This window comes from Cheilinus undulatus, linkage group 18 (genome assembly GCF_018320785.1).
Source record: "Cheilinus undulatus linkage group 18, ASM1832078v1, whole genome shotgun sequence".
Taxonomy (NCBI): Eukaryota; Metazoa; Chordata; class Actinopteri; order Labriformes; family Labridae; genus Cheilinus; species Cheilinus undulatus.
The window spans coordinates 35,252,463-35,324,551 of NC_054882.1; the positions used below are offsets into that span (position 1 = coordinate 35,252,463).

The 72,089-nt window shown below is 40.2% G+C and overlaps 1 pseudogene; it reads right to left on the reverse strand.

Moving 5' to 3' along the window:
* Positions 1-2,220: 2,220 nt before the first annotated feature.
* Positions 2,221-23,961, reverse strand: LOC121526594 (annotated as a pseudogene).
* Positions 23,962-72,089: the final 48,128 nt, after the last annotated feature.

Genomic DNA, 72,089 nt, shown 5'->3' on the forward strand with positions numbered 1-72,089 from the left:
TGTGCGGATTCTGGCTTGATGCTGATTCACTGAAAGCATCCAGTATACATCCAGCTGATCAAGTGGCTGAGTGGTAATATCACAGACTTTCATTCATGTAGTTATTGGTTCAAATTTTGCAATATAGTATATTACAATATAAATTCTATACTTTTATTTTTTATTGTTGGAGAGGAGAGTTGCGCTTCGTATCAATGTACACCGTCAGTAGACTGCTAAGCCCAAGTTAAAAAATCATTCAAAATTCCAAAAAAGGCAGCACATCTTGGAATCCAAAAAACACATGGCTGACAACGACTGGAATGTACAGATGTGGTAATTGTGCCTTTTGCAACAATACAACAAATACAAAATCATTTAATCACCCCCATACTGGAAGGAAAATCCCAATCCGAGGTCTTATAAACTGTAAAACCACTCATGTTTTCTATATGTTACTATGTCCCTGTGGCTTAGCATACATTAGACAAACCAAACGGCCTCTCAAACAATGGATAGCAGAGCACAAAACAGCAATCCGTACAGGTAACATGGACTATGCAATTGCCAAACATTATCATGAAGCTAACCATGGTTCACCCTCCTCATTAAAATTCTATGGGATTGAGAAGATCACAATGCCCAATAGAAGAGGAGACATCCTGAGGAGACTAGCTCAGAGAGAAATGTTTTGGATCCATACTCTCAACACAATAACACCAAATGGACTCAATGATGACTTTAGCTTAAAATGTTTCTTGAAGTAATATGATGGATAAAATAAGTGTTTTGATTAATGATAACAGCATTGATTGAATTTGTTTCTGTTGTGTTGCAGAAGTTAACTTGGTTGTGAAGTGTTATCAGCTCTTGCAGATTTAGCAATGACAGAGAGGTGATTGGTTCCTGTCTAATTAGACAGCCTCCAGCTGTGTAGTGACTCTGCTCTTGTGAGTTGTTCAAAAAGGAACCTGTGGATTCAGTCTAACAAATGCTCTGATGAAGGCCTTGTGCCGAAACGCATAAGTGTTTGTTTGTGATGTGAGCCAAATAAACAAGTCAAAATGGTGATGTTTTGTCCTCCATAACTTGGATTCTGAGATGTGCTGCCTTTTTTTTGGAATTTTGAATGATTTATTTTTTATTACCTGTTTGTTTTTTTGCTGGTAACTTTTAAACACCAATCATGAATTTAATCACTCAGGCATGGAAATAGACGCAGTGTTTGTTATGCTTGATGCTTCATGATTCATAATCGCCGTGGACAAAGAGTCATCTGGCCCTGGTACAGTTCTACCCGGCCCACCAGATCAGATCATGGTTTTGTTGGAACTGGTCCACTGGTTTGAGGTCTGCAGATTTCCTCCACTTTAAAAATGTTAACCTGGATTATCTAAAAAATCCTTTAAAGTCATAAAAATGATAAAAAGTTATAATAATAAGATAAAAGGTCAGAAATGTAGGAAAATACATTTCATTTCATATTCCTCATTTTGACTCTCACAGTTGCGACTCAAAGTTTGGTCTTTACTTTTCATTTCAAACCTTTTCACTTCACTATTTTGACTTTTTATCTTATTTTTGACCTTGTAGATCCTCAATTTAAATTTTCATGTAGCATTTTGACCTTTTACACTCATAGTTTTGATTTTTTTTCTCATATTTTGACATTTTTAGCTCCTTACGTTCATGTTTAACTCATAATTTGACTTTTTAGATTCTCAACTTTAATTTTGAGTCATATTTTGACAATTAAAACTCAAAATTTAATTTTTTCTCGCATTTTGACATTTTAAACCAATGATTTTGAATTGATCTCATATTTTGACAGTATGAATTATGATTTTAACTTTCTATCTCATGTATTTGCCCTTTACAACATTTTTTTCTTTAAATACCGTTTTTTGACCTTTTGAGACAGCAAGTTTGAATTTTGATCTCAGATTTTAGCCTTCAGATTTATCATTGTGACCTTTTTAATCTCAAAGTCATTTATCATCAGTGCTAATGTTTTTTTCCCATAATTCATTGCTGGTGAAAATGAGGTGACACAATAACACAAGATTCTACAATGAGAACATTTATTTAGAAAAGAGAAGCAGAGGAGACATTTTTCACCAACACAAGTTTATCTACTGAAGAGTGACTGTCAAGATTTACAACTAATCAGATTCATCAGAGAGGATCAATCATCTGGTGTGTAGTCTGACTAAGCTTTGGATTCAGACAGCAGAGTTTGAGCTACACAGAACACAGAGACACTGAGGAAGCTGGAGGTGGCGACCAAACCCCAAACCCAGGATAGAGCGGTTCAGTGAATGTGGTTTTGAAGGTGTGGAGGTGGATCAGTCTGTCAGAGGAGACTCTGTAGAAGGACAGAGAGCCAGCAGGATGGTCCAGATACACCCCTACTCTACCAGACGATGAAGAGGAGGAGGAGGAGGAGATTTCTCTTCCTCTGTTATTGTGACGGACATAGTAACCAGAGGAGCACCTCAGACTCCAGGACTGATCATTAGATCCAAACTCACATCCATCTCCTCCTCTCCGTCTGATTCCTCTGTAACTCGCTGATACATGAACCCATCCTCTCCACTCGACCTCCCAGTAACAGCGACCAGTCAGACCAGTCCCACACAGCAGCTGAGGACAGTTATCAAATCTGTCTGGATGATCAGGATATGACTGATCCTCCATCACACATGTCACCGTCCTGTTGTTGTCAGACAGTCTGAGGTATCTGTTCACTGTGTTTGTGTCCACTTCCAGCTCACAGGCATCTGATGGAGAGAAGGAGACACAGCTGATGGTTATCATCTGATCATTCCTAAACAAGGTTACTGACAGAGTCAAACTAGCATTTCATCTTCAGCCCTGAATCCTGTTTATCAGCCCTGAAATTCTACTTCCTGTTTCTATTGGAATCAACAGACCACAGTGAGCTGCAGCCAGGGCTGGACTGGGACCAAAAATGGCCCTGGCATTGCTGGCCATGGTCGCCCACCATGGTTATTTATATGATATGTAAAGGCACACAACACACAGAGGACATATGTGCACATTGTGTTGTTTCAGAAATTAAAATAAAGTGCAGCAGCCTACATGGAAGAGAGTAACCATGTTAAAAAAAAAATGATACGCTCTTTCACTACTCACAGACACTTCATCTTGGGAGAGATGGCCACACTACCAATGATAAATCATCCATTTCGGCAAAGCAATGTTTCACTAATATTACATGATAATAATAACTCTGAGCTGTAACACATGCAAACTGTAACTTTATGGCAAGCTAAATAACACTGTAAGTTGGACACCAAGTCTACTCATAGCATTATTTGAAAAGAAAGGCTATAAAAGCAATTCTCTCTCTCACACACACACACACACACTGAGCTCTATTTCTCCTGGGATCAGAGTCCAGAGAGAAGAAAGAGAGAGAGAAGGGGGGGGGCAGAGATTCATCACACTGCGCTGTTTATAAAGCTGCAAACCCTCACCTGCTGAGTGAAAACTTGACTTTAAACACATGTCTGAGCCCTGCAGTCATTTTTCTGCATGTCCACTCTATCTGAATCCCTCTGACATCCCTGCACGCGTGATGAACTGGGCCATATCCGTGTGTATTTTGGATGCATTTTTTTGTGCAGTACCAAGACTAAACATGCCGACCTCTCATGCCTCATGTCTCATGTCTGTGTCCAGATTAGGATTAAATGTTCAGTTATAAAATATTGTTTTTATTGTTATGAGAGGAATTTTTACCAGACCTTTGATGAGACCTGGAGTTAAACACACCACAGGATTGATAAACCATGTCCCGTTTAAACTTAAGTGATCAAGACCACAATTTCCCTTCTTGTTGACATAAAATTTAATCATACGTGAATAAAATTAGTTGATATTAGTTTGGCAATACAGATTGTAATAATGAGAGATTAAATCAGTTGGGAGATTAAACTGAGTCCCTCATCAAAGCAAGATACGGTGTCTACGTTTGTGGCTGACGGACAATTACACAGGGAAAACATTTGTCATCCTGAGCGCAGCTGTTTTAATCCCACTCAGGGGAAGTTTGGTTTATAAGGCAAAAAACCTCTGGATGCCTTCATAGACTTATTTAAACTCCTATCCATATCTCTGACCTTCCTGTCACATCAGTGAGCTGTGATGTCTGCGTCGTTTAAAGAATGAGTTGAGGAACAGCAGCGTAGACTCTCAGACCAGCACCCTGGTACTGCTGGCACTAAACTCAGACAGAACCCGATCCCTGGACCAAGCAGAACTCACTGATGCCTTCGCCCTCAACCATAAAACCAGAAGATTGTTTTATCATGAAGACATCAAACTAGCACGTGTTTTCTGCTGCAGAGTGTTCATTAAATGCATTTGGGGATTAAGGCACTTGGTTTGAATTCTTGTTCTTATCTCGCAATGTTTATTGATATCATCGATATAATAAGAACTGAGCCTTTTGCTGCTTTAAAGCTGCAGTGTTGTTGACTGGCAGCAGAAACTGGTGGATTTTTGACACTGAGGGTGGAGTGTGAGCACACTCTCTCCAACTCCGGTCAGCTTAAATGGCAAAATTTGATAATCTTGGTCAAGGGGGATTGGAGGGGTGGGCCGAGGAGGGCTGAGAGATTTCATTGGATTGGCCCAATGTCCTTTAAGAAAATCAACCAATGGGCCGTCGCGGTCGATTAAAGTGATTTATAATATACTTTTTTTGGTTGAATTGTGACAGCCCTGGGCCGGCCCAGAAATGTGCTTTGGCCCACTGGGCATTGCCCGGTATGCCGGATGGCTTGTCCATGCCTGGCTGCAGCTCTACAATCACAGATAGACACCAAACACTTAAAAGTTCAGACATTTCTATGGCTTTGACTTTACATTCATGGCTTTGATTTCACCTCCTGTGTCCACTGGGTGGTGCTATATTCCATCCACCAATACTCAGTAGCTGTCATGATGGTGCTGTATGTGGAGAAAGATCAACAGAATGAGATAGAAGCATCTGAAATCAGATTCCTCTGGAGGGTGTCTGGGTTCAGCCTTAGAGAGGGGGAGGACGTCCTTCACCTCTGAAGGATTCAGCTCGTCAGGATCCTCCTGGCTTCCTCCCTGTGGAGGTCATCAAGGTCCATCCAACTGGGAGGAGACCTCAGGTCAGACCCAGAACTCTCTGGAGGGACTATATAACCCATCTGGTCTGAGAACTCCTCAGGACCCCCCAGAGAAGCTGGAAAAGGTCCATGTGGTCCTAGCCCTCCATTGAAGAAGAACCAGGACCCCCTCCCAGTAGAGAGGAAGGTGTAAACATAGGGGTGGGTCTAAGGGCTGATAGGGACTGAGCCGTAGTGTTTCCTCTCCTCAGAACTCTAAAACTGTTTGTGTTTGATGAATGTCAGTGATTGTGAAAGTGGACCTTCATACTTTCAGACCCAAAGACACAGATGGATTCAGACACAGCCTCAATCATTGTTGGTTCCCATGGTTACCTGATTCATCAGCCACATTCATCATTGTGTTCTCACTAATCCACAATTCAGACACTCACACTTCTTTAGACCTGGTTCCAGTCTGTGCTGTCCCCCATGGTCCAGTCTGGAGGAAGAAACAGAGCCAGCTTAGACATCAGGGATGGTCAGGATAGATACAGACACTCTCATTCTTCATGTGACTTTATTTTCCTTTAACTTTTTACCTGTGCATGGTTGTTCTGCAGGGCTTTCTCTAAATTCCCTCTATTATACATTTACTAGGCCTGTGCTCTAAAGATCAATATGGCAGTCTATCATCATGTGATCCTTGGCTGGACGTCAATCAATACTAGAAAAGGAACAATATTCAAACTTCATGTCATGATGACTGGGAGCTCTGCTATTTTTGGCTTCAACGGGATCCTCACAGCGAGTGGAATACCACATAATTATAGACATGTTCCTTTCCCCTTATTACATAGAGCTAACTCTGACATAGTCCAGAGGTAAGGGACATAGACTCATCTAATGGTTGGTTTGAACTCTCTTTTAAATTGTCCTTTAAACGATCCCTTCTCAAGCAGAGCTACTGAAAAGAAAGCTAAAAATCTACTAGAATTAATAATACTTTCAAATGAAGAAGGCCTAAATGTTATGGAAATGCTGACAGTAATGAAATGACTGATCAGATAAATAATTGACTGTTGTGGTGCCGATAGTCTTTTTTTACTCATGTACCCCCTATGAAAGATTTTTCCAGCCAAGTACCCCCTAAACAGCACAAAGCTTTTTTGACCATGAAGAAAAGCATTAAACAGCGCTGTGACAGCCGTCTGATTTATCAAACTTATAACTCAGAAACACTTTCACATTTTAAATATTACTTTTTTTTTGCAAATATTTTAAATGTTAAAAATGAATGATTCAATTCATGGCAAATCTTCTCATCACTAGGGGCCGGATGGTCTCCCAATTGATCTATATAAGAAATTTAAAGATGAATTAATTGACCCTCCGTTGGAAATGATTAAAGAAGTTTTTCTGTCAAATTATCTCCCTTCCACAATGAATGCAGCAATGATTGCCCTTTTGCCAAAATCAGGTAAACCCCCCAATTAATGTGAAAATTTTAGACCTATTACTCTATTAAATTCTGGTTTAAAAATAATCACTGAGGTTTTAGCTCGGCGATTACAAAAGATTTTGCCAGATGTAATTGATCGGGATCAAATCGGATTCATAGGTAGGCAGGGCTTTCATAATGTAAGGAGAGGATTAAATATAATTCATTATAATAATGATGCACCAGACACTGCTCTTCTATCAATAGATGCTGAAAAGGCATTTGATAGAGTGGCTGTATCTTTTCGAGGTTCTAGAAAACTTTGGCTGTGGAACAAATTTTTTAAAATGGGTCAAGATACTGTATAAGAATCCAACTGCCAAAATTATGATAAATAGAAATATTTCAAAACCAATGAAGATTAACAGAGGTTGTAGACAGGGTTGCTCACTTTCCCCCTGCTGTTCACATTAGCAATCGAACCATTTGCAATTCCAACACGCTTTCACCCTCAGTTTAGTGGGAGTTTGGTTGGACCAACAAGTCATAAAATTTCACTTTTTGCAGATGATGTAATTTTATTTTTGTTAAATTTAAGCAAGTCAATACCAATCATTCTGGGAAAAAATCAGGTCATTTAGTAGTATTTCTGGTTATAAAATAAATAAAACCAAGTCTTCGATCTTGTTATTAAATGCAACGAGAGCCAGTCCAACTCAGGATGTATTACAATTTAATGTAGTTTCACAGTTTGAGTACCTGGGGATCCAAATTTTGACAGATCTTAAATAATTAGTGGAAATGAATTACAATCTTATCAGTACAGACCTAAATAACTCAACTGAAAAATGGATGCTGCTACCAATATCTATGATTGGGAGAATCCTTAAAAATGAATGTGTTGCCAAAATTACTCTGTATCTCCAAACATTTCCATGCCACCTCCTCCTGGCTTCTTTTCTCAAATTAAAAAGATGTTCATACGGTTAATATGGAATCATAGGAGGTCAAGACTCAGTCTGTCTTTGTTATAGCTTCGATATGGTCATGGAGGCCTGAAAAGCCCCAATTTCCAATTGTATTACCGGGCTGCACAGTTGAGGTCTATGATGTTCTATTACACAAATCATTCTCCACACTGGGTAGATATGGAAAACCAAGGGTTAAATTTAGAACTCCCTTCATACATGTCCTCAAATACAATTACAAAATTGTTAAAACAGACAAAAAATCTTATACTTAAAAATATGATTAGAGTATGGAGGGACGTGAAAAATATTTAAAAGAACCAAATAGTTTATCTCAATTTAGTCCAATATGGGTTAACCAACTGTTTGTCCCTGGGAGAGCTGATGCAGTATTTCATCTATGGAGAGCCAAAGGATTAAGAATGATTCAAGGTATTTATCTACCCAAATCTGACACACTCACATGCTTTCAGGAGCTGCAAGATAGAATTTATACAGATAAAAAACATTTATTTAAATATCTTCAACTCAGAAGCTTCATAGAGAAAAACCAGAACAATGTACTGACAAAACCTGCTCAATCGACTTTAGAGGAGATGATGACAAAAGATATTCGAAAAAAAGGTAAAATATGGCATATTTGTAATGTTATGATGTCTAAAATGTCTGAAGACTCATACGGTAGACTGAAAGCTTGGAATGAAGATCTGTGGTTAGAAGTATCAGAGGCGGATTGGAGAGATGCATGTAACTTAGCACATACCAGATCTGTTAATATACGCCTCAGAGTAATCCAGTTCAAATGGTTAATGCCAATTTATGTAACGCCAGTAGATCCCAGTAGGTATTATGTAATATTCCTGACATGTGTCCAAAATGTACTGAATGTAGAGGAACACTGGTTCATTGTATGTAGTACTGTAGAAAAATGGTACTGTTCTGGGAGGGAAAAAGAGATGTAATTAAAAAAATCATTTCTAAGAAATCTGTATTGGACCGAAGACTGTTCTTGTTTGGCTGATGGCCAGAGAAGCCTGCATATACAAAGGGTGAAAAGTGTTTATAGATATAAGCCTGCTGAATGTGAACAGGTGTATTTGGTTATGTTAGAAGAAGGACCATGGGCCTGCTGTAGGTCAGTGGAGGCTACAGATGTTGTCTACCCTCCCACTGGACAGGATCACCAATGTGTTGAAGGGCAGACAAAAAAATTTTAAGCGTGTCTCGGGGCCTTTTATGTTGGATGTCAAGGATTTGGAAATTACAGCAGATATTTGTTTGAACCGTGGTTGATTTTGTCAAAGTTTGGCTCTGACAAGCAAACATCAAAACACTGGCCGGTGGCAAGTTTTTAGAAAGACAGAGGAACAAAAACGTCCTCCTCTCCAACACCTCATGATGTTTGTCCTCTCCTCATATCTGTCTGTATCAGTGCCTGTGGTTTTTACCTCACGTAGCCTGGTAGAGAGGGAGACAGGCAGCAGTGACAGGCTGGCACAGTGAATGAAACAGGGAACCTAAACAGCAAGGACCCATTCATCTAAAATTGATGCCAAGGCCAGTCAGTAGACTAGTGATGGGAATTCCTGCTGTTTTCAGAGATCTGGATCATTTGGCTCAGCTCAGCAAGAAGAGCCGGCTCTTTCAGCTCCCAAACAGCTCTCCATTCTGTACCACCTTGGCTTTTAAATTAGACTCTGGTTTTAAATAGAAATGTGGTCCAGTTCTGATTAAACAGCTGTGTTCCTACAGCAACATCCGAGCTAACAGCTACCACAGCAGCAGGCCCTGGATATACTGGACAAGCCCACCATAATGATAATCATGCTGAAACAGATTGGAAGGAGAGAGAAAACATCTTTTCTGTCATGGAAAACTTTCAGTGTTGCTCTCTGCCCTTGTTTTAGTAACTCTGTACAGTATGACTCTGAAAGTAGCATCACTCACTCAGTCAGTCAGACACAGACAGACCCATCTGCAGGGCTGACCTCAGCAGTCCGCCAAAAATAAAGACATTAAAGACCCTGTATAGCTGAAGTGCTGAGAGACAACTTTACTACCAAGAATCAGTCTGTCTGTCTGAGTCTTTCTGTCTGTACCTCAGTGTCTCCAGTCTGCAGTCTGGATCCTCCTGGAGAGCAGACAGTAGTTTCTCTCCTGGTTCTCCTGGATGATTGTAGCTCAGGTCCAGCTCTGTCAGACAGGACGAGCTCAGAGCTGAGGCCAGAGAAGAGCAGCCTTCCTCTGTGACCATACAGCCAGACAGACTAGAAACACAGAGAAACAGTGGACATGAGAAAGGTCACGGGAGGAGGAGCCTTCAGCTATCAGGACTACATGTGGCATCTTCAGTCTCCAACACCCCTTCCTACACCTTCTAGTTGGGAGACTTTGACACAGTTGTCATTGTCCTTGGACTCACCTGAGAGTTTGCAGTCTGCAGTGTGGACTCTTTAGTCCAGTAGAAAGCAGCTTCACTCCTGAATCCTGCAGGTCGTTGTTACTCAGGTCCAGGTCTCTCAGATTGGAGGACTGGGAGCTGAGGACTGAGGACAGAGCTCCACAGCTTCTCTTTGAGAGGTTACAGACACTCAGTCTGAAAAGGAAACAGAGGTAGAAAAGTTTTTCTCTCTAAATACAGACAAACTACTTGAATCTGTCAGCTGTGAGTTCACCTACAGAGCTTTGTTGGAGGCTTTGACCACTGGCAGCAGCCTCAGGAGAGCCTCCTCTGAAGCAGAGTATTTCTTCAGGTCAAACACGTCCAGATCTTCTTCTGATGACAGTAAGATGAAGACCAGAGCTGACCACTGAGCAGGAGACAGTTCATCTGTGGAGAGACGTCCTGATCTCAGAGACTGTTGAATCTCCTCCTCTAGACAACGATCATTCAGTTCAATCAGACAGTGGAACAGGTTGATGCTTTTCTCTGCAGACAGATCCTCATTGATCTTTGTCTTGATGTACTGGACTGTATCCTGCTTGGTCTTTGAGTCACCTCCTGTCTGTGTCAGCAGACCTTGTAGGAGATTCTGATTGGTGGTCAGTGACAGACCCAGGAGGAAGCGGAGGAACAGGTCCAGGTGTCCATTAGGACTCTGTAAGGCCTGATCCACAGCGCTCTGGTAGAGCTGTGTCATTGTAGATCTGGATGTTGTTTGTTCCTCTGCCATCAGATTGACTCCAGAGTTGGTGAAGGTCTGATGGACATGAAGAGCAGCCAGAAACTCCTGAACAGTCAGATGGATGAAGCAGAACACCGTGTCCTGGTACAGTCCTTTCTCCTCTTTAAACACCTGTGTGAACACTCCTGAGTACACTGAGGCTGCTCTGATATCGATGCCACACTCTCTCAGTTCTGGTTCATAGAAGATCAGGTTTCCTTTCTGCAGCTGCTCAAAAGCCAGCTTACCCAGAGACTCGATCATCTCCCTGCTCTCTGGACTCCAGAGTGGATCAGTCTCAGTTCCTCCATCATACTTGATGCTCTTCACTTTGGACTGAACCACCAGGAAGTGGATGTACATCTCAGTCAGGGTCTTGGGCAGCACTCCTCTCTGTCTGGTCTTCAGCAGATCCTCCAGAACTGTAGCAGTGATCCAGCAGAAGACCGGGATGTGGCACATGATGTGGAGGCTTCGGGATGTCTTGATGTGGGAGATGGTTGTGCTGGCCTGACCCTCATCTCTGAACCTCTTCCTGAAGTACTCCTCCTTCTGAGGGTCAGTGAACCCTCTGACCTCTGTCACCATGTCGACACACCCAGGAGGGATCTGATTGGCTGCTGCAGGTCGTGTGGTTATCCAGAGGCGAGCAGATGGAAGCAGGTTCCCCCTGATGAGGTTTGTCAGCAGCACACCCACTGAGGTGGACTCTCTGACATCAGAGAGAATTTTGGTTTGGTGGAAGTCCAGAGGAAGTCGACACTCATCCAGACTGTCAAAGATGAAGACCACCTGGAAGTCCTCAAACCTGCAGAATCCTACTTCTTTGGTTTCAGTAAAGAAGTGATGAACCAGCTCCACCAAGCTGAACTCTTTCTCTTTCAGCACATTCAGCTCTCTGAAAGTGAATGGAAATGTGAACTGGATGTCCTGGTTGGCTTTGCCTTCAGCCCAGTCCAGAGTGAACTTCTGTGTTAAGACTGTTTTCCCAATGCCTGCCACGCCCTTCGTCATCACTCTTCTGATTGGTTCATCTCTTCCAGATGGAACTTTAAAGATGTCTTCCTGTCTGATGGTAGTTTCTGCTCTGTCTGCTTTCCTGGATGTTGTTTGGATCTGTCTGACCTCGTGTTCCTCGTTGACCTCTCCAGTCCCTCCCTCAGTGATGTAGAGGTCTGTGTAGATCTGATTCAGAAGGGTTGGGTTTCCTGCTTTACTTATCCCCTCAGACACACACTGGAACTTCTGCTTCAGGTTAGACTTGAGTTTCTTTTGGCATACTGAAGCAGGAGATGCTGAAAGAACAAGAAACAGATGATGTGAATGAGCTGATCCTGATAAAAGTTGGACTATAAAAGAGTGGCTGTGCAGTTCTTCTTCCTCCACCAGTTTCATCCAAAAATCTCATCAGATGTTCAGTGGGTATGTGCAGCATATTAAACCTCCTCTTTATCTCTTCTTCATCTTACATCTACTTTCATTTTTGACTTTTCAAACTTACGGTTCCTCAGACAGTCAGCCAGCTCGTACTGCTTCATTCTCCTCAGGAAGTTCTCTGTGATCTCCAGAAAAGCCTCTCTGCTCTTCATCTTTATCAACCAACACCTCCTCATCCTCATTAAGACATTCTGGGTTATCCTGACTCAGAGCCTTCTGAAATCTCTTCAGTTCTTTCTTCACAAAGATGATAATGTTCTCCTCCAGCAGCTGGAACACAAAGAGAATATAAATGTTTAGATGACAGCCTGGGTTTGATCTGACACACTGATAGAAAAAGAGTTTACAATGATCTCTAGATAGATGTGCTCCACCATAAACTGTCATGTACACACCTTAAATATGGAGTCCAGCTCTGGTTTCTGCTGTTTGGACTGATCTCTGGAGAACTCTGATGGTTCCAGCTGAACTCTGTAGAAAAAAACATCAGCTTTAAGGACATTTAACCACACAGCTTTAAAGGTCAACAACATAGCATGGCTTAAATGTAGGGGCTTTAAATCATTATTACACATTTACTATGGGATGGACGTATGAATGTTGAAAGAGATCAGTTCATCAATAACTAACCCCCTAATAGGGGTGTAACGATTCACTGATGTATATCGATACATCGATTGGTTGATTGATGATCCAATCAGAAAGATGGAAAGTCAAAAAATCAATCTAAATGGATGCTTCAAGCTATGCTTTTATTTTGAAGTTCCCTCTGCACGCCCGTTGACAGTTTCTGCCCCAGGCAGCATCCTCAACAAGCTAGCTGCAAGCTAAGTAGCATCTGTGGCTTAAAGTTTCACGGCTGAGGGAAAGAGGATATCCTCTCCTCTCTCTGCTGTGTGGACATATTTCAGACAGACGCTACTGCAGGACGGATCTCTCCCCTTAGTTTGCCGACTACATCTACGTCTTTATCCATACATAACCGCCGTATGAGATCGTTCACAGATAAAAACACTCCACCCGTTATGGCTGAGAAGGCGAGTGCTGTTTGCAGCAGACCGCAGATACACAGAGAGGAAATAGTCCGCTGCTGCTTATCTCCTTTGATACACTTATTTTGTATCGCCGTCTCACGTTAGATTTATAATGAAAATATAAGCTGTCCAAACTTAACGTGGTACAAGCAGGACAGCTGTTGTGTGTATACCCCCCACCCCCTCACTCTTGTTATAAAGCTGCACATCACAGAAACGTCTGTTATTTGATTTGGTTTGATCTTTATTTATCTCAAACATAAAAAATAAACAAAAATACAACAATTCATTGCTCAATGAAAATCATATTACTTGTCATACCAAACAAAAAGAACAAAAAAGTCTGCATATACATATATACACATGCAAGAATACCTACCATACAGTATTACTTCCCTTTAAGAGATTTTAATACTTGAGTAAATGCATTTACACATCCACACAATAGTGTATATTTACACATACATCTTAGATACCTACCCTATTACTTCATTTTAAGATTTTGATACCTGAGTAAATACATGTCTACATACACCATGCCTACATATATATAAATGTATATACAGTGCTTAACAAATGTATTAGACCACCTGTCATATTTGTCTCAGAGACCATCCAGCATCATGAAGTGCTTTAATGCGGACTCTTTTATTTTCAGTCAGCTCTCCACGTTTTACCATTTTGAACAGGAATGAGGGATTTCAAACTGAATTCACCCAAATTTGAGCTGCCTCACTGGGCTTCTCTGAGAAGTCAGAAATGAATCAAGCATAACATTCAACCAATAAAACTCATTTTTCTGTTCAGGAATGACAGTAAATAACTATAATTTGACCTATTAATCAAGAAATATTAATGAGCTTTACTATTTTTTCAGTTTTTTTTTAAATCAGTACATTTGAAAATTCATGGATAACAATAATAATTATATTCTAGCATTAAAAATATCATTTGGGTTAAAGAGCTTCTACATATTGGTGTATTAACCATTGCAGAAACATAAAAATTATTTTAGTAATTACCAATGCTGTTAATTTAGGGCAGCTGGGACATTAACCTTACTTTGGTCAGGGTTAAGACGGTCTAATTAATTTGTTAAGCACTGTATGTCATTCATATTACTTCATTTTAAGAGATTCTAATTAGGGATGCACGATATTAAAGGTAGTATATCGGTATCGACCGATAATAGCTTAAAAAGTTAATTATTGGTATCGGCCGTTTGTAAAATTTACGCCGATGTGTACGGCCGATAACATGACGTCATAATTAAGCGCACGCGATGTCGCCGGACATGCGCTAGCAACAACAAACTCTACATGTCAGCTGTGCGGGAGAAGTCTGAGGGGTGGGAACAAGACAGCAAAGTAGCTGTTTGCATTGCTTGTTAAGTACATCAGATGCGTGGAAGAGCTCAACAACATGCCTTTAACACCACCAGTTTAATTTTGCATCTAAAAAACTGCCAACCTAATGACTGCAAGGACTATAAAGAATGGCAAAACTTCGTGCCAGGGAAAACTCGGCAGCAGCCTCTATTTCAGTCATTCAACAAAGCTAAAAAATACAACAGTGACCACCCAAAGGTAAGGAGCTGAACAGGAAAATCATTGAATTTATAGCTCTTGATAATCAGCCTTTCAGTGTGGTGGAATATACCGGCTTATGATGCATTTAAAGCCCCGCTACGTTATACCCAGCAGGCGCTTATAGCCTTACCTGAACTGCAAAACTTTGTTTCCAGTCACGTAGAGAAGCTCCTCGTTAAAGCTAGACATATTAGCTTCACCACAGATATATAGACATCAAGTGTCTGTCTTGTTAGCACGTTTAGCCTCACTGCCTCCGTGGATAGATGAAGATTTTACTCTTAAAAAGTCTGTCCTACACTCACAAGAGTGCTCACTCAGCAGCCGCAGTTGCAGCCGCTTTTGATAACATGTTTAGATAGAGATACAAACAACGTGCATGTCGTCCAACGTGACATGCACGAAACATGGCAAAAGCAATGGTGGACTTCTGTGTGCCGTCTCCTGTGCACACTAGAAGGTGCACTAAGGTGTCCCCTCTCCAGCATTGGAGATGTTTGTGTCACTGTGTTGTTACAGCGCTGTTTACAGTGAAATGCCCATTAAACTTGGTTTCTTCGTTAGTTTGTGCTGTTTAAAGCAGAATCAGGAGAACTACTTTAGTTGAAGTTTGATTTCTGTTCATCCTGAGTCTCAGAAATTTAGAATCATAATTAAGCTCTGAACTATAGCCAGTTTTTTTGCATTTAAGAATCTGTGTTGTTGTTCTTTAAAGCCCTTTGTCAGGAGAATGTCCAATATCTTGCATCCCTAATTCTAATCCCTGAGTAGTTATATGTGTATACACATAACAATATATACACATATAAACAAAACATACCTACACACCTACAAACATACCGTATTTTCTGGACTGTAAGTTGCACTTTTTTCATGGTGTGGCTGGTCCTGTGACTTATAGTCCAGTGCGACTTAAATATGTTTCTTGATTCTTGAACTCTGTACTGACCTATTAAGACCTGCTTATAACAGGATTCGAAATTCATTGTGTTGTTGCACATTTTAAGTTTAATATCAAGGCTGTTCCAAAGCGTTACCCCACAGACTGAGATGCACATACTTTTTTGATTTGTCCAGACTGCAGTTTGTTTAAAATTCAACTCCCCCCACAAATTATATTCCGCTTGTCTGCTTGAGAAAAATCTCAATAAGTTCTTTGGCAGTGCTCTGTTTTTTGCTTTGTGCATGTACTAAGCAGTTTTAAACTTAATTAAATCCATAAATTTGAGTTCTTTAGATTTTAAGAAAAGCGGGTTAGTATGATCGAAACGTCCTGCATGATTTATTTATTCATATCACTCTCTTTTGCAATGTGCATAACTTTTGTAGGTTGCTTTTGTATGTGTTTCCCCATACTTCAACACAGTAAGACAGATATGGTACAGTTAAAGCACAATATAAAGTGTGTGACGTTTCTTGCTTTAGTATGTATCTGGTTTGACTCACTATATGTGGTACACTTTAAAATGTAAGGACACTTTCATTTCCTGTGTTTTCAGTTGTATTATTCTTTTAATCTTAAAATTCTTTAATTCAATTCATCTGCTGTTTACAGAAGTAAAGCACTTTAATTTTAGCTACTGAAAACCAAAGTGGTTATTTTCTCCACATTTTACATGTGAAGGAACCTTAGTTCATGAGAAGAATGAAGGGGGGAACTAATGAGCCTAGGTATGTTGCGCCCAGGTTAACTTCTGTGAGGGACTGCCCCTCCTCAGAGGAAATTCGGGAAGAGAAATGCATGGTTCGGGTCTTCATTCCTCTGAACTTTTCACCAGTGTGTTTTGGTTAGTGCACTGTGAAATTCACAAAATTATACCACTTACAGTGAAACAATGTTAAACTAAACTTAGCGCGAGTTTGAAATGTTTTGTTGACGGACTTAAGTGCATTATATGGACTTAGAAAAAGAGCAGGAAACGGTCAGCCTGCAACCTGTTAGGCATGCAATGTTTACATTTCTCTGAGGTTTGAGATACTACTTACATGAAGGTGTGCATTAAAAAGCACTAAATTTAAGGCCCCGTTCACATGGAAACGAAAACGCTATACTGCCGTTTCGTTTTGGAAAAGTTACGGGATCGTTTCAGGAAATATCCGTATATCTGTAAAAGCCACAACAAGCTCTGCAGCTTCTGCAGAACGAACACAACCGTGTAGTCCGCTATTATTGTTTTGGCCTAACCCGCGCAGGCGCCTTAAGGGCGCTACGCTGTGTGTGACGTAATCATTTCAAGAAAGATGCGGATAACAGTCCACACGGAGACGAAACGGTATTCGTTTATGGATTTCTGCACTCTGGGACGCGGTTTCAAAAAGTATCGTTTACAGTCACCCAAAACGCCGTTTCCGTGTGGATGAAACGCCAATCCGACAAAAAACTTTTTGCGTATACACCTGAATTCGTTTCCGTGTGAACGGGGCCTAAAGCTGGAACCCTGAACACTTGACAGATATTTTGCTATCACTTTTTTTGGTGTGAAAATGTTTATAAACTTCATGAATAAGTTTATGGAGGTATTTTGTTGATATTAAAGGTACTGTTCTTGAGCCTTGTGGAATTCAAACCTAACTGTTATTTAGAGTAAGAAACATTTCCCATGCAGTATGCCTAATGTTTTTGATAAAACAGTCTTACTTTGCAGTAAGCAGTTTAAAGGGCAAGTCTGCTGTTTTCTAGCACCCTGTGAATTTCTATTAATTCATGTGTAAGTCTTTTGTCAGATTTAATTGTACTTTGTGATGTTGTCTACAAAACAGCATTGACATTGAAAAGTGGCACTCTGACATATTAAAATGTGCATTTAAGAATGTTATGAAACTAACAATGAGAAATAATTGGGAGAAACCATACAAGTGGACTTTATTAGAGTAGCATATGGACATTTACACAATGGACATTTCAACAGATATTCATGCATAGGGGAAAGTTTTGCATGATTGAGTCATGTGTTCTTGATTTCTGTAATAAAGAGAGGAAATTCGGGAAGAGGGTTAGGGCATGGTTCGGGTCTTCATTCCTCTGAACTTTTCACCTGTGTTTTTCAGGAATTGAGAGGTGCTGAACCAAAATCATTTGTTATGGTGGTACCTACCTTTGAAACACGTAACATATACCAATGCTCCTTGAGATCTTGGTGCACAAACATTTTATGTGTGGTTTCCAGCAGAGCTTGTGGTCTATACAGACACCCAAAAATTTGTTTCATACACTCTTTCAATCTTTATCAGTTCCCAACTGAAACACTCGGTCTGTTTTACGAAATCCAAACATTACCTTAGTCTTACTTAAATTAATAGACAGTCCATTCCTGTCAAACCAACATTTAAGTTTCTGTAACTCCTCATTGACCACTTTTGCTAGCTGCTGCAAGTTCTCCCCAGAACATAAAATATTTGTTTCGTCCGCAAAAATAATAAATTTCAGTATGTTATAATTAAACCTTGCTCTAGTATTCTAACATTTCAATTTTTTTTAAAGCAAGGTTGCAATAAATAAAAAAATTATAAAGAATCATTATATAACATCATATGCCACATATTTAACCTCATTTAAATCTCATAAGATGAATAAAGTACAAAAATGAACTATCTGCCACATTAACAGGCCCCTGTGTAAAGTATGAAGGGCTGATATAGAGCAGAAATATCTGTTGAAGTCCACATGTGTAAATAAGTTTAAGAAAAAAATCTAAAATGGGAATACAGGCCAAACATTTTGATCATAATTATAAAGGCTTGCAGAAAAAGTCTATATTGGTGCCTTAGAGTGATCTGGGGATGTGAGGAAATAAAATGTTTGGTACTGAAAATGTTTGTTTTAAATCAGTATGTTTTATCCAATCCACTTTATTTATATAGCACATTTTAAAATCATTCAAGTTTACCAAAGTGCTGCACAGTTTAACACAAATGTGCATAGCTGTGTTCCTAAATTAAAGGTAATCAAGGGTAATCAGGTCTTTGTTGTTTTTGTTAAAGACATATTTTTATTAAATACAGAGACCTGTCAATAATTTAATTGCACAAAAAGTTTTTTACCCACGCCAATGAAATCAGCAGGGGGTTATGTAAAGGGTTCCGTATCTTTGTTTGTTTCTTTGTATGTGTACAAGATAACTCGAGAATGGAAAGTCGGATCTTCACCAAACTTTCAGGGAATGGTGACAGGGAAGAATCCACTAGATTTTGGTGATGATCTGCACACTTGTTCAGTTTTTCTCAGACTTCGAAATTTTGAACACCATAGTAATCAATGGGAGTGTAAAGTTCCTCGGTGTTGCTTAGGCGTGGGTCTGCCGCCTCAGATGGCCATTCTAGTTTTTTTTCTGTAAATATGTGACATTTTTGCGCAAAATCTCCTGATATTGATCCTGGGCCCCATATCAAATTGAATCGAAATCATATTGTGACAGATTTTGTGATATTGAAAGATATCGTATCATTGTCCAAAATATCGAAATTGTATCCTATCAGGATGAAACTGGTGATTTACACCCCTACCCCCAACACCTATGACTGAAACCCCATCGGCTCAAAGGAGGTCTCCAAAGTCTTTGCAGTCTTTGTGGTGGTCCCTAGACTCAGAGACCTCACAGGCAGATGTTCCCAGTTCACTCTCTCTACCATTCTGGGTTTACCAGTCCTGTCTGGCAGTCTCCTCCTATCTGATCCAACTCTCCACCAGGTGGTGATCAGCTGACAGCTCTGCTCAACTCTTCAACTGACTGTCAAAGACATCCAGCCACAGATCTGATGAAACCAGTCCATCATCAACCATCCATATCTGGTCTAGGGTGCTCTGGTATCAGGTACCCTCATGAATATCGCTCTGCTTGAATATGGTGTTTTCTATGGCTGATCCATGGCTATCACAGTAGTCCAACTCTGGTTCAGATCCTGAAGACCATTTCTCCCAGTCACCTCCTTCCAGGTTTCTCTCTAACTAACCCAGCAGCAGAACTATGGAGTCTCCTGGTAAAACCCCCTCCAGGGCCTCACCTAGAGACCCCATGAAGACCGAGTACGCTAAACACTGTTTGGTGCAGAACCACAGACCACAGCCAGTCAACATCACTGTCCATCAATGTCTAATGTCTTACCTTCCATCTGTAGGTTGTTTGAAGTCGATAGGGCGATAAATAGACCGGTCACTCTTCATGGACACACAGCTGGGATCAGGAGGATCTGGGCTCTGCTTCTCAATCCTGATACTGAAAAACATCATCACATGTTTATATACAGTAACAGTCAACACTGGACACAGCTTCTCATTAGTTTTTTCTACATTGTTGAATAATAGTGAAGACATCTAAACTATGAAGGGAGACGTCTGAAAATAATTAGAGTTGATTTTGTAATTTCTAGGGTTGTCTCGATCAGCACTTTGGCCTCCGATCCCGATCTGATTTTTAAATATTAAACATCTACTGATACCAAGTCCCGATCAGATTTCATAATTACTTTTTAGATTAGAGGTTACTTAGAGATTAGAGTTTCAAGTGTTTTTGTCTGCAAAAATGACTGAAGTAAAAAAAATAACCATTAGATGTCTCAAACTTACTCCATTTAACTCAGTACAGCAAACGTAAAAAAACAAAATTACATTTCTACTCAAAACAGTGTATTATCTCTGTTTCGCTTTAATAATCTGTCAATAAATAAATAAAGTTACATATTAACTTCACTGTATTAGTCACAACAAAAACTGAAGTCAAAACAGTTAAACTTGAATAGGATCAAAAACATAAGAATCATACAGATTCAAAACAACAATCCCTGTTAAAATGTAGCAGCTTAATCTGAGACATAAACTAAAACACCACCACTTTTCAATAAAACTCAAATATGAAATACATGGCACTCCTGTTATTACAGTGCAATTTCTAAAGTGCAACTAGAGCTGCTACATCACTTTTTCCTCCCTCACTTCTATTTCTTTACCCACTGTTACTTCAAAATAAAGTGAAGCTTCTTGTTTCGGAACATTCTCGATGGTCTGCTTTACATGCTCTGCTGTGTGAGACCCGCTAAACTGGCATGCATGTAATACTTCATGCTTAACTCAAAGGTGGAGGACTTTTTAGTGAAGCTCAGCAGTGACTTGGGACAAACATCTGAGCTCTAAACGTCTGTAGTGAAGCTAGTGGCAGTGAAGTTGCGTTTTAAATTCTCTAGTATGCTGTCACGTACTTTGTTGTACCACTGCGGTAAGCCAGTGATAATGTAATGTTGAGACTGCAGAGCATAGTGCGGGTCCAAAAGCTCAAGAAGACTCCAATATAGAGATGGGCTGGTTGTCCCAAAGCAAAGAAATCGACCAGTTACTGCTGCTTTATTGTGTTACTGATGCATTTATGGCCCGTCGTAAATTATGCTCCATTCACAACAGCTGACGTAAATGACCGGCTGAGCTGATCAAATCAAACTGTCGATCTCTGATCAATTAAAAATGCTTATATCAGCTCCGATCCGACATATATGATCGGGGTCAGGACATCCCTGGTAATTTCATTTGTTCCTGAGTAAGAGATCTTTAGTTTAGTCATGCAGAGGTAGGGTTGGTTCCCAGTTCTATGGAGTAAATGTTGTTATTCTAGTACTGTTTTAATCCATATTATGGCAGTTAAGAGACAACAGTCAATCAATACTTTCAGACATTAAGGTCAGTCAGTCAAAACAATTTCAACAACTTTGAAAGTCTCCTGAAGTTCAGTGACTAACGCTATCAGATGCTCTGATGAATCTGGTTCTGATGAGGACCGGCCCAGGAAAGGAAGACCAGCACAGCAGGATGAATCAGACCTTGATTCTCAGTAGAAGTCACTACTGAGGAAGGACTGGGCCCAGAAACAGAAGAAGTGGACATTAGACCAGTGGAAATCTGGACTGATGAGTCCACATCTGAGGTTTTTGTTTCCACCATGTCTTTGTGAGACACAGAAAAGCTCAGTGGATGGTTTCTACACAATTAGTAAACCGTACTTTTAAAATCCTGCAAACTGATGGCCTTAAAACAAAGTAAAACTAACTTTTAAACCACATGCACTGGGACAGTTTAGAGCTGAGTGCAAAGCAGTCAGGATGAGGGTCAAGTATGTTGGGGTCTTGTTCACAAGTGAGGCTAAGAGGGAGCGTGATATCAGTGGATTGTTGCAGCATCAGCAGTTCTGAGGGTGTGGTGCTGGTCTGTCGTGGTGAAGAGGGAACTGGAAGGCAAAGCTTTCCATTTATTGGTCCGTCTACCTAACAACCCTCAGCTATGGTCACGAACTCTGGGTAATCACCAAAAGAATAAGGTCACAGATCCAAGGGGCTGAAATGACTTTTCTCTGGAGGCTGGCTGGGCTCAGCCTTAGAGATTTGCACAGAAAGGAGCCAGCTGACACCACAAATAGACCAGCAGTAGGTCAATGTTAGAAATGGTCTTAAACTCTGAATATCAAATCAAACAGTCTGCCTGATGACGATTATTAGATTGTTAGTCCTCAAAAGATGAAGAACTCAACTGTTAGCACTGTCCATTTAAAACTAGAGATCCAACCATCCTGGTTTATTTTTAGGATGATGGAGAGATGATGAAGAATGAGGGAATGGTGGCCTGGTTATGATATCAGTGTTTATTTTTCATCATTTATTACCTTTCATCTGCTGACTGTTTGAAGTCAAAAAAACAATCAATAGACTGGTCACTCTTCATGGACACACAGCTGGGATCAGCAGAGTCTGGACTCTTCTTCTCCATCCTGAACCTGAATAACAACATGATATGTTATTAAAGACAGAAAATGTTTACATGAGGAAAATATCTTTATGTAGAGATGATATGTTTGTATAAAGTTGATGTTTATAAGTAGATGAAACAGCTGCTATGAAACAGTGAGTGTTAAAGACAATGATGGAGCAGGAATACTCTGACTGATCAGAAGCTGATCATAAATGCCTGAAATAATGCTGAGTCAACAATCTGATCAGCTGGAAGGTCCAGTTGGTAAAATGACTCTTGGGTGAAGATAAAGTCACATGATGTCCTTGTTTCATTGATCCTTGGGAGGTTTTAGTTCTGCTCTGTTCCTCTAAGGAAGTAAAATCCTGTTGTTGGCTGAATCAGGATGACTTTAGGCTCCTGTTATCAGGTTCTACTGCCCAGGGGCGTCGCCAGACCCCTCTGACTTGAGTTCTGACTAGCCATTGTTTATGTCATATATGCTTTTGCTGCCATGTTCAAAGTGTTCATAATTGTTAAAATAAATATGTTCATACACTCATTAATATCTCAAGTAGTAGTTTTAGTAAGAGTGTGGCAGTGGGGTGGGGCGGTGTGTGGGTGTGTGTGTGGGAGGAAGGGGATATGGTAGGGGGCCTGTGCCCCAGTAGAGCTTTATGCCTAGCAACGCCCCTGCTACTGCCCCCTGTAGGAGGTCCCAGGACACTACAAAGCTAAGTAGACTGATCACATCTGATGATGGTATGGGTGATCAGCTGTTAGAACCCTGATCAGGGCATTCCCTATGATGGAGTCATGTGACCGTTAGAGATCTTCATCTCACCTCAGAGCTTCTTGGTCTTCACACAGAGAGGTTTCAGAGGAGAGATTACCTCCTCTGGTCTGTCCCACTGATCCACAGCAGAGCGGCCCCTGCTGTCTTTCAGCTGTAATGAAGGAATCAGAGAAGAGAGCTTTAATATCAGACTCTGTCTGCTTGGAAGGATTATGGAGTAGACTTGGAGACCTGAGGGAACCAGATCTAGTTTTTATCTGTCGTTTATAGTTGGATTATTTCTTTGGTTTTGATTTCAGTGACTTTAAACCTGGTCTGAACCCTTTTCTCCCTGGGATCAAGAAATAAGAATGACATCATGGCGGCGTGTACACATGCAGCGGCTCAGAGCTCTCGACTTTTTGTTTGTCTATATGTGTACTTTACCCTTCTGCATCTAGTGGATGCCTTAATTCAGTACGGACGTACTGAATTATCAGAAATTGGGAGTCATCAGAGACTTTGTGCATATCCCAAGCCGCATTTTATTCCACCAGAAGTGCAGCAGATCACTGGCGCTATCACCATCCCCCCTCTGTGGCCTAGGAGACGGAGGAAATACCGTAAACAAAAGCGGGGCAAGAGGAGCGGCCTGTGTGCTGACCCAGTCTCTTCCTGACGAACGCAAGGTCTATCGCCAACAAAATGGACCAGATTCGGCTGAGGATCGCCCAGCAAAGGAGGGACAGTTGTGTGGCGATCATCACTCAGACATGGCTGGACAATAACATTCCAGACGCTGCGGTGGAGCTACGGGGGCGCTCTTTGTTCTGAGCCGACTGCACTGCGGCCTCCGGCAAATGCAAAGGTGAGGGCCTGGCACTGTACATACACAACTCCTGGTGCACAGCTACCACTGTTATTGGAACTTTTTGCTCCCCTGACCTGGAATATCTGGCATTGAATTGCAGACCGTTTAAACTGGTTAGAGAGTTCTGCTTTATCCTGATTGTGGCCGTCTACATTCCACCACGGGCTAATGCTACACTAGCATTAGAGGAGCTGTACTGTCTGATCAGCAGATGGATGAATGCAAACCCTGAGGAAGCTGTGATTGTGGCTGGAGACTTTAACCACCTGGAACTTAAAGCAGTACTTCCCAAACTCCATAGACTCATAAACTTTCCAACCAGAGACAATAACATCCTGGATCAGGTTTACTGCAACATACAGGGAGCATACAAGGCTATAGCAGCTCCACACATGGGCATGTCAGACCACATCTCTGTGGACCTCATACCAGCATATAAACCTCTGATCTGCAGGACTAAACCGACCACCAGAACAGTGCAGATATGGTCTGAGGAGGCTTCTTCAGCTCTACAGGACTGCTTCGAGCACACCAACTGGGGAGTGTTTAAAGAGAGCTTGGACCTGGAGGCTTACACTTCATCTGTCCTGGGCTATGTGCAGTTCTGTACTGATGCTGTTCTACCCACCAAGCCCATCACAGTTTTTCCAAATCAGAAGCCATGGATGGACAGCACCGTGCGGCAGCTGCTCAGGGCCAAAGATGGTGCCTTCAGGTCTGGTGACAGGCCAGCTTACAGCAGGGCCCACAGTGAACTAAAGAAGGACATTCAGCTGGCTAAACTCAGGTACAAGCAATGCATTGAGGAGCACTTTGAAAACAACACACGCAGAATGTGGAGAGGCATCAGGACATTGACAGATTACAAGAGCGGCAACCAGCAGGTGAGCCCTGATGCCACCCTCCCTAACATCCTGAACAGTTTCTTTGCACACTTTGATACACCTAGCTGTGAAGAAACTAGGCCTCTCCCCCAGCTGGAGGAGCAACATCAGCCTCTCGCCCTGCAGCTTCACCAAGTGAGCTCCACCCTGAAGAGAATTAACATCAACATAGCTGCAGGGCCTGATAAAGTGGCAGGCTGCACCCTGAAACTATGTGCTGACCAACTGGCAGGAGTTTTTCTGGACATTTTCAACCTGTCTCTGCAGCTGGCCACAGTTCCTGTCTGCCTCAAGTCCTCCATCAACGTACCGGTGCCTAAAAGGTCAGCTGTCACCTGCCTCAATGATTACCGCCCAGTCGCCCTGACCCCAGTAATCATGATGTGCTTTGAGAGGATCCCTAACCCTAACTGGACAGCCACCAGTTCACCTACAGGGGGAACCGGTCAACAGAGGATGCAGTCTCCATAGCTCTGCACACAGCCCTGTCCCACCTTGAGCATCCTAACACATACACCAGGATGCTCTTCATCGACTTCAGCTCAGCTTTTAACTATTTTAACAGTTAGTGTAGAAACCAGTAGGACCAGAACACTGGTGTAGAGGTGTAGTGGAGATAAGGGTGTGTATTTGAGCTGTAGTGGCTAAAGTCAGCTCTAATGGTGTGTATTTCTACACCGAGGCACCGTTAGGATGAAAAAGAAGACGTTTCCTGATCTGAGAACATGCTCCTCTTTAACAGGAAGTGTCTCTGTGAGCGCTCTTTTGTCCTCTCTCTGATTCTTTCTAAAGAAAAAACAGGCTTTAATATCTGCCCACAAGTCTCCCCTCTTCTTCTCACTGTCCTTAAAGTCTTTCTAAACCATGAAAAGTCTCACTTACCTCACCTTGAACTCAGAGAACAGAACTGTGTCACATTGGCACAAAGTTACAGGAAAAGGGAGCCCTGGAGGGGAAGTCTTTGTCATCATGGCAACAGAGAAAGAGGAGGTTACTTTAAATACTTTAATTTGATCAGGTGTTTGTATAGAGTTTAATCATGTATTAAAAAGTTAATATTTGTGTTGTTTAAGTTGATTAACAAAAAATCCAATACCCTTCTCAGGATGAAATAGTTTGTGCCAATCAGTGTGAGAATATAAAAGGCTGTTTGAAGTTAAGATGGGGGGTTTGTGTTGCTGCTTGTGAAGCCACACTCCACAGTAGATGTGTCTGCCAGGATGAAAATGCAAGCTTGGAAGAAATAAAGAGAAAAGAGATGCTTTGCCCCTTGTTCTGCCTCTGCCTTCATCACTGAGATCCAGCCGCTCATTGCTCATTCATCACAGGGATGCAGAAAGTCAAAGTTTCACGCCCAGTGGTAACTCCACTCAGCTGTATTGACTGAGCATTAGCGGTTGGCTACGCTGTAAACATAGAATATAAAGTCATCTGGAAACAATCAGACAGCGTAACAACCCGTTAACTCAGTCCCAGCAGTCAGAAATCATTACACATTTACCATCAGAAGCAGCATTATTGAGTAAAGTCAGTCATTTACAGCTGCTATGTTGTTGTTAGCTGGTTAGCATTTGTGTTAGCACACATGCTAATGAGTCCAAGGTAACTTTTAAATACATAACAAAATATTTCACATGGTTAGAAGTATTGTCTTACCTTTTCAGTGAGTATGAAAGCCATCGCTGGTCGGGTTTATTCCACAGCAGAGCTGTAGCTTCACGCTAAGCTATGGTTAGCTTTCGCTGCTCGGGCGGGACGAGGGTGCAAGCGAGGGACAACGCGCATTCGGCCCGAATACCTTCTAATGAGAGGAGCCTAGAGGCTTGATGATGCAACCATGTGAGACAGTTAGGGCGTCATGTTTCCCATCAGACTAAAGTCCACCTTCACATGGAAAATAAACATGTCTGGTAAATGTCAAAGTTACAGATAGTCCCTTTAATATGAGCAAATGAGAGATGAGCTTTGTGATAGTTGCTTCTTTCTGCTGTTATTGGTGTCTGTTGGAGCTGTTATTCTACTCTTATCACTGCCCTTGTTTTCATTAGGATTTTTACATCTTGGATGTTTCTCGTGTTTGGACTTTTATCGTTGTCATTTATGTGGATGTTTAGTGTTTATCCGTGTGGACCTGTTTATTTTCCATAGCCAAAGTCCTAGCTTCCCAACTCCAGCATTCCTCTGTCAGGAGAGCTTGTGGAAAGTTTCAAGAGTTCAAAGAGTTCACTTCTGGTTCTACAAATCCACATGTGTGTGTGTTCAGTGTCAGTTCTATTACTACCCTGCTAGCTTTAACAGTGTGTGTGTGTCTTATCTGGATCTGAACCAGACAATCAACCAATCCGCTGGCCCCTGGGGCAGGTCATACGGCTGGCCACACCGGGTCCTCGGTCTCTCTGGGCTAACCATCACAAAGTTCATCTATGCTCTGGTTCTTCACTGGACAACAACAACAACAACAAAAACCTAGACAAACAGAGCAGAACTGTAAGTTATCTGGATCCATTTCTGTTCTTCACATCAGACCGCATTCGCTTATTTCATTCACTGAATCTGACAGAGGAATAACCAAGGAAATAAGGAATACTCATTACTGGATTTTTTACCAGATTCACAAAATCATTTTAATTGATAGTGACAGTTAAATGGAGTTCAGACCTAAAAATTCACTCATTTAAACATACAGTTTAAAGTTTTAGGAGAAAAAAGGGCACATTTCAGTAATATCTACCCAAACTGATATCAAACCAACATTACTGTGGAAAAGAAATGAATATTGTAAAAGAAAATACATCAAAATACCATCAAATAAATTGTTAGTGCTTTAATAATTAGCATTCAGCAGCAAAAGATGAGTTACTCATCATGAATTACTGTATGTCAGGGTATTTTAAACAAAGCACTGAAAAAACAATTTATTAATTCATCACTTATTCTCTTTTAATCTTTTTTTAATACTTTTTTTAAATAGATTTTAATAAACTACATCATAAAACATAAATATTAATGAAATAATTCCTGCAAATTCACTTACACTTATTACACTTATCAAAATAAATCATGTTAACCACATCTTAATCTCATTTAAACTATTAAAGTGGGAGAATTAAGCCAAAAGAAAGAGTATTTACGATTAAAAAAAACAGGTGAAATGTCCTTTAAGGCTAAAGAAGCGCTGTCTGTGCTGCTTCACTGAGCAGAATAAGAATTAGCTTCATGATTAGCATTTATTAGCATCAATCATAAAGTAACAAAGCATCTATTTCAACATTTAAACTAAAGATTAGCATCCCCAGCAAGCTGCTAGTATCCCCCTCTAGCTGTAATCATTGCGTTTTAGCTGCTAGCATCCCGCGTTAGCATGTCGCATTAGCCGTCAGTATATTGCACTAGCCATTAGCATGCTAGTCGTTAGCGCTTAGCATTTTGTGCTGATTTAGCATTAATCTTTAAGTGTTCATTAAAACCTAACAAAGTGCGCAAAATCACAAAGGCAACTCTGGAAAAACATCTTTTAACTTCATTTTTTAAACAATAGTCTTGAGCTTAAAAGGCAATACTGTCCATTTTCCTTCATAGAAGCTAACAAACAATAGGCTAACAAAGACGTGAACTCAGCTTGGATTCATAAAGATCTTTCTAACTCCACACGAGTATTTCTCTGAGACTCACAGATGGTTTTCTACTAAGAGAATACATTTATTAACACCTCTGCATAGAATTCTGACTGCATTCATCAATAGTTTACAGATATTTATGACATTTTTACACCTGAATGGTAAGACTGTTCTTCTGTCTCCATCGTCTCATTGTCTACAGAGCGCTCACAGGTAGAAACAGGAAGTGATGTCATGAAGATAATGACCTCCTGCTCGGCTGCCTTGTGCACTCCTTAGTCATAATATAGACGTCCCCCTAATTAACTGTGTCTGACCGCTGCTGTGTGTCCGCTATATTACCAGAGACCAGACAGCCTCATAAGAATAAAAAAACAACCTGCATAAGCAGAACAATGTGTCATTAATCTATTCTTTTCTCTTTAAACCACATCTGGATTTTTAAACATCTCAAAATATGAAATGAATTTACAGCAATAAAGAAACAGCTTGACATGTAGAACTCTGGCGTCATCATACCGAAACAGGAACATGAGTTGATCTTAACTGTCTCTTGCTGTGTTCTAACTTGTAAACAGAAGTTTTACTCCCATTGCTTTTTTGTTCACTTTCATGTCTGGAAGCTTTCACGTTTTAAAACACACACAAAAGAAACAACAAGCTAGCTTCCATGAGTTATTGACTGAGCTATCTTAGCTAGTTCACGTGGCAGAAGTGTAGCAAACACTCAGCGGAGAATCAAATACACGCTCAGAGAGTCCTCTGCAGTCCTCCACCCATTGTTCTTTTAAACTCCTCTGAAGACAAGTTTCACTTAGAAAAACTCTGAAATAGCTTTACATCAGTTGTTTGTAATGCTTAACTGTGTAGTTTCTGCTCCAAAGTCCATCTGTTATCTTTAATGGGCGTGCTGCTGGGATCTTATCTGCGCTGCATCGCCACTGTCGCCCTCTGCTGGACAAAGCTAGATACTGCAGATAAAACAACTTTAAATCAGTTTCAGCTTCTAAAGATGTTATGCTGAGTAGGTTACATCTGGAATTTGTGGAGGAAAATTTACAGAGAAAATGACCTACTATATTTCAGCACAAATAGTCCACAGGTAAAACTAATCCTGTAGGAATCAGCATCTTTGTTATTTAGGGGGGTAATTATGTTTTTATGTTTTTCCATGCAGCTTTTTCTGATCCTTTTATGATCCAAAAATTAATAATTGAGGCTGTCTAGGCAGGGGCCTGTGTTGGATCAGCAGTATTTTTGCCATTTTTTTCACCACTTTTAACCTCTTTTAACCAAATGTTTGCAACTTTCAATCATTTTTTACTACTTTTAAGCTACTTTTAACCCATTTTTGCCACATTATGAGAATTGTCACCCATTTTTTGCTTTGTTTGGCCACTTTTTTGCCCTATTTTCTTTACTTTTAACCCATTATTATTAAATTTTGTTGCCACTGGTCACCCATTATTGCCACCTTTTTGACATTTTCACTAGTTTTTACCGCTCTTAACCCATAGTTTGGCAACTTTTTGCCAATTGTGCTATAGTTGGGCCATTTTTTTTGCCAAAAGTTTCCATGACTTTGAATCCATTTTTACCAGCTTTTTGCAAATTTGAACCCATTATTGCAACATTGGGCCAATTTCACCAATTTTCACCTTTGTGCCACTTTTTTGCCCATTTTTGCCGATTTCTCACCACTTTTAACCTTTGTGCCAATTTTTCCACTACTTTTAACCTCTTTTTCCCATTTTTTCACCACTTATAACCTTTATGCCAATTTTGTCACCAATTTTCAACTCTCTCAACCTAATGTTTGCAACTTTTAATCATTTTTTACCACTTTTGTGTTACTTTCAACCCATTTTTTGCCACATTATGTCAATTTTTAACCATTTTTTGCCTGTGTTTGGCCAATTTTTCCCATTTTTTGCCACATTTTTTCATCACCTTTCAGCCATTTTTACTACCTTTGCTGGGTCGTTTTACCTTTTCGACACTTTCAACACGTTGTTGCCACTGTTAACCTGTTGTTTGGCCACTTTTTGCTCATTTTTTACTTTGTTTCACCATTTTTTTGCCCAATTTTGCCATGTTTTTGCATCACTTTTAACAATGTGAATATGGTGTGCCTTGGGCAAACAAAGTTTGAAAACCACTGATCTGTGATAAACTCTGGTTAATAGTCTGTAGAAGACACATGAAGGAAACGTCTCCTGATGTGGCCAACTCTGCACTTAAGTCTGAACTTTATCCATAAAAATCCACTGTGTGTTTTCATGGCTGCAGCATGTGGCACCTTCATGTTTTCCTTCACAAATGTTTGTAAATGTGAGAACATTCCAGACTTCAGTCATCCTGTGTGAATGTACCACACCAAACACTGACGTCTGGACTCATTCACACATTTCAGAACATTTTTACTCTGACTTGATGAAATGAACAATGATACTTCCCAAATGTGTGATACTTGTGAAAAACTTTGATTGCAGCTGCAGATTCTGAAGCCTCTCCACTCTTTGCTAATTCTCAGTAACTGATAGCTTCATGGAGCGATTTGGACTAAAAAGACTAAATAAGGTCAACATTTACAGCCCAGCCTTTAATATAGTAAACCTTATTATTTACCAATAGGGAAAGAGTCCTGCAGCAGAGCTATAATTTCACTAGCTAGCTAGAATTTCTGTCTTTTTGAAGCAGCTGCCATCTTGTAAAGCCTCTAAAACGGCCTCAGTCACTCTCTTGACTTAGGCCGTTCTACAAAACAGGTTAGATCACATAATCTGTTGGTGGTTTTAGCAGAGGTAGCCAGCGTCATGAAGAGCTGATTGAGGCAAAAACATAATTTTAGTCAGAAAAGGACTTAGGCCATTATTTTAGGAAGGTGACCAACTGTAAGAGGGACCACATTTAAATCTACCAAAATAAAAGCAAAAATCATCAGAATAGTTGAAAAACAATCCTGTTTTTATTCAAAGAGAAGCTGTGAACTTTTGAAAGTTGCTGATAGAAGCGTTTCAGCATCAAACATCCACATTTTTGACTTGATTTCCCCCTGATCTGTGTTTTCATACAGGCACTAGAAGTTCAGGACTGATGTCAGACTGATCCAGAAGGTCTGGCGTGTTCCTCCATCATCTGGAGCTGAAGAATACTCAGACCGTGTTGTTGTAGATCGTATTGGCCAACTCCAGCGGGTCTTCCTCCCTTGCTGCCGCCATTACCTCCAGGACTTGTCTGAAAGAGATGCTCAGAGACGTTCTAACCAGGAAATCCTTCCTCTGATAAAAACTGATTCCCTCAGACGGGACTCACATGATGTGACATGGCTCGTTTCTGTCCTTCAGGCAGTGCCCCGCCTCCCATTTCTTCTTTGTGGGAAACATAGTTTTGATGTATTTGGAGCCAGCGTGGGTGTTTTTCACCCCACACCATGGAGCGTCTACAGAGGAACAGGAAGGGGTTAAAAGTGAGCTTTTATTTTGAAAGTCAAACATGTCAAACTCAGCAGTTTCTATCATGAGTCTCTCAGTGGGGACGGACTTCATGGCTTCAATGTTGCTTCTGTTTTCAAAGAGCTGAAAAATGGACATAAAAGTCAATATTTAACAGCTTTGATGTTAAAAACGATCCAATCAGGTCTTTCAGGTAAATAAAGGAAAACACAGAAAAATAGCCAGTGTTAATTTAACTCATATAGAGTTCACTTTAACCCTTTAGAGTGTCTTTATTGGTCCACGCGGCTATTGTTGTTGCAAAAATGTTTGCAAATGCGTACAAAGATCTGCACACAAATCCACAAATACGTGCACAAATCCACAAATCGTGGATTTGTACAAATTTGCAAAACTTTGCACACATTTGCAAATCTTTACACGGATTTGCAGATCTGTACACACATTTGTGGATTTTTGCACGCATTTGTGGATTTGTGCACACATTTGTGGATTTGTGTGCAGATCTTTGTAAGCATTTGCTAATATTTTTGCAACAATAATAGCTCCATATATAATGAGATCTACTAAATATTGACGAAAGGCAGTACTGCTTCAACTATAACATTTAAACTCTTGGTAAAGCACCTTGAAATCAAGGCTAAAAATGTTCAGAGTTTGAGCCAACCATTGCTCATTTATTCTCTCAGCAGCATTGTTATTCATTTGAGTATTTCTTCTGGTCACCTGATAAGTAAGCTTTTATAAAATAAACCTAAAATGTTATGTTTTGGAAGTGTTCTGATTTCTGTTGGCCACTGTTGTCTCTTCTTTTACATGGCAATGGAATGAAAGAGTTCTTGACTCTGTCTTTACACTGAATAACACAGTCACCCAAAGACAGAATGAAACTAGAAAAGCACTCAGAGAGCACACAGCTCCGCCATCAGCCCTATCTCTCAACAGTGAAGAATCCTTTATAAACATTCCTGAATCCAGACCCTTATCAAGATCACTCCCAAAATCTAGTTCGCCGATTACTCCCTCCCTGGATGGGTGGAGACACGGTGAGACGAAGCATTGGCTTCGCTACGTGTGGACTGTCACGGCAGAAGCATCCATGATCTCACCGAATGACTGAAAGTCATGGCAGAGGGTGAATATTTCTCTATTCCTCCCAGCATTGTGAGTATTCTCGCTATAATTTGCTGTCTTTCTCTCTCTGTTACCCTCCGAATCGTCTCCTCAAACGGGGGTGTGTCTTTCAAACTCTATACACTCCAAAACTTTGAATAAGTTACTCATGTTCACCATCTCCTGGTGTTAAGTGGTAACAGTGCAGGCCTTGGCCATTAGCCCTATCTCCCAATAATACAGAATCCTTAAAAAAAAAAACCTGGATCCAGACGGTAATCCTGATCAGTCCCAAAATCTAATCAGTTCTTCCTTATGCCATTTCTGACACTTCCTGAAAATTTCATGAAAATCTGTCCATGACCTTTTGAGTTATGTTCCTAACAAACAAATGAACAAACCCACCCGATCACATAACCTCCTTGGCAGAGGTAATTATCAAACAAATGATTAAGTCTCACAGGTCCAATAGCCATCATTTTTGTCTTAGCAGAGTTCAGAAGCAGGGAATTAGTTGATAACCACACTGAAAAAAACTACAACAATGCTGTTGTTGGATTGATGTAATTTTTTGTTTTATAACAGCCTATAATTACTGATTTGTGAACCTATTTTTTTAAATTTAAATTGGCAGCTGGACACCAAATTAGATTCTGTCACTGGATCAATGTATTTTTATTGCATTAAGCCTGCTGTGCGCATGCCCATTCGTAACAACATCCCGTAGGTCCCGAGTGGATTCAAAAAACACTTGATGCAACATCAGCCGTCACTTTCTGAGTGGCTTGCCCTCTACACCCCAGCACAGTCATCCAGCTTTGACCTGCGTGTCGAAACGTGTCCATTGTGGCCCGGTATGCCTGAATAAACGTTAAAAAGGACATTTTGAGTGCTGTTCTTCCTGCTTCCAGTTTACCTCAATGGGTTACTCTGCTGATTTTTGACTGGGAGATTGATGGTTCAAATCCTAGTCAGGCCCCCAATTTTGGATAGAAGGGCCTGAAACATCAGGAGAGCAACATCCATTTCCTGCAAGCATCCTATACTACTGTTTTTACAGCAATAAACTTCACAGGCATGTTTTGGGGACCTTTGAGACCAATATAAACTTGTCTTACAGGGCAAAATATGTCCCCTCTAATACATTTCTGCTCTCCCATTAGGCCAAAGTAGCAAGAGCTTTCAGGAAAAATGTGTTGACTGACTTTCAAGACTTGTGGGAGGCATGGTGGTGCAGGTGTTAGCGCTGTTGCCTCACAGCAAGAAAGTTGCTGGTTTGCTTCCCGGTCTGGGCCTTTCTCTGCGGAGTTAATATGTTCCCCCCGTGCTCATGTGGGTTCTCTCCGGGGAATCTCGCCTCCTCCAACCTCCAGAAAAAATGCTCATTAGGTTAAATGGTGACTCTAAATTGGCTGGGATAGGCTCCAGCCCCCACCACCAGCAACCCCTAGTTGGATAAGTGGTATAGAGAATGGATGGATGGATTGTGTGGTGTATTCTCTATTCAAAGCATTTTTAGAAAATTTAATTTGCTTTATTTCTTAGTTGAAACAACCTTGAAAAAAATAATGAAAAAAAATGAAAAATGAAAATGAAAAAAAAAAGAAAAATAAACATATTTTCTCTGAACTTAAAACATTTAAATTTGCGTAGTTTAAAAAACAATGAACTGATTCAATTCAAAATGTTTTGTGTGATTGATTACTTCATTTTTTTTGAAGTTCAACCAATGTAATACTTTTTTCAGTGCAGCTCCTTACAGCTGAAAGACAGGCCTGACGTTTATTAGTGTCAGATCCATTTTGAAGGACCAAAGGCATCTATAGCTGTAGATCATCTGTGTAACAATGAAAAGAGATCAAATGTATGATGACAGTGTTCCTGACTAAATGTAGGTTGTAATATAGAATTATTTATTGCTTGAATGTGTTAAAAAATACACAAGGAGCCTAATTATAATTGCATACTAAATCGCAATATTGCAGCATAAGGAAGATCTGATTAGATTTTGGGACTGATCCGGATCACCGTCTGGATCCAGGAATTTTTTAAAGGATTCTGTACTCTTGGGAGATAGGGCTAATGCCAGAGGTCTGCGCTGTTACCATTTTACACCAGGAGATGGTGGACATGAGTAACTTCAATCCCAGCAGCACGATTTTGGTGTGTTTCTATTCAAAGCTTTGGAGTTTATAGAGTTTGAAAGACACACGCCCGGGCGAGGAGACGAGTCGGAGCGTAACAGAGAGAAAGACGGCAAATTGTAGCGAGAATACTCACAATGCTGGGAGGAATAGAGGAATATTCACCCTCTGCCATGACTTTCAGTCGTCAGGTGAGACCATGGGTGCTTCCGCCATTGTTAACACTAAGAAACAATCTACCAAACACTAATGTCATCACTTTTTCTGCCAGGTTTGGCCACATACAAAAGAAAACTAATCTCTGGTTGATGCCCATTTCTACACACATGCTGTTGGACAATAGGTTTCACACATTCAAAAGAAAACTATTAGCTTTTTACCTAATAAAACTCTCTCACATGCAAGTTTTGTTGTTAAAGTTTTAATTATTAAGACCCGCAGTAAAGTTTTGCTATATATCATGCCCCTTTTCTCTCTTCCATCAGAAGTAAATGAATGTAGCAGCTGTAGCTGGCCTGACATCAATCAGGCTGCAGATGAATGGATGTGTTTGACTTTGCCTTTATTTAATGTCTGGGCTTTTATAACCATCATATGGCTTCTGGGGACTGAGAAGTCAGAAAGTCACAAGTTTTACTTTTTATAGAACAGCCAGAGAGACTTGGTTTCGTAATTAACACCAGAAATGGGTTTACGTGTTGAAATGTAGAAGTAAGGAAATGGAGTTTGTCCCCACAAAGATAGATGGACACCGTAGTGTGTTTTTCTCCGGGTTTGAGAGCTCATTCCTCATTACAGTGAAAAGCAGTTGGCAGAAACTAATCAATGTTACACACAAGCCTCATCAAACTACAATTTTCTGAGCTATTCTGCAGCACAAAGTCTTTTAACAGTAACCACTCTTCTTTTTAAGAGTCAAAATGGAATTATACCTGAATTTGGGCTTTATGCTTCAGCTATTAAGCATGCAATATGGCCTTGTTTAGTTAAAAAAGTACCTACAGGTCATGTGACAGAGGGTAGTTAGGGAAGTTGTGTTTGTTTGGTTTTGGTCCAACTGAAAATTCAGTTTACAACACACAAGGAATCCCTAGTTTTCATCCAAAAGTTTGGTGCTTGCTAAACCTGGGCAACCAATAGAGGAGTAAGAAATGCTAAAACAAGGCAAGTGCTGCTATCACTTTCACAGATTGCATGTGGGCTGATGCTGCCAAGAATTGGCCCAATTCTTTGTGTCTGTAAGCAGCCCCTTCACTCAACATATTCTAAACTTGGATTAAAAATGCCATGACAGGATCAGGAGGGATGGGGATAAGACATGGACACTCCCCCCTCCTTACTGTCCCTTATCAGCCACAACTTCCTTCAATCTATATTGGTTTTCAGATTTGATTATTGGTCACAATGCCACCATGCCACCGTTCAAGGTAGACTTATCACAACTATCTGAACATGCAGCAATGATATACAATCATTTTTAAATTACTATTGACTCAGTTTTAAGACAAAAACATGGTTTCATTACAATCTTGGGCATTCTTGCAACTTTACCTACATTCCTAGAGTGTCACAGTGATGTCCCAAGGTTGGTAGAGCATGCCTTTAACCACAAAACTTTCACATACTGCAGCTACTAGTGCTATAGTCTTTTTATTTCATCAACAGGCAGTTTGAACAGGGAAATGATAAATGGTCATGTACAAGATGTAAGCTAGTTTATTTATTTAGCTCATTTTAAGAAAAATGATCTCAGGCAGCAGCACTACATTTCCTACAATGCTAGTGTTACAGCAACGACTCTGATTGGTAGAGCCACAAACTCCTGGCTGCTAATTGTAAAGTTAACTGTTGGACTCAGATGACTCCACATAGTCACTTGGCACCGGATCAGTCAGTGGAGGATATTTTGGGTGGCTGTGGCTCAGTACGAAGAGTCGGTCGTCATGTAGACTTTGTGTCCAGACACTTTGTGTCTTTTAGACTGTTTGAATATATTAAAGGTTTTGCAGGTCAGGTTTTTAACATTTTACTTTTGGTATCCAAACCTTTGCCCCAAACTTTTTGCGTGTATTTCAGTCCTGACAGCAGTGGACTGCTCGGCAGGCGTCTAAGAGTAGTGGTGTGAAGCCAGATAGTATTGGAAAAAGTGGTGTGAGGGTTTATTTACTCCTTAAGCATCTGCATATGAGATGAAAAATTCTACTACTGGCTTGAACAGTCACCAGAGTAATTTGCTCTTTTACCCAAGTTAATTATTTAATCTTTCACTCTCACTCTGCCACATTTAATAATGTTTTAAAGGTTCCTCTCTGTCAGAATGATTTGCTCTCAGTCATAATGTACCACACTATCTAAAACGCAGTCAGCTTGTGTTTCAGGTACATCAGACTTAATTTAAGCTCAGTATTCAGGCCTTAATTCCCCTCATATCAAGAGTGCATGTTGAAAAGGGCATTCATGCATTTTTGCATTCATGCATATTAAGTGCTTATTTTGTGTCAACCCTTTTCTAACCAGTAAATATACACTGCAGTCACTTTCAAAATTCCTTTTTCTGTGAGCTGAACAAACTTAGAGAAGTTATTGTCATATCACTGAAAAGCCTGTCAGTAAAGCTCTTGCTACTACGCCGTTTGTTCCTATCACATTCATCTTCCTTATATTTCTATTGTGAATGTGTTGACATCAGTGTAAACATTCTGGAGGAAGAAAACAGAAACAGGAGGGTTTGTGTTGCTGCTTAGATTCTCTCTTTCAAAATAAGAGTTCAGGTTTGTTACATGGTGCTAAACATTGAGTACCTTAGAGGATGTTTTGTTAGGCAGATTCACATTTGTTTCCTTAAAGAAGCACAGGGAGAGAAACTTGGAGCTGAGGTCTTTATGTAGATCAGGCAAATGAAGTTGTCTGTGGTAGAAATATATTTTTTTCAAGTGAAAAAGTCTCACCTCTGTTTAACCGCATTTTAATGATGTTTAGTTTTGCTGTTACCTGATATGATTTTTTATTTCACTGAGCTTTATGCCTTGCTGCCCCAGTTTAGTTAACACAGAAGAGTCAGCTCACAAAGACACTGGCAACAGTAATTTATCGTTTTTTTAATAGTAACATGCAGATGTACCATGCACCAAATGCAGAGACTAGCAGTGTTGCTTTGTTAAAGTGACAGACGTTTACCAGCTACAGTCATTACCACATCATTAGCCAAAGTCATAATCCATGTCCCAACCCTAAATATGCTCAATCTCTTTTCCAAGAACCATTTAAGAGGAGTCCTTTGGTGGAAAAACCACGGGTAGAAGATCAAGTCCTGGATCAACCTGACCCTATAAACAGCAGTCCAGAGAAAAGGGGCAGCAGTATAGGGAGGCTTCTGCATACATAGGTCTTGGCTAACTGGATGTTCTTTTGGCTAATGCCTAATTTAGCTTTCTGTGCTTTCTATTTAAAACAACAGGTAGGATCCATCAGGGATGGTCATGGAAGTTTAGGGTATAAAACACCTGTGAGAAAAGCAGAATCCACATGAATATCTCTCAGACACGTTCTATCCAAAATAAACATTTAATTTAGATCAGTGTTTCACAACCATTTTTTCTTGGAGCCCCCCCCTACATGCACCTAAGAAAAGCTGAGGCCCCCCAGGACCCAAGAGAGAAGAAAAAGCGACACACTGCTGCCAAAAAATCAACATAGATTTTAACTGTTTCACTAACAAAACCCTAAGAAAGGCCTATGCATGCTTTTCTTCTCAAAAGACATTTGTATAAACTACTTGCTTTGTCATGGTTTTAGTCAATATTTGCAAATCTATTTTTGGCAGCCTCATAGCAGACCCCCCAGACCACCTGGACCCCCAGGTTGGGAACCTATGATTTAGATTGTATGTGGCATTTGAGCTTGCATGGACATAACTGATGTTTCCACACACTACAATTTGGTGCTTGAGCTACACTACACTAGCTGGGTTTCCATCACAGTTTTTCGCAAAATTCCAAAGATATTTCTTGAATTTCAGGACTGTTGTGCTTTGAATGTGTTTCCATTGAAGGGAGTTTTGGGCACGAGCCTCATAATTCTCGTAAAATCTTTTCTCGCGAGACTCCGCTGCAAGGAAGCTGGACGCTCAAAACCTGTTACGTGTTGGTACAGTTATGATTACGACTACAGCGGTTGCCTTGACAATTTTGAAGTAAAGACGAAGGCAACGGATGATAGTTCAAAGGCAAATTCTCTATGTATGGCAAAAGCCACGTATAAGGGTGTAAGTATGATGTTAAGAAAAGTCTCGGGCTCCTGTCTGTACGTACCACACCATGTTGTCTCAGAGTAAACTAGTCATGTGTATGTTAAGTCCTGTTATGTGTAAATACGTAAAAGTGTTTCCTTTGCACTTTTGCAATATATTTCTAATTTATACTGAAATGTCTGATAAACCATCTCATGACAGCATAAATACATTTTAGCGATATTTGAGAGGTATTACAAAATTCAGATGTTTCCATTACCAGTTTTTTATTGCGATGTTTAGATTTTGCGCATTTTTAAAGGTAATGGAAATGCAGCTACTGATCCAATACAAAACAATAACAACTAACAATAACATCCTTTTTTTTTCAAGTTTTAACCAGCCAAGATCATCAGACACCATTGCTGCGAACCCGACACGATAGATGGATTTGTTTCACACATTCATCTGGGAAACCTTCCATAGACATGTTTGGGAAAGGGCAGAGCCTTTGAAAAACAAAAAACTCGGAGGGTGATTGGGTGAATATTCTGTCTGTCACATCTTTACAGGCCAAACAGAGCAACAAAACATGTGACACAGCCGTTGGCAAAATGTGCCTCTACTGAGCAGTAAACTCCATAGAGAACTGGTGACTGGTGAACCATGGTGACTGCAGACATGTCAGTATATGACTTTTGTCGTTTTGAAAAGAAAACATCTCACTGCTGGTCTTTGTTTTTCTTGTAATGAAGACATGTTGTCAAGTTCTGATAAAACTGGCACATTAGCAGCAACCACAACAATCTCTCTTCACGCTGCTTGCTTACATCACAACTCTACTGCGCCTGAAAGTACTGCCCCTCGATGCTGATTGGTCCTGTCACTTTCTGACGGGGCCCAAACAGTTCAGACAGGAGCTTTGCAAGATGGATTTGCTGGTAAGAAACAGGCGTATCCATCTGCTTTGCAAAGTTAGGAATTTCACAGTAGGGCTGTAAACACTGTGAGCAAAAGGAGGACCTCCTGAAGTGTTTTCAAACTACCAGACACTGTCAGTCTTGACCCTTAAACTGAGAGGCTGAGGTCTTTGTCAGGATACTTCAAAATAAGGGTTCCTGTTTTTTTTTTTGGTCATAGTTCTAAAAGTAAATTCCACATGTGGACACTATTTAACCAGCTGTGAGAGAGGAGTCTCCATTACAGTTAGAACAAAAGCAAAGTGGTAGCATGCTAATGGTAAGGCAATGAAGAACTGAAAGTTTCATCGTGAATGTCTCAGTGTGTAGGTATCTTTTTTATTATCATGTGAAATATTCTCAAATTCTAGTTAGATATATTATGGATAAACATTTTCCAAGTGTGTCATCTTAATGAAATGTGCCGCCTTAATGAAATGTGAGCGCTATCTCTCACTGCTATGTCCATCAGATATTTCGCTATACATGAATGCTGTAAGTAAACAAACACTCACAGTGCAGACTACAAACACACACATGAAACCATGACCTCTTTTTAAACCAGAAAGGATAGATGAAACATCAGTGAAGTCAAATCTTGTGTGAAATAAACATTTAAGTGTTTAAAGCAGCAGTGACAACAAAAACATCCGCACCTCGAGGACGGCAGAGAGATGACGAAAGTAGCCTCCGCTTCTCTGAACCTCCTCTTCTGATGCAAAGGGGTGACAGAGGGAATTATTAAGGTAACAACCACCGGCTGTGCTGTTTATCTCTGTTGGTTTTTAGCATTAGGAGGTTGACTGACAGAGTCAGTCTTTAAATCTTCAGTAACTGTCTTTCCTCACCCACGTCTGGGTTTTTTAAATGTCAGGCCAGGCTTATAGAGGGACCTATTAATGTTAACTGTAGCAATATGCAAGCATGCATCATTATTCCAACTAGTTTTAAAAGGGCTGAAACGAGTGACCCATGTTGGCGTTGTAAACAATCATTAGCTTCTACGGCTCATTGATCAGCTTCAGGTGAATATTTTATGGCCTGCAGGTTAAAGAGGGCAGACACACTACTAAATGTGTTTATCTATTCTAAACTGAATATAGAGGTTATAATGCAAATTGTGACTTTATATTATGATGTTAGTTTACATTAGGCAAATGTAAGCTAATGTCAGCTTGTCAAAATGGACACAAAAGTGAAGGAGGAGGAACAGGAGAGGAGGGCGGAACATTCTTCCAAATGGGGAGGGCCAACCAAACCTTGGGGCGGGGCTAACTCCCCACATGACATCATGGGGGGAAAATCTGAGAACGCTTGTTTCAACAGACATTTTCTGAAAGGTGGAGAAAGAAAGGGGAAGAGGGAATGGATTTTTCTGGTACTTGAGGAGATTGTGGGCAGGCCAGGGGCATATCTTTCTTCTAGAAAAAAAAAACTGAAAAAGTGATTTTTGCGTAATATGTCCCCTTTAAAATCAAAATAAAATTTATTTTCAACCTGACAGAAAGTCTAGCACATTGGATTTTTTTTCTCCCTTCAGTCATTTGTGTGCAGAGCACTCTTCATTCCCAAAAGTCACAATTGTAAACAAACATAATGAAGCACAGTCTGAATGATGAAGTTGGTGCTGCGCCGTGGAGCAATGAGACAGAGGAAACAACATCCTTTTATGATGTCTTGCCATTTAACTGCCTTGACAGGAAAATAAAAGGGAAATGTTGGTGTGGAATAGCAGATGCATCTCTGGCCTTATTAGAGCACAGATACCAGGTGATAAGACCACATATTTTTGGTTGTGCAATTTAGCATGATCTCAACAACATTAAACATTAGGGATTACTTGTGAAGTTGAAATCCTTGTAGAAACTGAATGCTAATAGGCTTAAGTGTCCTTCCTTCCACATTTAGACTAGCTTTTATTATCTCCTGTGTTTAGTCAGCTAGATGATATTCAACTGATATTACATGAGACAGAGTTAAGGCTGGCAGCAGATGGTGCTTGTGCTTGAAAAAAAGAATCAAATTATTGATAGAACAAAAAATAGTTTGTGATTATTTCCCTATTAATAGACCTAATCAGCTCTCTAGTGAGCTAATGTCTGATTTGTTTCATAGATACAATGAAAAACAGAGATTTGAGGGAAAACTGTGTGTTTACATTTAGTTATAATTGCCTTATTATGCAGTATTTAAATGAAGTCATAAATCTTTGCCTGCAGGCAAAGAGGAAGCAGATTGATAGTGTATGTGTGTGTGGGTGTGTGTGTGTATGTTTGGGTGAAGACTGACAGTATGTACTAAATCTATCCATTTATTTCCATATACTTGTCTCTGTGTTAGCATAACTGTAAATATGTGTATTGCTGTCTTATACGTGAACCATTTCATTTAGTGCATGATAAAAGTCAAGAAGGTCGCAGACTCTCCGAGAGAAATTTACTAAGCTAGGTCCTTAGGGGAACTGTAACTGTAAAGAGATGCATCTATTTGTTTAAATAAGTCAAATTTGATCTTTTGTTCACTCATGCATCAGCCAGTTTTAAAGGCAGCACAAAATATTTGACCTCTCCAGGACTGTGGTACACCATCAGTGTTCTGTGTTACCCCGTACAAAGTAATGAGTCACTTTAATCAGACAAAAGGGGCAGGTAACCATAAAGCTGAGATAAATAGGCCAGTGGCATCATATATTTATATAGCAGAAGAAATGTCTTCTACTCCTGACTTTTTTTTTTTTCTGTTAAGGTGCTGTTTTTGTATAATTTTCACAACTTTGCTGTCACCTTTTTGTGTCATTTAGCAGGAAGGAGAGATGTCTTTATTAGAAAAAGGATTTCTATCTTTTGTTGACGTTTTTAACATGACTTGACTGCTGACTAACTTCTCATAGAGCACATTTACTGTAAGTCCTGTCTTATAATCACTTCTTGTGTTGTGAGCGTTGACATTACTTGCGTATCCTTGTGCCTGTATACATTAATGTAGTACAAACAGGGAAAATGTTAGCTTTAACATTGTACTTTCATTGGCAATGAAGTAACAGAAGAGCTCAGATGACAAGGAATAGTGTAAAAATAATGTAACTAGCAGTGTAACTAGTTACTTTTAGATGTGAGTTACTAAGTAATGTGTAGTGAACTACTCTTTTATATAACTACCCCAACACTGTACATGAGTTCATGTAAATTTCTGCATATCTTTACCCTCTCCTTTTTAGTTTGCACTGAGAAATTAGGAACATCATTGTGCAGTAGGCTATAAAGAATGTCAAGTTGATTTACCCTGTTTTTTCTACAGTAACATGTTGAATGTGAAAGTTTAGTGAATTGAATCCTGTCATCTTGAAGTCAAGACTTTGGTGCTAATATTATCCTTTGACTTCTACATCCTTCCTAACCATCGAGGGCTTTGTCATAGTTTGGATGCTATGTTGTTTCCACCAAGTGGTCTGGTTCAGTTCGGTACGTCTCAGTAGAGAAAAAAAGCTGGAAAGGGTCCCTACCGGGGACTGGTGCCATCCCACTTTCCTGACGTTTATCTGGACCTGATTTTAAGAAGACAAAGCAGAACCTGAAGGCTCACATCAGCCTGGTCCATCCACGATGGACGTGAAACTAAATTATTGCTGAAGTTTTGTGAATACAAAGCTTATGATCAGTTGGTTCTCTGTGCTGTAACTAGTTATTAATCTACTTCTTACTTTAGGTAACTTGTGAAGACATCACTCTGTGGATGTTGAACAAACTTGTAAAACTTCGGGCTGCAGCCTGTTTTAAAACGAGATCAGCGTACCCAGGATTTCTGACTTAATCTAGCTTGATTTTAACACCAGTTAAACTTTTAGTTTATTTTGAATGTGGCGAATTCTCATGGTACAGCTACTTTGGGGTTTAGCGTACTGAACCTTACCAAACTGTACTCAATCAAACCGGACCACCCGGTAAAAATGCAGCTATATTGTGATTAAAATTGTTCTTCAAATTTTATAGCTTTAACCAGTTGCCGTTACTGATCAAGCATGTTTCTTGATGTCACAGACAATAAATGCCAGTTCTGCTGTCAGGACTATACTCACCTAAAAATGATTGTATATATATATATATATATATTTGTTTTGCTTTTTTTTGACCAGAATCTAGATTTCCTCTTCTTATAGTTATGTTTGAATTAGGGCTGTCAAGATTAATCACATTAAACAGAATTAATTAAGCTCTAAAATTACTGCACTTATTTTTAAAATTGCAATTTAAAAAAAGTTGCATACTTTGTTGTCTCTTTCCACATGCTTTTTTTCAAGCCATGTCAGCATCTATAAATCAACCATTGTGCCTTAATGTCTCATTTCACTTTTAAAAACTCACAGACAGCTCAATGGACACGGCAAAAGTCACCTGCACCTTGTGTTATCAAACATTTACCTTTCTACTGTCCCCTTATTTCCTTTTCAATCCATAACAGGTTCCTTTTTACGCGGTTTAGTTCACATCTTTGGTCTACTTATAAAAGCAGGTCTGTATCCAAACAGGGAGTCAGTTACCCCAGTGGTTCCCAACAATTTTTCCTTGGAGCCCCTCCTACTCTTTTCAAAGACAAGCTTGGCTCCCCAAGACCCTAACAAAAAATTATATCATCATGTTGTTGCCAAAAATCAACATCCATTTAGTTGTTTCATTGAAAAACTCTAAAGAAATTGCTCTTCACAGGATTTTCTTGATGTTACCGAATATTTGCCCATTTAACTTTGCCAACCTCAGAGCAGACAAAAACACACGCCCCTTCGATCGTTGGTTACCCTTGACTGTAGAAAAATCCAAAATGTAACAAAAAGTGTTTTGAAAGCATCATAGTGGAATTTTAAAATGCAATTTCAAGGATACAGACAAATGCACTCAACTACAGAACTTCTCAGATCAATTTCAATTAGAAACTGTGATCTTTTGACAGCCCTCTGAACAAATCATGACATCATGACCCCAAACAGGATAAGTGGTGTAGATGGTAGATGGATGTTGGTGGATGGATGGTTCGTAGCTAACTAGTTTTGATTCTGCAAGTGTCAACAAAGGTGTTCATTACAGATGTTCACACTGGACAGAAACGTTTAACCCATTGAACTTACTACAAGGTTTGGTCCAGATTTTACTACGGCTGCTTCAGGTGGATAAGAATGACTGACTGCAGCTGCAGCAGCAGATAACTGACTTTTTCAAGTAATCAGTTGCTGCATTTCAGTTTAAAGTGATTTTGCATCATGTCGATATGTCTATTGGCTGGACGTTCAAATATATCCTCATTCAATTCTAAAAGCATTCATTTTGATGACTGATCATATATTTCCAATGAAGACACCATACTTAGACCAGTGTGTAAATCAAAACTGCACAGGAACATAAACAATATGCCAACTTGAGTCCAGACTTGAAACAGTATGAGTGTGAGTGTGTTCTGTTAGATTCCTTATTCAGCATGATTCAGTTACTCGGTCCCTCTCCTTCATTTGTCTTCTACTTCTCAATCTCACATCTCCATCTCCTTCTGCTCTAATGACATCATCCATAAATGTAGTTAGACAGTCACACAATACTTCAGAAGACAAATGCATACGTGAGTGCAGCTGTGTGCTGAGTGTGTGTGTAGATTGGATATCTGTGTGTGTTAAGTAATGTTTACACTGCAGCAGACAGATAAACCCTGAGACTCTCTGGTTCATTATAATGATGAATAGCTGTGTATTGTCTGCGTGTTTATGTGTGTGTCTGAGTTTCACTGAAAGAAAACTCACAAAAGCAGATGGCACAAACGTTAACCACGTTAATCCAGTACTGTATGTTTGAAATACTGTGACAGAGGCTTTATCTCTGCTTGTATTAACAAACTTATATTGATATGTGTACACACATTGAATTATAAAGACACATACCTGTTCTACACAAATGGATCAGAGGACTCCATGATGAGGGGAGCTGTTTAATAATCACGTTTTCTTTTTATCAATCAACTAATATCACTAGATATCAATCTTTTTTTTCCTTGCAGAGAAACAAACTTAGCCATGTGCATCTACAGGTGCACTTTGAAAAATTAAATGTCACATAAAAGTTCATTTTCCCCATGATACTTCAAAACCTTAAACTTCCTTAATATGAGCTTCATCTCATGCGATATAAAATATTTCAAGATTGTTTTAACTGTGATGATTACAGCTTACAGCTCTCAAAAATCCCCTATCTCAAATATTATAATATTGTGGATAAGTCCAATTTGCGAAGGTTTCCTGAGCCTTGATTCTCTCACTCTGGTTTAGTACACCCAACCACAATCATGGGGAAATGGGAGTGAGAGAGAGGTAGAGCAAGAGCAACTGGACACTGCACAAACTTCACGGATCGCGGATGGCACCGATCTTTAGGGTTCATTTACTAATGTGTGACAGCCAGGTAAAGTTTATATTTGGTCAACTTATTTACATTACCTGGATCATATTTATAATGCAAACACCAGACTTATGTGCAGAGAGAGAGAGAGAGAGAGAGAGGGAAGAAAAAAACGCCCACAGTGAGGCCCCCCACGGTGATCAGGCCCTACGTGCTATGCGTAGTCTGTGTTTAGGCAGGGCCTGGGCTGAAGGCTGCTATTAAAGCTGGCCTTACAGCTAAAACTGTTAAAAGACTCTAAAAAGACTGACATCTGAGACCCTCTCACATCTGAAGACATTTTGTCTGCAAGTTGCTGAGGTTTTGTTTACAGACTGAGATTTTGCAAAGACTGTGGGCTGCCAACAACAAGACTTTATCAAGATTACTTTGGAGATTATTTCTCACTGCAGAAACAAACTGATCAGGCTTTTACTGTGAAACCCCTATGAGGGTCCACTGTACCTGTCATACACTAACATTGGTGCAGAGATCTGCTGCAGCCCAGAGTGCAACAATTTTTTTTATTACTTAAATTTACTTGCATTATTTCACAGCACTAGACTATAACATTTGGAATTTTTTTAAGGACGGAGCGCACCCCCCCACCCCCCCCCCCCCGTATTTGATTTTACTCTATTTGATACAAATTTCAGTCTGTTGGCTGATTTATTTAGTCTTAGCGGTTGATTCAATAATTACACTAATTGGGGCGTGCAGATGGCCTAGCGGTCAAAGGCACGACCCCTGTAAGCAGGTGGCCCGGATTCAAATCCAGCCTGTTGCTCTTTGCCACATGTCTCTCCCCACTTTTATCCCATTTCTGATTCTATCCACTGTCCTCCGTCAAATATAGGCACTAAAAAGCCCAAAAATAAACCTTAAAAAACAAAATAATGACACTATTTATTAAGAAAAAAAATAACGTGGGCCTTGGTAATCAGTGTATACCCCTTCCCCTTGACCTTGTTCATCATTTAATAAAAGCCACTCATGAAAGTAGTCCCTCTGTCTCTTAGCCTTTAAGACAGCCTTTCTGCCATTGTTCAGAAACGTCTTTTCTCTAGCTTTCTACACCTCCAACCTGCACAGATGGGCAATCAGCTGAGCAGAAAACACCTGTGACTAATTACAGGGCCTGAGGGAATTTCTGAGCAAATTTGGAAAAAAGTCTTCAATATTATCCACCCAGTATGTGTCAAAAACAAACAACAGAACGTAAGAGTAATTGGTGGAGGGTTGCTGGATGACGGACGCAGCGAAAAATGTATTAAAAAGAGACTCATTCATTTCCCCAAATGACAGGATGTATTATTCATTAAACAGTCTGAATTATAATTGAGGGGGAAAGGTGATTGCTTAATCAAAACCAGCTACTTCACCAAACCAGACACTTCATTTCTGCTTGTTGGTACAATATAAATGTAAAAACCAAAAAGAGGGATGGAGAAAAATCATTAGAGAGAAAGAGACCTAAAAATGTGACAGGATCGACAAAGCATGTGTGCTGATAATGCAGTGGTTTTCAAACTTTTTTCACCTAAGGCACACCTAAGATTAAGCCAAAATCTCAAGGCACACCATATTCATATCAATACAAAACAGACTAGTATAACAGTCAAGGTGGCCCATAAGGAGGGAGAAAGGGGAGAGGTTTCTGGGGCCCAGCCAACTGGGGGTGGCAAAAGTGGGCAAAAAGTGGCAAGACAAAGTCAAAAATGGGTAACAATTGGCATAAGGGGCCAGAAAATGGGTTAAAAGTGGCAAAAAACATGTTGAAAATGTCAAACAGGTGTCAAAAATGGGCTACAAGTGGCCAAAAAGGGTTAAATGTTGTAAAAGGTGGTAAAAATGGGTTAAATGTGATTTAAAAAATGGGCAAAATTGAGCAAAAAGTGGCCAGACAAAGGCAAAGTGAGCTAAAATTGGCAAGAAGGTGGCAAAAATGGGTTGAAAGTGTCAAAAAAGGTGGCAAAATAGGTTACAAGTGGCAGAAAAGTGGCAAAAAGGGTTAAAGCTGCTAAAAGGTGGTAAAAAGGTATCAAAAGTGATGAAAAAAATTGGCAAAAAATGTCTAAATGATAGCAAAAGTATGCAAAAAATGGCAAAAAAAAGTAGCAAAAATGGGGTGATTATGGCAAAAATTCCAGAAAAGTTGCAAAAATGGTTTAAAAGTATTTTTAAAAGATTGCAAAATTGCAAAAAATCAGCAAAAATGGCTTAAGTTGTCAAATTAAGTAGCAAAATGTGTAGAACAATTGGTTAACCTTGTTAAAAGTAGCATGAACTAATTACTGCAACACCAATTTAAACTCAGTAATAGCTTGCCAAATGAGGTAACTGCTAGCCAGGATGCCAGCACCAATGCTACTGATCAATAGGCTGCATCACAACTGGGGACCCATTCTCTGGGTTTTTTCAGGGGCCCAGCCAGATCCCCAAGGCACACCTTGACTTGCCTCAAGGCACACTAGTGTACCTTGCCACACCATTTGAAAACCACTGCAAGAGTGAATTATTGATCCATGTCATTAAAAGCACAAGTCACATCAAGTTTAACATGGAAACACAGCATTGCAACAGTAAATCTTTAACTGTTGAGTGTATTTTGGTTGTATGCTGGTGTGCATCAGAGTGATTCTGACAGTTGACCACACTTCGGCCTTATATACACCCTTTTCCATGTTATTTCATATATGCTGTCCCATTTATGTCTTAATATGCTGATTCATCAAACGTTGTGCGTCAGACTTAATGGAGACCGCCCCCCCTCGCACACCCACACATGCACACATACGCACTCCAGAGTAAACACAGGCTTGTGATTTATCCGTGATGACATCATGGCTTCCCGTAGCTTCCCAATTGTCCCTTTCTGTCACTGGAACTTTGTGAAGTGTAGCATGAAGTGTGTGTTTATACAGTATACAGTATGTGTGTAACCGCAGAGACGCTTCACATGAAGCTGGCATGCATTTTTTACTCTTTAATTAGGTGTACTTACAGTGCTGTTGGCAAACATGCAACTGCTAATGTTTTTACACACTATCAGTCTTACGTTTGCATGTTTGTGTGTGAGATCTTCTGTTTTTAGCTCGGGAAAGCAAATGAAATGTGACATTTGTGAGTCTACCACTGGGTAACACTTTCCCATGCAAAGCCTAAAGAAGGATCCTCTCAGCTTTGAATCAACATTCCTTCTTGCGTCTTACTTTTATCTTTCCTCTCACATGTACTCTTTCTTAGCCGTGCGCTTAGCTCCCCCTCCTTCCTCATCCTCTGAAGAGTGTATTCTCCACTGGCATTTTTCCACTGTATACTGTATGTGCTATGTGTGAGATTTTCAGGCTAAAATAGGAGTCAGGAGTTGCATCACATCTTGAGGGTGGATTTTGTGATGGCTTATGGACCCCTGCTAGGATGTCAATACCAAGATCTGAAGATTCATTTTCAAACTGGAAGCTCTTCTCTGCAATTTATAAGTTTAAAAGTTCAAGGCTTCACATTTTATGGCATTGATGTGGGAATGTGGAGATGATTGGATTTAGGATCGTTTAGGATAAAGCCACAAGCTGTGTTTTCTGTCAGAGCTCGCTGAGGATGTACTTTGAGAGCCCATTGAATAAAGACAGACATGGGGTTTACTTTTATCAATATAAAATCCACTTTATATATCAGAAACGTAGTGTTCCTTTCTATTTAGGGTTATGTGTTTGGTTTGGCTTTGCTGTGGGAAAGAGGCAGGGCACAGCGAGGTACCGCTCGGTCAAAGGGCTGACATGCAAAGACCATGTACCAGTCCCATTCAACCATACGGTCAATTTAGGGTGCTTTCATACCTACGTCTTTTGATCTAGACTTTCAGACTTTTCAGTTTGATCTGAACCAAAATGATGTGGTGAAACCTCCTCGGGGCCATGATAAGATAAGATAAGATAAGATAAGAGATAAGATAAGACTGTATTGATCCCCAGAGAGGAAATTCTGGCATTGCAGCAACACAACTGGTAGTAAAAATACAATAGAACTGAACAAATAACGAAATAAAACTCAAATAAAAAAAAATTAAATTAAATAAGGGGCAGTACGTACAATTCGCATTCCTTTTCAGGGATAGTAGGCAAATTGACATGTTTGTGTAAGTGAAATGGTACACTTGTTGGCATCAAGTTTTTTTTGCAGAGAAAGTGTTATGCCATGAACATGAGGTAGTGCAAAGAGGTCAAGTAGAATGGTATGTTACATGACAGTATTGGGCAAGATTATAAGTAATACAAGATAAACAGGAGATAACAGTGCAGTTGGTATTGTAAAGTGAAAATCAATATCAAGTTAAGGTGCAAATAAGTAATATATTATAAAATAGTACAGTAGAGCATAGTGTAACATTATAATGAATATACAATAATATAATATTCTATACTATACTATAATAAAATAAGACATATATGCAACAATCATGGCATGGTGGATAAGAACAGTAAGTGTAAATGGAATATAGAGTAGAGGTTCCAGTTAAAATGACAGTAATTCTAATATTGGACCAAACAGCCAGACCTTGGTCTGACCAAAAGAGGCGGTCTAGGTCGAGACCAAACAGAACCACGGTCTGGTCCATCTCCATTTTAAAAGCATTATTCTGAATGGTTTGAGGCATTAGACTGAAAATCCCAAACGAAAACAAAATGTGCCGCGGAAGGACATAAGGGAAGAGAAGACAATGTTATTAGGGTCCAAATAGAAAAGAAACAAAAACATGGAAACTTTCCAGCTATTTTCAGAGAGAGGATATGAGAGAACGGCAGGACAACACCATCTGAGGGTAAAGACACTACAGCGGCAGTATATTCACCACGTTCCAAAATTTTAAATGGTATTTTCCTAAATATTCAATGCAAATGACAGTCAGTGTAAGAGGCCACCAGCATTTTTTTGTTGTGTATTCATGTTTCGTGGTTGAGCAGCGTGCCTGGAACTGGTATAAAGGTCGGGTGTGTCACACGCCAACTTTGATTGAAGCCAGGAGTTCATTGTGTATGTGTGGAAAGTTTCAGAAGGTATGTAGCATCAAATAATCTTTTTATGTGTTTGATTCTGTTGTTTTTATGAGTGTTGATTGTATTATTGTATTTGATCATGAGCAGTGAGTAAACACAGGCATACCTGTCACCAGTCAAAATTTGCACCCTTGGCAGGCGAAGCGAGTAATTGTTTTCTACGTTTTTAATGACCATTCATACCTCATTGTATAGTGATTTAAAGGAATGCAAAATTGTAATTTACTGACACTATTTGCTTGATCACATTTTAACTTTGTTACGATGACAATGCCTTTGTATGTTTTAGTTTCACGGAGTACAATAAAGACAAGATAGAGCACCAGTCAAACAATACTGCTGTGCCACTGATGCTGAGGGCAGCTACAGTCAGTATGATTTTCAAGTCATCAGTCTTTAGAGCATAATTCAGTTTTTCTTAACAAACCTCACAATGACTAACTATTTTTTTCAAAAATAAAAAAAATCAAAATCCACTGTTCCAATTATGCACAACAGAATTTCAGAACATTTTGTAAGTTGTAAAGAACTGAAAATGGTCATTTGTTGAATTTGCAGCATTAAGAGGTCATATTTACTGAAACCAAAAGCTATTTCAGTCTTAACAGGCCAAGTTACATGTTTCACTACTCAAAGCACTTTGAGTATTCAGATGACTAGAAAGGCGCTATACAAGCTTAAGTCCATTTACGTTAATATTTCTATTTTACATCTCTCTTTGCAAAACAGACTGGAAAATGATAAAGGGGACAACTTGTGCAAAAATACACTTTTTCAGGCTTTTCTAACAAAATTATGTGCCCCTGGCATGTCCACAATCCCTCCAAATACCAGAAAACCCCCCCCGTCTCCAATTTCTGAAAATTTGTGCTAAAACAAACTGTTGTCAGATTTCTCGTCATGATGTCATGTGGGGAGTTGGCCCCGCCCCCAGGTTGGGTTGGCCCTCTCCACTTGGAAGAAAGTTCCCCTCCTCTCCTGATCCAGCTAAGAGGAGGATCAGGACAGCAACATCCATTTCCTGGGAGGGGCAGAGTCAGACAGCTTTTTTAGATGTACTTGTCTCAAAAGGGTAAAATATGTCACCTTCAAAGAGAGCCATGTTTATTTTAGTAGATATGTATGCCACTATTGAGAATATTTATCACCAGCAAGATAAGCAGTACATTTATACTTCAAGACTATGTCTCTCAAAATTAAAGTCCAGTTCGGCATTTCTGTAGAGAAACTCCCTTCTCTGCACAGATTGCTTGTATTGTGAAATTGAGAGCAGGCAGACAGCCTAAGGCACGACAGCATAAACTGTTCTAACATACGCCACATCGTCCCACAGCTAACATGCACCCAGCCAAAAACATGCATAGCCAGTAGGCGATTTGTTTTTGTTTAACAAGGGGGATGCACCTTGTTAAACTCCCTCCCCACCACCACCAATCGCGGTCAGTCGCGCTATCTCAGGTCGACCTCATAAAAACGCTTTACCTGTGAGACATCATGGTGCCTTCAAGTGCAAGTCAGAAATCTAACTTATTCTTGAATGATAGGCAGGTTGTTAAAAACGGGACAGTTAGTATTTTTTGTTATTTTCCTTTGTAGAAATGCAGACATTTGCCGTAACCAGGGCCGGTTCTAGCCATTTTGGTGCCCTAGGTGATTTTTTTTTCATTAATAGAAAGGTTTCTATTTATTCTGCAGCTTGTGCTTTTAAGCTTTTCAAAGTTAAAAAACAACAAAAAAACATCATGAATATATATATATATATATATATATATATTTTTTTTTTTTTAGTTTGGCAACAAGAATGAAATTTCCATGTCGTGATCGGCAGGGTCAGTCTGTTTATCAAAATCCAAGATATTTCTTTTTACACTCATCAGTAATCAGAGATAACGAACTATAACCAAACTTAAAGATTCAGGGCTTTTGAGAAAACATCAGGGGCATAGACCCCACAAGCCCCCCCATGGCTCCACCTCTGTCTGATAAACTCATCCACCACACAGGATTTACACATCATATCAGCACAGTGTCAGAAACGTAGGGTTATAAACACATTAGGAAATAATTATTACAGATGTATTTAAAGAGCACCTGCAGCAGTTTTTTAATGAGAATTATCCTGTTAGCTCTACTTAAAGAACCAAGTTATAGAGCTGTGTTGGGATCAGGTCTGAATTTAATTTTTGCTTGCACTGAAACTGTTTAAGTCAGTAAACAAGGCACAGTCTAATTCCTTAAATGCGCACAGATGCTTAAACGCTCCTCATAGCAGACATACTGTATGAGGGTCTCCACTGCTCTGATGCGCCTCATGACGCACAGGAAGGGACTGGCAACAGATACTGAGCCAACACTCTGTAACTTCAGTGGAAATCTCTTCTATCCATAAAAATTGGCCTCTTTTCATAAAGCGTTTAATTTACAGATAAGGACAGAGACAGGAAGGGGGAGAGTAGGAGCTGACTGGCGTGTGCTGCGCTTTTGGCACTCACGAACAATGATCATAAAAATAGTTCCACCTACTTAAAAAACAAAGTATGTGTACATAAAGTCTGTAAATATGACCCTGGTGTTACTCTTATTAATATAACCTGGGTTTAAATTAGTCCAGGCTGCCAGCTGTCATAGTCGATGTTTTTGAAGCGTTATGGCTGACGAGGATGTGAGAGTTTTCTTTCATGCTCCATTCAGTGAGAAGACTTTGACTAGAACAGTGAAAAACCTTATTTTTCAAGGGCAGTGTTTAAGTGAACGCAATATTATAATTTCTTAAACTGAATGCAGCTTCTGTCATTATGTGTTTTGCACGGATGGTCAGACTTTAGGAGGAATTGCAGGCGCATGTTGCGGGTACAGGTGGGAGTGAGGGATGACACACACTGTACAGGTAGGTGTTAATGATCAAGATATCAGGAGAATGGGCAGGTAGGGCGTTCACTGTCCGACGCAGGACTCTATCTCTACATCCTGTCCGTTAAGCGCACTGGGACCAAGGAAAAAGAAAACTTTTTTTTTTTTTTCTCTAAACATCTCACTGGGCTCCCAGTGTCCCGTGTGCCAGGAGCGCACATGGAGAGAGAGAGAGCGGTGAGGTGAGGCTTTACCGTTTCACAAACGAAGGGCACAGAGGTTCAAGGTGTGCAGGAGCTGATGATCTGTTACATTGGTGGACTTATTAAAAATGTCCAGGGGTCATGATGGCGCCCCCCTCACCATGGCGACCTAGGCAACCGCCTATAGCCTATAGCCTATTGCCTATACCCAGAATCGGCCCTGCATGGGACAGTACAAGTTATGCTGGATGGGAATGTCGACATGAAAACAGAGGGCTAATTAAAGAGTGGCGATCCGCTGCAGTTTAATACATAAATGGGAAACCGTGTAAAGGATCAATGAGTAAGGCAAAAGATACTCAACCAAGCATCCCTGCTCTGCCCTGACAGAGAGGGGATGGCAGGTTAAAAAAGGGGGCGCGTTTTGGTCAATTTTGCCAACAAGGGGGACACCATCCCCCCTCATTCCCCGTCAAATCGCCTACTGGCCATAGCACAACAAGATAACACAGTACTGCAACTTTAAAAATGTAATGTGATGATGTCAGACAACATAATGAGGCTTTAATTGGTTGCCATGCTTGTCAGAAGTCACTAGAGACACTCTCAAGGGGCGACATAAGTTTTCAATTACAGAGCTGCAAAAGTAAAAACAGTATTGTGTTTGTATGTGCATCATGTTACAGGAATCTTGTAATTACCTTTTTAAACAGCTGTGTGAATGTGTATGCTTCTGCATAAGCAGCCCAAATGGATAATTAAAGACAAACCTTCATGAATTAGCTCCCTCAATTAACATGGATCCTCATTAGCGTGATCAGTGAACGTGTTTGAATTTCAACCTTGTGTCTCCCTTCGGCTGGGTGCTCACTCTCACTCACTTCATCTGCTTCTGCCTGTTTCCTCATTTCTATGACAGTCTTTCTCTTTCTCTACCATACACACATGTCACATCCACACATTTTACTCTAACTACTTTTCGTGTATGCCTTGGAAGTGCTGTTGGACTGTGGGGCAGGGGCTCTCCAGATGCCTTTAAAAAATTAAGTACATGTTAAAATTACACTGTTGCCATTTTACACCAATTTCGCTAAATTTTAACCCGTGTTCATCACTTCATCTCACCAATTTTAACACATTTTTGCCAATTTTCTGTCAATTTTAAACCCTGTCCACCAATTTTTTCTGCCTGTTTTTGCCACTTTTAAACCAAATCTTGCAACTCTCTGCCTATTGTTGGCTCTGTTTAACCACTTTTTAAGCAGCATTTCACAATTTGATCTGCCCATTTTTGCCAGTTTCTGACTTTTTCTGCCTCAGCTAACCCGTTTTGCCAGTTTATAGCTATTTTCATCCCATATCACCAAATTTCCACCTATTTTTGCCACTTTAAAGTCATTTCAGCCACTTTTGAATCCCATTTTATCTCTTAATATGCCCATTTTTGCCCCTTTAACCCATTTTGCCTTTTTTTGGGTTATTTTGCCACTTTTATCTACTTTTTTTAACTTGACACACCAGATAAACCTTCAATACTAAGCATTTGGGAAAGGGCAGAGGATTTGAAAAAAAAATCTGAGTGTGATTGGATGTTCTGTGCATGAATGAATTATTATTCAGATAGAATATGAAACACCACAACTTAACTGTACAATGGACCATGATTTTGCTGGCCCCCAGTTTGACTGGGCTCCAGAAAACTCTCCCATTTTCCCCCCTAATGGGTGGCCTTGTCCCCACATGACTATTCTTTAATGTGCATAGCTGTGTTCAGCCACCTTCAGGTATGGTGGGGGTCCTCGGTCTCTGGTACCTTCATTTTGGGGGTCGCAGGCTGAAAAGGTTGAGAACCCCTGCTATAGAGAATCAAATTTATAACAAGGATTGACTGTTGTAGTCCAACACACATGGTTTAGAAGCCTGAGACAAAGAACAACACAAGGCCCTTCTTTGTTTAGCCAAGAGCAGTCAATATAAGTGAACAAGATATTTTGAAGTATCTTTTGTCTGGTGAAAGTCAGTACAGGACTGATGCAAATTTAAGATATAGATATCATTTCAGCATTTGCTCACCCCCTCTTAGAGAGGCATCAAAAGTCACCCGTTATCCAGGTTTAGTTTATGAACCAAACAAAAAGGCAATGCACACTAGTAATGCAATATCCACTGTTGTTGCATACAATTTTACCACACAGTAATCCTCTTCTTCATTGTTTTAGTCTGCATCTACCTAATATAATTAGTGTGATCTGAAGACACGTGGTGCTCTTTGATTGCCTAAGACCTTATTGTTGGGGCCAGGGTCCTATCCAGGGACTTTTATGGAGAGTCTAAAACTATTTTGATGCTATTTTATTTACTCCTTGTCACTTGTTTGCCTAAAACATGCACATCTTCATCTTTAAATACTTTTTTAGAAACCCAGGGTATGAATGGAAGTCGACCAACCTTTACCTCAAGGATAAGACATTGTATTCGGGCATTCAGGACACTTTCCACGTATCCACTAATTTTATTTCCTGTTGAAAAATTACATCTACTATTCTGCAGATTATTTTGCAGACAGGGGTCAAGAATAGCCGCTGCTAATTTAAATGTGAGGGACGATTCAGGTTGGTAATAATAAATGTGACATGATTAAACAATGCTGTGAGCTTCAGGAAACCAGCAAAGTATTCTGGGAAAGAACACCACCCAGCACTGAGGCATCAGCACGTCTGGTGATTTTCTCTGGCAGTGCGCTGGCCCAGAGATGACACATCTGCTCAACTGAGCAAACTCATGAAATTGATTTTGATCAGGTTAGAACCTGACATGATGTGCAGAGTGAAATGTGGTACAAACTGCTTCACAGCAGAGCAAACAGCATGTGGCTATGATGTATTTTTACTCTGTGGTTGTAGGAAAATGGCTCGTGAACCTACACTTACGATATGATTTTCTTGAAAGATTTAGTGTTTGTAATAGGCAGGTTTAAATTGATTAGTATGAAGTGTGAATAATCACTAAGCACAGGCTTACAACAGATTCACAATATTGCTAAATCAATACAGAGTATGCTGTCATTCAGTAACAAATAACTTCTACAGGATCAATATAAGTTGTTTATGTTGCTGTTTATGTGTATTTACTTGCTATTGCCTCTTCATTTATGTTGATATTTTAAACACTTTTTCTGTGTGCCTTTGTATCGATTTACATTTTTGTTTGCTTGTGTGTGTATTTTGGATGAATGTAAGTGTTGCACTTGAAATCTGGTGAAGAGTCACAGGCCTAAGGATGTTTTTTTAAGTTAGTCTAAAACCATTTTTGGATGGTGCGAGCATAACCTCAGGACTGCTTACTTCTTCTTGGACAGTATGAACCATACCCTATGTGAACAAATTTAGCCACATCTGTTCCACATCTGTATTCAGGTGTTTTAATCAGAACTGTTGCCACAGGTATATAAAATCAAGCATCTAGCCATGCACTCTCCATTTGCAAACATTTTTTATACTTGATGGATTCTTCTGAAGAGTTCACTGACTCCAAGCATGGTACTGTGATGGATGCCACCTTTGAAATAAGACTGAAATTTCATCACTGATGGATTTTCTACAGTCAGTTAAGCTTGGTGCTAGTTCATGCAGGACACGGTAGTCATACACCCAGCCATGATCAGCTGATGCCCAGATGATCTCAATTATCACCTCCCAGCTCCCACAGCCAATCACAGCTCCTTCTCTCAACACAGTAGTGCATTTAAATATGACATACTTCCAGTAGCCTGCGGTGGGGTTCAGTCAAGGACAGAGCATGTGAGCGGAGCAGGAGCGAGCGGGGAGCGCGAGTGGAAGGATTTTGGCCAGAGCGTTTTTTTCAAAAAAGCTGGACCGGTCCCGCTCCGATTTCACTCCGGTACCACTCACACCATGCGTCTGAAGCATGTCTCACCCAGAATGCATCTGTGTATAATTAGCTGCTCAGACGCCCATACTGTTTTCTGTAGGCAACTGGACAACAACTCTCATGTGGAAAAAAAAAAGACACCTTATCTCGAAATTATGAGATAAGATAAAGAAAAGGAAATCTGCAAATCCTGCAAATCCTCTCACAGTGGCAATAATGGCACAGTGATGATCTGTGAGCTTTTGCGCTGTCCGCGGTGCTGATCCGGTCTGTCTGTCAGGTTCAGCACCGCGGACAGCGCAGCTTAATGTCTCAATCCACAGCCGTCTGTGTGACTGACTGCACTAGCGGTTGGCGGAAGTTCTCAAAGTCACTACAAAACCAACTGGATGCAGTTCAAATGCAAGAATTTGTATCCGTGAAGCATACCGTGTTGGTTTCACTACTCCTGCAGAGAGACGGCGACATCCAGCAAGTCAGACTGGGCTTTCCGCCGGAATAATCCGAGAGACTTGAGATACCTGCAGAGTGTTGATATACTAATATTAACACCATTGTCATTTTTTAAAAACATCAGTATTTTCCAGTGTCTGAAACCGAGAAGATGGTAATAACAGATTAACCGCGATAGCGCCTTCATTGCCACTGTGAGAGGATTTACAGACGTATCTTTTTCTTGATCTTTTACGAAATAAGGTGTCTAATTTCTCTCCTATCCAGTGAATGCAATGCGCTTCCGTGTTTTTGTTGAGTGAGCGGTGAGTGATTTGAGTGGAGCGGGTAGAAATTTGAGTGGAAGGTGGAGCGATAATTAGTGGAGCGGCGTGAAACCCCTCTGAGCGGACAGGCGGGCGCAAGGAACAGCTCTGTGAGCGAGGAGCGGGAAATCTCATCGCTCCACTCCGCTCACATGCTCTGGTCAGGGAGTGAACGACATTCATAATGTGAAGCTGCGAGACCTGATGTTTAATAGCTGCGCAGGTAAAGCTGCTGAGGCTGCTATATCCACTGCTATTCCCTGTGCCTGGGCTTGTACAGCAAAATAGACAGGGCCAGCAAAATGGCTCAATCTGCTCCAGGCTTTCTGTCAACCACATAACCCGCCGCTGTTAAATGGCGCACAAAGCATTTGTTGGCTTTGGTCTTCCACCAGCAGCAGGTCCATAGTTGAGTCAACACTTGCTGTCAAATCCACCGCCATTCCCATAATATCTGGCTAGCCAAGCATCATCACATTCAAACTGCCCATGGGCCAATCACCTCTGCTCATTTGAATGGCAACGCCCAGGCCAGCACAAGAAACACAGCTGGCCCTAAGGCGGTCTGTTAATAACAGATCAAAATTTGATTGGCTGGTGGTGCTGTTACTCAACCCCAATAGTAAAGCCCAGCTTCAGTTCAGGGCATAAATGCCATGACCGCTGGAGGAGGAAAGGAGCTCTGATGCGCTTAGGACGTGGGAAATTTCATACAATATAACCATTAATTTTATGGATGGAGTTGCATACTGAACAAGTGACTGATTCACTCACATTTCAGAATAACTTCTTAATTATGAAAAAACCCCCAGATTTTTATATTTAAACAGGGCTAGCATTGCTAGCCTTACTGCACCCCTCTGCATACTTCTCACTAATCCCTGATTGCTTAATGCTGATGCTGCTGCTGCTGGCAAAGCTTAACCTCCACCACCCCAGCCTCCTCCTTTATAGCATAAAGTTTGTTGCACCCTCATATTGAGCTACATGTTACTATGAATTAATTGCTTTTGAACTTCTGTTATTGTATTCAGTATGCACTGTCATTAATGTTTTCATCCATAAGGGGGTTTCTAGCTATGCACTTCCTGGAAAGTCAAAGCATGCTGCTTGACCCAGGGAGCATCTTTAGAGTAGAGCCTTCTAGGCCAAGTAAAACTGTAGGTCCATTCTGCAATAAAATGGTAAAATGTATGACAAGAGTGTTCCTAACTGAAGTGATATTATTAGAAAATGGAAGCGTTAAGGAACAACAGCAACTCAGCCGGGAAGCAGAAAACCATGTAAAATCACAGAGCGGGGTCAATGACTGCCAAGGTGCATGGTGCAAAGTAGTCCCCAACACTTTGCTGATTCCATAGCTGAAGAGTTACAAACTTCGACTGGTAATAATGTAAGCACAAAAACTGTGTGGCGGGAGCTTCATGGAATGGGTTTCTGAGACCAACTAGCTTTATGCAAGCCTCACATCACCAAGACCAATGCCAAGCATCAGCTAGAGTGGTGTAAAGCATACCGACACTGGCCTGTGGAGCACTGGAAACATGTTCTGTTGAGTGACGAATCATGCTTTTCTACTTGACAGTGAGATGGGGAGTCTGGGTTTGGGAGTTGCTGGGAGAACATTACTTGCCTAACTGCATTGTGCCAGCTGTGAAGTTTGGTGGAGGAGAGATAATGGTTTAGGGCTGGTTTTCAGGTTATGGACAAGGCCCCTTATCTCCAGTGAAGGCCATTTTTAGAGGCATTTAGGACGAATGCTATGCTTCCAACTTTGTGGCAGCAGTTAAGGAAAGGCCCATTCTATCCCAACTTGATTGTGCCCTAGTGCACAACGCAATGACTATAAAGACATGGTTGGTTTAATGAGTTTGTTGTGGAAGAACTTGACCGCACAGAGCCCTGACCTCAACCCCATCAGGCACCTTTGGGATGAACTGGAACAGAGATTGTGAGCCAGAACTTCTCGTCCAACATCAGTGCCTGACCTCATAAATGCTCTACTGAATGAATGGGCACAAATTTCCTCAAAAACATTTAATGACACTGATTTAACTTAATTTAAAACTGGCCCTAGTTAGATTTTCCCAGTCACTAAAGTCCACTTAATCACAATATTCAGTTCTATCAATTGTACTGCATTAAGTAGATAACCTTAGCACTGAACAGGAGAGCTGAGTTTTACACTTCATTAAATTATTTGCAGCCATCTAACACTGACATTTCAAACTTTCTTACTCGTTCAAAAAATATTTCATCCATTAATCTTTCAGGAACTGAAAAGCTGCTTTACATGATAACAGCTGGCATCAACAGTGCAACATTTCACTGAACAACAAACAAATATCTGAGTTTTTGCATTTATTTTCCTTTTTAACAAACTAAAATATTTATACCATGATTATCAAATATTCTAGTTAATAAGCATTTACAGAACATAATCTGTTTTCCTTCCCTTGCAGGAAATAACAGACATTCTCAGTAGATTATCTTACTTCTGTCCTTCACATTCTCAGCTGTGAACATTCTGCTGAAATTCCATAACTCGTTCTTGGCAACCTTTCAGTTCACAGAAGCTGTGACAAAACTGTGCCTCGATAACATTTGTTCAAGGATCTTTATGCAAACGACAACTTTGCAGTGGCCACAAAGCAGTACAGCAGAAAGTTTGCTGTGCTTTGAACACAAGGCTTCTTTTTCTGAAGCTAATGGCTATTTAGTGTGACTTAGCCACTTGTATGCAAATCATTAGATTGCTTTTGTAATCTTAGGAAAATCTGCTCTGTTATTATTTGTCCATCTCATTATGTGATTATATGTGATTTACAGTTCTACTTGATATTGATCCTTTGGCAACTAAATATGCATAAAAACATTTTACAGAAAGTATTACCATCGAAATATCAAAGTATCACAAGAGCACCAAGCCAGAGGTCCCTCTTTTTAACAGCTTTTCTCACTGTGTCTGTTCAAGCATTTTAAGAAAATGGGGATATACCTTAACATCTGGATGTTATGGCTGCATAGGATACACTGTATTTCACATTAGTTTGGGAAACCTCCCAAACAAAGTGTTTGGGAAGGGAGGAACTTAAAATAAAACTTACGGAAGGTGACTGGACGAATGTTCTGTCCGTTGCATTCAATAAGGGCAAATTGGAGTTGCAAGAGTTAGTAGGCATGGCACAGCTCTGGTGGTAACCTGAGCTCAGCAGACAGGTGCAGTTGCAGGTTATGAACAACGGAGCTTGTTGTTGGATAAACTCATACCGAGGCTGGTGGGTAGAAGAGCAAAAACATCTTCTCTTGAATCCAATCCGCGGCGGCTTCCATATTGAAATTGTGGTCTCAAACGAACTTTGGATCAACCTAACGGCCTGCCCACTAAGCATGACTTCCTGTCAGCTAGCTAGCTAGAATTCTGGTTGACAGAAACGTAGCTTATGCCTGTTGAGCTATGTCAATCAAATGAGACGCGCCAATCAGTGCGCAGTGAGGGTATTCCTAAATATGGTATAATCTTAACAATTGTGGTACAAAAAAATTCACACCCCATACAGTGAGAGCACATGAAGACATTAACTAATGAGACACATTTTGTTTTTGATCCAGGCTGTGAACTAGTTTATTTCTAGTGTAAAAACTGTCTGTTTAACAGAGTTCAGATGGGACTTCCGGTGTTCCTTAAGTGGACACTCATTGTATTCCTTTTTTTGCGCTTCCGCATTGGCTTCATTTTTCAGGACTGGAGGTTGATGCTTGGTCAAAACATCTCTTTCCATCATGAAAGGCCTTCTGTGCTGCTCTTTGCTCTTTATTTGGTAAAGAAAAGTGTTCTAGTATTGATAAAACTGCTGCTATGCTACAGCTACAAAGCTAAGTACCACACTAGTGGCAGCCATTGCTATTGGCTTCAAGTACAACTAAACCCTGCCTGTAGTTACTGCCTCGTTTTCCTTAAATGATGCGGATTGGTCAGGTCCATTCTCAGACCAGAGCTTTGTAAGATGGATTAATAACAAACATGGAATCTGACTGATCCATCTGCTTTGCAAGGTTAGGAATCCTTGATTGCACTTCACCCAACAGATATGGAAGTTTTTTTCGTCATTCATACTGGTGAATTATGTTTGTTTGCCAGTGAAAAGAGGGAAGAACCTGTCTCTGATGTCCTTGTGCAAAGGACCGGTAGCTAGAAAGTTCAGTTCTGTTTCCACTTCCTGTTGGCTGCAGTGGGTGCACACTCTGTCTTCTCCAAGGATCCAGCTTCGTCTGTGGTGTCCTTTCTCTGATGGTGATGCACACTGAGTCTGTACATGGTAAAAATTTCTTCAGCCATGGATCTGTCACAGTGCTGTCTGTCTGTCTGTCTGTCTGTCTATCTATCTATCATCAGTGTGTTCACAGTTTACACCAAAAATAGAGGAAGGCATATTGCTGTTCAGAAGACATAATGAAGTATTTCCATCATGTTTACAAGACTTAGCTTTCAGTAATGATTTCTCTTCGAAAAGTTTCTTTTAACACAGCTGCAAAAACAAAGTTTAGGTCATCAGCTCCATTTGGGAATTCACAGATAAGATTTGAAACTGAATCGTGACTCACAAAATGTTGTATTTTCCCACTTATGAGTTTTATTCATGCGGATATTTTGCTGTCTGCTGTTTACATGGCTTCCACTCTTTCCCTCCTCTGTCTCATTTCAGTCAAGTTGTCAAAAAGTGAGCTCTTTTGTTGTGTTGTTCACATGTTTTATGAGTGAAGGCATTATCCGATCTCCAGAGGAGCTGGGGAAGAGGGAGAGTGAAAGTGAAATCCTCCCAACATAAAGTGAAAGAAGAGCAATCAAACAAAGCTGATGTTTGAATGACACCTTAACATCATCCATCCAGCGCTGGGCGTGTGTTCAGGGAGAAAGAGAACAGGTTTGATCTCTGAAACTGTTGGCTTGGGATAAAAGTCTGACATGAGGGGGACTGTTGAGGCATTGTGTTATCTGCCAGACACCAACCTCACAGCTTACCACTGACTGTCTGAAAGCTGTCTTTGAATTACACTGCAGGCTCACAACATGACTGAACAGACTCTGAAATGATCAGACATCACATGCTTAGGACTGAGGGGGGAAAGCAGCATTGATATGACATTTATTCTTTTATATTGTGCCTTTTCAGTGCTTCGACGTGAGGTTGTTTTCAGTGTGCTTTATAGACCTTTGTGTCTGATGTCACAATGTCTGCCCAGCACCCCTGATGGAAAGAGGGATATCATACAGGATGGCAGTGATGAATACTCTTCCCCATGCTTACATCTTTAACGTAAATGTTCAAGGTCGGCATAAAATGTCTGCATTAGATACCTACAAATCATTTTATGAAGCATAAAGCACAGTGTTTTCCATATCAATTCTCCTCTCCTGCAGCAGCATGGAGATGGGGATGGCTGAGGCTCTGTTCAGTTGGTCTTCTCTCAACTGGGAAGTTGGAAGTTCAATCACAAGCTCCTGCAGCAACATGTTTCTTTGGACATGGCATCTGATTAGAAATTGCTTCCACTGCCGTGTGAATGTGTATAAATGGGATTAGTGCAAGCTAACGGCCTCTTTACATAGCAGCCATCACCCTCAGTGTGTGAATGAGAAAGTGTGACCTGTGGAGTTAAAAGCACTTTATCTATCACTAGAATCAATCCTTATCATATGGTCACTTCTGATCAGAGAATTTAGCTAATTATTTTAAATCATTTACTGTGAATGTGACCTGGTACATTTTAAGCTGTGTGAACTGAACTTTGAGCTAGCCCATCTTCAGAGAAGAGTCTGGCGTCAGACCGAACATCTCTGACAGCAACTTTCACAGACTATTAATCTGAGATGCCATCTCTATCAAATACACACTAAAACTTAAGGAATAAAATCAGATAAAACTTCCATAAAATTACAGTACATTTGAGAGTCTATAAGCATGAATATAAACATTAATTGAAAACTGAATTGAATAAATGAATTCGAACACCATGCTGCATTTCACAACTCACCTCAAGCATGTCCTCCATAAACTGGCAAAGCATTATGATTGCCCATTGACGGTAAGCACTATGCCTGAGAGAGGGCATCCCTGAGCCATAAATGGTAACTTAAACCTCAAATTATGCAAATGGAATAACACACGAACTAAACATTGATACATACAGTATTACTATCATTACTATTACAAGACAATTATACCCAAGAAAAAGTGCATTGTTTTGTTTTAGAATTAATTAAGTAGAAATAAAATGACTACAAATCTCCTCAAATAAAAATAAAAAGACCACAAGAAACCCTCTCTAGTCTATCAGAACTGTTCCACAGCCGCCACTCCAGTCTGACAGCGATGCGTCCCTGGAGTGCCACTCCACTCTGCTTCGTTCGAGATACGCTGCAGGGCTATTTTCATTGCTGGCCGCTGCCAAATCGCATGAATTCCCACCAATCAGAAAGCTCCAAACAGGACGTCACAAGCGTAGAATATCCAGTTCTTTCAAAATACAACACAATGCACAGACTCCCGATTATAAATCATCACTATATCAACATTAAGTCTCATCCTGCAGTGAGAGCAAAAGGTCACTGAGAGGTCAGTGGGTTATAGAGCAACAATGGCACCATTGACATTTAGCCAAAGAATTTTACATAAAACCACAGATCCTTTAAGCAAACATTGTGTACTCACCCAATGGCAGAAGCAATAATATTAGGGACTTATACCAGAAAGGATGATATATTAACCCTAAAAGGTAAAACAGTGAGCTGTTGAAATACTATTCCTGTGTGAACTCCTGTGATCTCTTCCTGCTGATCAGGGCTGCACGCCAGTGTTAATTTTGTCGACTAAAACTTTGACTAAAACTATTCGTCGACACCTTTTATTCCATGACTAAAACTAGACTAAAACTAACAAAAAAAGATCAGTTATGACTAAAACTGACAAAAACTAAGTTTAGTTTTTGTTAAAATGACTAAAACTAGACTAAAATGCAATTTAGTTTTTGTCGGACATTCAAAATCTGTGTAATTTCTCCACTGAGGGTAAATCTGTCAAAATGCAATGCATCTGTAGCTCTTCTGCCTCTCAGCAGTAGAAAGCAGGGACCCCAGGTTTGGCAGGGTGCACAGAACACGCTACCATGATTTGGTACCAGATTTAGGCAAGAAAATAAATGCTTGGACTAAAAGTCAAAACTAAAGTGTGAGGATATTTTATTCTAGTTTTAGTCCATAGAATGTTTTGAATTTTCGTCGACTTAAACTCAAAAGAGTAGAAAAGACTAAAATGGAACTAAAACTAAATGCATTTTTTTAAAAGACTAAAACTAAAATTAAAAATAGCTGCCAAAATTAACACTGCTGCACGCCGCACTACAGCGCTGTAGACACTCTTCCAGTGGGCGAGGGCGCTCGCCTTCGGTCAGAGCAAACCCGCGGCGCTTCAATGTGCGGCGCAGTTGTCATAGGTGGAAATTGCAGGTCAATCTGTACCTTTCATAAGCCTGTGAGCTCAACTCCTCTATTGGTAGATAGCAAGACTGTTGACTCCATGTGGTGAAAACAGATGGTACTAGAAAGAGCTTCACAGCTGCACAGAGACTGTGGCAATGTCATAGTTTTTATGAAACTCTGAAATGTGTAACCCCATATGTGCACTACATATTGCTAGAGGAAAAGTCTCAGGCATACACAGCACTCTGACTTCCTGTTTTAACCACTGTGTAGCATTCAGACAATATATCATGTTCTGCTGGTTATAACACTAAAACACTTTAGCTTGTGTTAAAGGGACTTTAAAGAATAATTCTTTACAGCCTGTGCAGACACTAATAACATTACAGCTTATGAAAACATTTAGTATGATGTTTCATGCAGACATTAACACATTTATTGCTGGTTTTATAAACACATTAAGAGTCTGTGATCAGTGCCTTTATGCCACAGTTTAATAGGAAATGCTGTCATCTGTCCTTATACTGACTTTCATTTACACTGAAACTTTTGCATGAGCCAAACTTTATGCTGTTAAAGACTCAATGGGGAGAAGAGAGATGAAGATAGAAAGTAAAAGTGACAGAGAGAGGGAGGAGGCGACTGATGCTGTGATGTCTTTAGCTTGGACAGACTGCACTCACTTTCGCTTGTCGTCTCCATCCTGAATCTGTTTCCCTCTGGTTTTCTCCTGAGAGCTGACAAGTGGAAACAAAGGAGAGGCACACGCTGACAGATACACAGCAGGGGGACAGATACGAGACCACAAGGTAACTCTACAGGGATCTTTTGACAGCCAAGTCCTTTAATATGTCACGCTGTAACTCTTGAAGTTTTACTTTTCTGTTTTATATTAAAGATGGTTATGTACAGCTTTTTCTTGGACTGAAATCAAGGCATTTTATAAAAACTACATAAAACTAACACTAAACTCAGGAGACAAGACCAAACTTGTCTAAACACTATTACAAAAAAAGGAAGCATATACACTATTTTGCAAAAAAGTCCTGCCTTGACTGGCATATGAACTTAATTGACATCCCATTCTTAATCCACAGGGTTTAATACGATGTTGGTCAAACCCTTTGCAGCTATAACAGCTTCAACTCCTCTGGGAAGGCTTTCTACAAGGTTTAGGAGTGTGTTTATGGGAATTTTTGACCATTCTTCCAGATGTGCATTTGTGAGGTCACGCACTGAAGTTGGACGAGAAGGCCTGGCTCTCAGTCTCCACTCTAATTCATCCCAAAGGTGTTCTATCAGGTTGAGGTCAGGACTCTGTGCAGGGCAGTCAAGATCATCCACACCAAACTCTCATCCATGTCTTTATGGACCTTGCTTTGTGCACTGGTGCACAGTCATGTTGGAACAGTAAGGGGCCATCTCCAAACTGTTGAAAGCATGGAATTGTCCAAAATCTCTTGGTATGCTGAGGCATTCGGAGTTCCTTTTGCCGGAACTAAGGGGCCTAGCCCAGCTCCTGGCCATGGAAACCCATTCCATGAAGCTCTCTATGCACTGTTCTTGAGCTAATCTGAAGGCCACATGAAGTTTGGAGGTCTGGAGCGATTGACTCTGCAGAAAGCTGCTGACCTCAGCGCCTCAGCTTCCTCTTTGTTATAATACCACTGACAGTTGACTGTGGAATATTTAGAAGCGAGGAAATTTCACCACTGGACTTGTTGCACAGGGGGCGTCCTATCACAGTACCACGCTGGAATTCACTGAGTTCCTGAGAACGACCCATCCTTTCACGAATGTTTGTAGAAACAGTCTGCATGCCTAGGTGCTTGATTTTATACACCTGTGGCCATGGAAGTGATTGGAACACCTGATTTCAATTATTTGGATGGATGAGTGAATACTTATAGCAAAATTGTGTACTATGACTTCATTGCCTCTGGGTTATTTCAAGTTTTTATTTGAATCAAATTCATCTTGCGTCTTCCTCAGCAGAAGCAGCTGGCATTGCCGTCATTATTTTACATAAAGCCCTTTTCACTCAGGATCAGTTTTACCCGTGGACCTCTGATCATTAGTTGTAATTGTGGAGGATGTTTTTTGACTAAAAGCCTACAACCATTTATTGATGCATCCTGTTACAATCGAAACAGAGCTCAGAATAATATCAGTAGCATCACCTGCAGAATACTATTGTTGCAATAATGGCTTAAGAAAGTTAAATTTAATTGAAGACATCAGTAGTGGAGGTCTCTGTCTTTACTCTTGCCTTCATCACACAACTCTGAGGTGATAAGTCGCAACACTTCAACGCAATTGCCTCAGGGAGAGCAAGAGAGGTTGCCGACTAGTTTCCTGATGGTGGATGCTGATCTAACAGAAATCATAAAATAAATATAGAAAAAACTGCTCTAGCTGGCAACTATCATACATTTCACCGACCTTCTGGAAAATGTTTAGTTAACAACATGGTCCTGATCCACAAGGTTTGTATTGCACATGCTAATAGCACTGGGATTAGAAGTACTCTAATATTATAATAAACAGAGCAGAAGGCATGCTAGCATTTAATGCAAAGGAAGACGAAACACACTGCTGTTCTCTCTAACAGGATGATCAGGCTGAAACTCAAACACTGCAACATGCCTAAACATGCACAACAAAGATGTTGCTTTGTCCCTATTCATAGCTAATAGGCAAACAAATACGATGAACTTCTTCTCTCAAAAAAGGGGTAAGCAAAGTTGTAAGCTTTTCTAAGCTTATTTAAATGGGTCTGATATTGAGGCCTATTTTACCTATGATTGATGCATTGTTAGAGCCTGACGGAGAAGTGACGAAGCTACACACGTTTGTAAGTTGTCTTTGGTTAAAGTATATAAAGTGGGCAGTGGTGTTAACAGAAGGGTGTATTCACTGATGTTTGCATGGGTGTGTTTATGTGTGTGACAGAAAGAAAAGGTGCTTCGGTAGGCTTATTTACCTGTGTTTATCTGTCTGCGCAAAGTGTTTAAGTGTGTGAATATCAGAGAATATGTAACACCCTTGTTGTTACGACATCGATTGTGGAGCAGCTAAAAATGTCTTCATACGTTAAGGCTTTGTTGCCCACAGAGAGCTTGACACACTACACTACACACTAAATACAATTTAAAGAAGAGGCTTCATTTATTATTATTGCCATGCAATGCCTTGATGTTTTTGCTCAGAAATATCAGCATACCCAGAATGTCTTCATTGATCCAGTGCAAATGTGAGATGTCAAATACCCAAAACAAGGGTTGCTTTAAACATTAGCAGAGGTCTCCAAATACCTATCCCATGCAAACACTGCTCAAGAATTAAACGTGTGTCAGCCTTTAAAATTATATTTACCCTACTCAATAAGTCTATCTCTAACTTTGAGTTGTTCCCAGGAATAAATATGCTCCATGCACGCGTCACTCACACATTTGACATTAGGCCACTCTGCTTCCAATCTTCCAACCGGTTTACTGCGATTTACCCAATGTTTGCAGGAGTTACACAAAAGCAGCACACAAAAATGATGTCCAGAAACCCTTTGAAATGTCATTTTAGCACATTTGGATGCCATTGTGATAAAGAGTGAATACAAACGACAATGAAAAACAAACAAACAAACTAATAAAAGACAAATACAGACTAGGACCGTTTTGGCTTACCACATATTGTTGCGCTGAAGTTATCAGACTGCCTAATTTTTCACCTTAACTACGTCAGACCCTGCCATGCATAGGGCCAATTCATAGACAACATCCGTACAAAAAATTGATCACTAACTATAAGAGCAGTATGGTATGTGGTTAGTACCTTATGCCTTTAATTTTATGAACAAATATGAACCAACAATTGGCATATATTTCAATATATAAGTTCATCTGAATTCCAAATTTCAGAGTTTGTAAAGAAAGATTCAGACACCTCTAGTTTTTGAACAGATTAAAATTCATTTTCCTTCATTTTCTGTAAAGTGAAAACAAATTTGATCCATTTTTCCTCATGTTTTCATTTGGAATAGAATCTGCAGTGTTCCTGATGCACTTATGTGTATGGAAATAAAATCTTTAATAAGGATTTTGGGCTTTACTCACATTTTGAACATATTGCTGTAATTTTGAACACAACTGTATTAAGGATGCACGCAGTTAATCTGTAAAACGGTTAAATTCATTTATCAAATTTGCCAGCGTTGGGTTTACAAGTCAGTTAAACTAATTACCTGTCATTTTTTATAAACGATGTTTTATGCAGCACTTTGGAAACGTTCAGTTTATAAAATGTCCTATATAAATAAAGTGGATTGGATTGAAGTGGGTTGGATAAACACTAGCTTGAAATCCCGGTCTATAATGCTCTTTTAAACTGAACCTCCCGCCACTAGAGGCCGCTGTAGCGTCAGTTAATGACCGCTGCCTTCCTTTCTGGCACTTCATGGGATGTAAATATGAGAAGATTAACGGTGCCGTTGCGGTTAGCGTGTAGTAGGAAGGCCGCAGTACGATTATTTTTAAAGTAGTAAATCAAAATAAAGTGGTATGAAGGCTGTCAAGGGTTGAACTCATGTATAACTACTCACCCGAAGTGAGAAGAGGCCAAATGCAAAAGCACGATATTAATCTGCAAAGAGGAACGAAGGCTGGCGGTGCTAGCTTTTAATGTTAGCCACACTGTAGAGAGAACATCAGGCCAACATCACACCCGCTGACACAATGACCCTGTGAGGAAATTGACTGTTTTCTAGGGATTTTCTCCTCTTTAGCATTTAGCCGAAGATGCTTAGGAACATCCTTAAACTGTATGTACTGAACCCCTCGATGTTTACATGTATACATAGGTGGGTTTGGTATATTTTAGCACTCCTTTTTTTATTACATATATTTATAGGGTTCAGTTTATTTTTACAGTGTATATAATTAGGTAAAACAGTTGTCTTTTTTTAATAGGTATT